At 40.1% G+C, this 72,089-nt stretch overlaps 2 protein-coding genes across 2 annotated transcripts; one reads left to right on the top strand and one right to left on the bottom strand.

Annotated features, from left to right (window-relative positions):
- Positions 1–32,759: 32,759 nt before the first annotated feature.
- Positions 32,760–35,627, bottom strand: LOC145044042 (zinc finger (CCCH-type/C3HC4-type RING finger) family protein). Its single transcript, XM_078992850.1, has 8 exons — positions 35,472–35,627; positions 34,967–35,054; positions 34,140–34,897; positions 33,946–34,015; positions 33,583–33,671; positions 33,455–33,512; positions 33,268–33,366; positions 32,760–33,077 (listed from the first exon to the last, which is right to left on the bottom strand). Exons 1-6 carry the CDS (start codon positions 35,495–35,497, stop codon positions 33,476–33,478), a joined length of 1,068 nt encoding a protein of 355 aa, XP_078848976.1. The 5' UTR covers positions 35,498–35,627; the 3' UTR covers positions 32,760–33,077; positions 33,268–33,366; positions 33,455–33,475.
- A 3,252-nt stretch (positions 35,628–38,879) lies between these two features.
- LOC145011084 (uncharacterized) lies at positions 38,880–40,149 on the top strand. The gene is made up of 3 exons (XM_078969715.1): positions 38,880–39,026; positions 39,125–39,338; positions 39,917–40,149. Exons 1-3 carry the CDS (start codon positions 38,880–38,882, stop codon positions 40,147–40,149), a joined length of 594 nt encoding a protein of 197 aa, XP_078825841.1.
- Positions 40,150–72,089: the final 31,940 nt, after the last annotated feature.

Genomic DNA, 72,089 nt, shown 5'->3' on the forward strand with positions numbered 1-72,089 from the left:
ATGGTTCATGAAGGTTTGAACCAATAAGAGCATTCATGCTGCCAAAATTCTCTTAGCGTGCACCGGAAAATGACAACATTCATTAATTATTTGATGAATAAATATTTAAAAAAACAGAAAGAAGACAAATTCAACTTTACAACTTGTATTAGTGAATGTAAGCTTCTTATTTTCAATACTATTTCTACACTGGAATATGGTATTCTAAATAAAAAGTGTTGAATAGTCAGGAAAAGAATCTAGCTTTTACCAATAATAAGAAAATCGTGATAACAAATAAATGGTCATCAATGAAATAACAAAATAAAAATTGGTGGGCAATGTTTATAAGAATTTAGAAAAACATAATGATTTTAGGAAAACCACATCCAAAACATACAATGACAAATGAAAATTTCTAGTTCATATCATCATACAACATACTTTAATATTTGTATCTCTTATTACTTGAATTTGAGTTTATCAACAGATAAATAGATAGAAATTAGGTTCAGTTTGTACCTTGCCATTGAACCAAATGTGATTTTCAACGAAGGCAGGACTCACTGAAATGGTGGTGGTTTCACAGAGGCGATTAGATAGGCCTCTTTTCCCGCTATCACAACTATGCTCGCCGGTGTACTTACAGTCACCATTAACACCCACTTCCCCGCACTAACAAACAGGGATTAAAAAAACACATAGGGAAGAAAATCGGATAAACAGTGAAACTGATATGGAACAAAAAAGTCGATTAAAGCATTAGTAAATGTCACACCCCCGAACCGTCAGAAAGACAACGGCGGAAACGTCCGGGGGCGGCGACGTCATACGTAGTATCACAACAATCGCATCATAGCAATCAAAGTAAACACAACCATTACATTACAATATGAACATTTACATCTGTTTGAAAACATAGTTTGTACATAACATTATATAACAAAAGATAGAGACGAGACTCCAAAAATGTTCAGTCTTCTCCAAAAGCTGGTAATGTACATGTACATTGTTGCCATGAGAATACAAGCGGTTTTGAAAACATATCAACATAAAGCTGGTGAGTTCATAAGCATGTTTTTGTATTGAAAACTAGTCACTGAATTTGTATAAATGTTTTATTTCCATTATAAATCAATATCGTTTGTATCGAAAAACTATTGTTACAAAGTTCTGAAATACGCACGCATGCCTACCATGAAAATCCAATATTTTCTAACATGTTTGGTTTTTTCTGTATGAAAGGTACATTTTGTTTGAAAACCCTGGCTACCACCAATACGTAATGTATGACCGTTTGGAAACCCTGGTTACCACCAGTGGAAACCCTGGTTACCACCAGTATGTATAGTAGTTTTATTACTTAAAATAAAACCAAAGATTGTGTCCCTAGAATACCCTCCAGTAACTAGATAGGTAGTTTTATTACTTAAAATAAAACTACGGACGAAAGAAATCCCGTAAACAAAAGTTAGTTTATACTTATTGTGAGTCGTATAACCTTACTAATTTGACCTATGACCTCCTTGACGTTCTTCAGGCGTCGTACGATTACAAAATTTGTCACCCCAGGTGTGCCCGCCTAACTGTAGCTAACAATTCAGGTGTGGGATTGTCAGTCCCGAATAGATCTATTCACAAATTCCACGCTCTCCCTCCAGGAGACTCTGGTTTTACTACCGGTGAGTACTTATTAGTACCCCGAGGGGCAAAACGAAGATAGTCTCACAATCCTGTATTTACTAGTTTACGTATTGATCGGTTGTTCTCGAGTTCAAAATCGTTTGTAATAGTATAGAGTATAAATAATTATATATAAAATAATTATTTAGCATGATACCCTAGTTTTGTATTCGTAGTAATGGATAAACTAAATCTGACATGGTTTACATGCTTGACTTTGCATGAAGTTTGAATCCGTAAGACTGGTAATGAAATCCCAAACTATACCTATTATAGTTTGAATGGTTGTTATGTTCGTGTATGGTTTTGAAAACTATGCAATTATTATTAGAAAACATCCCTTATGCTCCGCATATTACAAAAGGGATAATTGTATCTAAATGTTTGATAGAAAATAGTTGTAATTGCATCAGTTTTTAAGTTATGAAAACCTTTATGTTTAGCTTGTATCCCCCCCCCCCCTGAAAACCTAAAAAATTTAGAAAAGTGTAGAGGTATGAACTCACAATTTATCATAGGATCTGAATGTTCGATTGGTTATGAGCGTCGAGTGTCAATTGATGTTTTGTATGCGAGTGGATCCTATTAACATATATTGCACATATATGTATTAGAATGAGTATTCCATGACAAACCTTGATGGAAAACCACCCTAAAGACTTGGAAACACTAAAACTAAGTGTTGGATCCTTATATAATCAAGTAAGGGAGGTATATGACCACAAAATCATGGATTTGATGTGTGTGCGGCCAAGGTGTGCGGACAGACTGTGTGTGCGGCCGTACAAAGTGTGTGTGGGGCCAAGTGTCTTTCGCATTCCCAATAGCCTTGAATAACTCATGGAAATAAAGGGGTTTTGCACTCTCCTATCTCCTCGGTTATTGGGCTTATGAGAAATCAAAGTAAACAGATTCAGGACGATAAACAAGAGTAATCATGGTGGGTGGATTATGTGAGTAGTAACGGCCGATGCCTTTAAGGATCATTCGTAATTTGTAGTTATAAACTAGTATTTTCGTAATGTGTGATTATAACAACTCACAAACTCTAATAAATCCAACGCCACCCGGGTAATCAAAAAGATTCGATGTATCGGTATAACAATAAACAAGTGATGTATTTTACATATTGGGAAAACATCGGGTTTTCCTGGGAAGTTCAACATTTTCACTTGCATGATGTATACAAAGGTTCAACAATTACACATGTTTTGAAAATCAACAAGCATATATTTACGGATCTTCACACTTTTTATAAACAAATACTCTTTTTAGAAAATATCGGATTTTCTGGGTTTTACAAACTACACCAAATCATTTTACCATAACAATACTTATGAACTCACCAACATTTCATATGTTGACGTTTTTCAAAGAAACTTGTATTCGCAGGTAACAGGTAAGTCGGAGAATAAGTACCAAGTATTGTCATGGTGTTTTGCTTAGATTATCTGTCAGACAGTTTATGTTATAAATCTGTAGTGTCTAAAACAATGTACTAAATGTAAACTGAATCAGTTGTAATATTTCAATGCATGGTGATGAATTATGTTATGATTCATGTATATTCATTGTGATGGTAGTCAATTTAAGTCACAAGAGCCCTCGGACGTTTCCGCCGTCTGGTTCGGGGGTGTGACAGCGGTCGTACACAGGAGTGTGTGGTTGTACACTCCTCATTTGTGCCTGAAATGTCGATTGTTAAGGTATTCAGGTGCTAAATCCAAGTCCAACTAGTAAATGCAGGTCAAACTCTTCACTTTGGAGAGTTTTGGTGTGTGTGCGGTCACCTTATGACGGTGTGCGGCCACACTCCTTCAGAGGATGAAGAACACGAAGAACATGAAGACTTTCAGGCTTATATTTAGATGTCTTACCTGTATAACAAGCAAGATGATGGAGTTCTTCACGTTTTTGGGGCCCTTAGAGTGTTCTTGGATCAGATTTTTAAAGAGAGAAAGTATTGTGCAGCCAAAAGAAGAAAAGGTGAACGAAGGGGTCTCCTCCAATATATAGGGTCGAGTGTGAGGCTGGGGGGTGTGTGCGGCCGCACACACCTTATTTGGTGTGTTTGGCCCGATTTTGTGATGCTAGACACTTTCTAATCCTTCTTAAGACTCATATCTAGGTTATACTAAGCCTAGAGCATTCATATGGACCCACGATTTTGTTAAAAGATGATAAATTCGAGTTTAATATTGATATACGGATCAATTGCACAGGATAAAAGTTTCAGGTTGTCACATCATCCCCCCGTTAGAGAGAATTTCGTCCCGAAATTCAAGAATAAGGGTACAAATCATGGATTTGGAAAAAGATGAGGGTACTTCTGTTTCATTGAATCCTCACGCTCCCAAGTGAATTCAGGTTCCCTCTTGGCATTCCAGCGAATCTTCACTATCAGGATGCGACTTTACTTTGTTCGTTTGACCTCCCGGTCCATGATTTCGATTGGTTCTTCCATGAAGTTCAGGTTTTCTTTGATTTCAGTTTCGTCAAGAGGGACCACAAGGGTTTCGTTAGATAGGCATTTCTTGAGGTTTGAAACGTGGAAGACAGGGTGAATGTTGCTAAGTTCATGCGGTAAACGAAGTTTGTAGCCTACGAGACCAATCCTAGCAAGGATTTCGAATGGTCCTATGCACCTCGGATTTAGCTTTCCATGTTTTCCAAAGTGTATCATGCCTTTCCAGGGCGAGATCTTCACCAGAACACGGTCTCCGACCTGGAATTCCAAGGGTTTTCCTCGTTTATCGGCGTAACTCTTTTGTCGATCTCGTGAAGCCTTTAGTCGTTCCCGGATTTGTATGATATTTTCAGTAGTTTCGCGGATGATTTCTGGACCAGTGAGAGTGCTATCAGGGACTTTCACCTTGGCTAGCTGCGTGTTGCCCACCTTAGCCCAACACATAGGGGATCTGCATTTGCGGCCATAGAGGGCTTCGAAAGATGCAACCTTGATACTGGTATGATAACTATTGTTGTAGGAGAATTCAACCAAGGGTAAATGGGTGTCCCACGATTTACCGAAGTTGATGACACATGCTCTCAACATGTCTTCTAAAGTCTGGATGGTTCTCTCACTCTGTCCATCTGTCTGAGGATGATAAGTTGTACTCATATTCAACTTAGTTCCAATAGCTTTCTGTAGGGACTGCCAAAATCTCGAAGTGAACCTGCTATCTCGATCGTAGATAATAGATACAAGCACTCCGTGTAGTCAGACTATTTCCTGGATGTAGATTCGTGTGAGTCTTTCCATCTTGAAAGTTTCTTTGATTGGTAGTAAATGAGCGGATTTCGTCAATCGATCGACTATTACCCAGATGGTGTCGTACTCACTCGGAGATTTGGGTAATTTGGTAATGAAATCCATGGTAATCCTCTCCCATTTCCACTTAGGTATGTCGGGCTGCTGAAGTAGACCTGAGGGCTTCTGATATTCAACCTTCACTTTGGTGCAAGTCAGACACTTGCCCACGAAGGTAGTGATCTCGGCTTTCATGTTTGGCCACCAATATAGTTTCTTGAGATCAAGGTACGTCTTGTCCGAACCTGGGTGAATGGAATATCTAGTTTTGTGGGCTTCATTCATGACTACTCCTCTATAACCACCGAACTTTAGGGTCTAGATCCGATTCATGAAGTAGTAGATTATGTCTCCTTTGATATCTAAGTTCTTTTCCATTCCTCGCAAGGCTTCCTCTGCTACATTCTCTGGTTTCCGGGCTTCCAACTAAGCCTCTCTAATTTGTGAGGATAAGTGGGAATGGATGGTAGTGTATTTCACACTCATAATGATAGAGTAGTTCGACCCATCGCCTTTGTCTCATGTTTAAATCTTTCTGGTCGAAGATGTGTTGTAGGCTTTTATGGTCAGTGAAGATCGTGCACTTGGTTCCGTAGAGGTAATGTCTCTAGATCTTCAATGCGAAGACCACTGCTCCCAACTCTAGGTCGTGAGTTGTATAATGGACTTCGTGTACTTTTAGCTGTCTCAAGGCATAAGCAATAACCTTTCCTCGTTGCATAAGCACACAGCATAATCCCTGATTGGATGCATCGCAGTAGACAACGAAGTCCTTCGTCCCTTCGGGCAGAGACAGGATAGGTGCGCTCCACAAGGCTCGCTTCAATGTTTGAAATGCAGTGTCTTGCTTTTCATTCCAACAAAAGGGTACGCCTTTCTGAGTTAGAGTGGTTAGGGGTTTGGCAATTTTGGAGAAACTCTGGATGAATCTACGATAATAGCCAGCAAGACCCAAGATTTGACGAATTTCCGTGGGCGTCTTCGGTGCTGACCAATTCTCTATTGCTTTGATTTTGGATGGATCCAAGTGTATGCCTTCCTCGCTTACCACGTGACCCATGAAAGTTACTTTTCGAATCCATAATTCACACTTGGAGAATTTTGCGTATAGCGTTTCTGTTCTTAGAGTTTCCAACACTAACCTCAAGTGTTGTTTGTGATCTTCCTCACTTCTGGAATAGACAAGTATATCATCGATGAACACGATAATGAAGTTGTCCAAGAAAGGATGACACACCCGGTTCATCAGGTCCATAAACACTGCCGGTGCGTTGGTTAGACCGAAGGGCATTACTACGAATTCGTAGTGACCATATTGAATCCGGAATGATGTTTTAGGAACATCACCCTCGTGGACGCATAGCTGATGGTACCCTGATCTAAGGTCTATTTTGGAGAAATAACTGGCACCTTGAAGCTGGTCAAAAAGGTCATCAATCCGAGGAAGAGGGTAACGGTTTTTGACGGTGAGCTTGTTTAGTTCGCAGTAGTCAATGCACATCTGAAAGGATCCATCCTTCTTTTTCACAAATAAAACCAGGGCTCCCTAAGGTGAGGAACTCGGTCTGATGAATCCTTTGTTGAGCAGCTCATTGAGCTGACTGGATAACTCTTGCATTTCTGCTGGCACTAGGCGATATGGCGATTTAGCTACAAGGGTAGCTCCAGGGATTAAGTCGATGCGAAACTCGACGTGGCGCTCAGGAGGAATTCCTGGAAGCTCTTCGGGAAAGACATCAGGAAAGTTGCAGACTTCGGGGATGCTCTCGAGGTCTTTAACCTCCTGTTTCTCATTAACAACATGGGCTAGGAATACGGTGATGATAACTGCACATGCTACACCAAGGAAGGGTACCAGTATATTCACTGGTAGGTGCTTGAGTTGCAGGAGCAACAGAAGGAGTAGTGGCAGCGTGGACTGCCACAATATGTTGTTTCTTGGAAGGCTCCTGTGAAGACTGGCCCTTTCTCTGCTTCCAAAATTTTCTTTTCTCGCCCTTTCTTTAGCTGATTCGGGAGTTATTGTTACTTTATCTAGATCAACCCCATGATCTATGAGAGTTTGCGCCAGGCACTTGGCGCTGTCAAAAGTGATTGGCCTGGCAGCCAAGACATTCCCTTGAGTTGGGGGCCTCAACCCCCAAATGTATCTCTCTATCTTCTTGCTTTCCGGGGTGACCATTCCCGGGAAAAGAAGTGCTAGGTCTTCAAACCTAGAAGTGTAGACAGAGATGTCGGAACCCTTCATCTTTAGGTTCCAGAGTTCGTGCTCCAGTTTCTGCATTTTGCCCCGTGGGCAGTACTCGGCATGCATGAGTTCTTTCAAGCTCTCCCAACCCATGGCATTTGCTACTGGCAGGGTTAGGGATTTGACCCGACTATTCCACCAGGTCAGTGCTCTATTGGTGAATGTACAAGCAGCGAAATTCACCTTGTTAGCTTCAGAACAAGAGCAAATCTCGAAGATAGACTCGATCTTCTCGAACCATCAAGTCAGGGAAATAACACATCTAGTGCCATCGAAAGATGTGGGTTTCGCGTTTATAAATTCGTTATAGGAGCACTCCTTCTGATGCCCTTGACTCCCTTCGGGATTTTGGGAATGAATACCACTCTCAGAACCACCAGAACCACCAGAATTTATCTGTGACAAAACGGCAATCACGGCGGCAGTAACAGCTGCCTGGAACATAGCGGGATCGAACTGAGGAGGTGGTGTGACATTGGATCCGTCGAGGAATTGCTGTTCTTTTTGTTGGGTCTTTTCTTTGGGTCCATCTTGTTCTATGTTAGGAAGAAGATGATAAGTCCCTTTGACTTTAGAACCAAGAGATATGAAACAGGGTATATCTCTACATGATAGATAAAGTGTTCTACTAAGCAATAAATAGGAAGGAGTTACTAAAGCAAGTAAACTATTGCTAGGAAAGAATGAGTAGCAACACTGGAAATGAATTTCTACCACGTATTCTGCTTTGACTAAAATATCCCTATAGTATTTTATGTTGAATGCTTTGTTCTATCAATTTCTTTTGGTAGGAATATTTGGTAAGTTTTAGGCCTGTTGCAACACCATAGTCACTCCCAAGCACATGTTGGTCATGTCTCGAATGAATATAGTTGATCAGGATATGTTGACCCTAGACATGATTACATAACTGCCCAGATTTAACCACAGTGTTCAACATCCAAATACTTTTGTTTGGTTCTTTTCACGATACTGTTTCTGGTATGTAGGTATAATTGTATACTTGGAGTAAAATACTTATATTTTTAAAGTATACTTTTCGTTTAGAGCATTCGGCCCTTTAGTGTTTATAATTGTATACCATGTAAGGTTCGGTATACTTAGTTCACTATAAACAATAGCTATGATACAAATCTATCACACCCCCGGACCGTCGGAAAAACAACGGCGGAAACGTTCGGGGGCGGCGACGTCATACGTAGTATCACAACAATCGTGTCATAGCAATCAAAGTAAACACAACCATTACATTACAATATGAATATTTACATCTGTTTGAAAACATAGTTTGTACATAACATTATATAACAAAAGATAGATACGAGACTCCAAAAATGCTTCGTCTTCTCCAAAAGCTGGTAAGGTACCTGTCTATCGTTGCCCTGAGAATACAAGCGGTTTTGAAAACGTATCAGCATAAAGCTGGTGAGTTCATAAGCATGTTTTTGTATTGAAAACTAGTCACTGGATTTGTATAAACGTTTTCTTTCCATTATAAGTGAATATCGTTTGTATCGAAAAACCGTTGTTACCAAGTTCTGAAATATGCACGCATGCTTACCAAGAAAATCCAATATTTTCTAACATGTTTGTTGTTTTCTGTATAAAAGGTACATTTTGTTTGAAAACCCTGGCTACCACCATTACGTAATGTATAATCGTTTGGAAACCGTGGTTACCACCAGTATGTATAGTAGTTTTATTACTTAAAATAAAACCAAAGATTGTGTCCCTGGAATACCCTCCAGTAAGTAGATAGGTAGTTTTATTACTTAAAATAAAACTATGGAAGAAAGAAATCATGTAAACAAAAGCTAGTTTATACTTATTGTGAGTCGTATAACATACTAATTTGCCCTATGACCTCCTTGACGTTCTTCAGGCGTCGTACAATTACAAAATTTTTCACCCCAGGCGTGCCCGCCTAACTGTAGCTAACAGTTCAGGTGTGGGATTTGTTGGAATAGTGTCTAAGGCTGCAACTATATTAGGCAAGTATTTGACCCGATTGTGCATGATCCTTTTGGATTGCCTTCACCATAGCAACTTGGTAGGATGATTTATTATGAGAGAATAGATATTATTAATATATTATGAGAATAATATAAGGAATAATAATATAGTTATTTGATTAATATAAGTCATGGATTAATTGGTATTAATTTGGTGGCTTAAGGAGATTAATTAAATAAGAGGGTATAAACTTTCAATTGGTTGATAGTTAAACTTTAGACTGTAAATCCTTATAGAATAGGGGTTGGACGATTTCTAGGCTAGGATAAGCCTCAAAATCGTCCAAGGCATTATCTTGGAAGTATTTGGATTGCTTTGAGTAATAGTTATCCAACTAGGGTTTGAGTTGTAACCCTTAAGGAGTCTACAAGTATAAAATAGACCCTATGGCAAAGGGAATTTGGTACCTCCTCTAAAGTAAGGATACCCTGGCCGAATTCCATCCTCTCTCCTCTCTCTCAAATCATCCTCTTTGCTAGTTGGAGTTTGTAAGCCATTAGAGGAGTGACAATTGTGACTCTAAAGCTCCAAGAACAAGAAGATCAAACAAGTGTCTCAAGGTATGATTCTAACTCTGATTTTGTGTTGTTCTTATACCTAATTAGTCATTAGAAGTCTTGGATTCGAAGCATGTTTAATAGAGAAACCTAGATCCGAGCATTAGGGTTTGTATGCGCACTTAGGAATGTTCTTTTGTACAAAACCCATCAGTGGTATCAGAGCCTAGATTGGTTTCTATTAAATTGATGCTTGAATGTTTGAATCTTAACTGCAAAATTCGAATTTTGTATTTCTGAGTCATGGACTCTGCGAGTCCCATAGTGGACTTGGCGAGTTGGCCTGACTCGGCGAGTCTAGTGTGGGTACTCGGTGAGTCCGAGCATCAGGATTAGCCAAAAACGGGATTTTTTCATATTTATCTTATGGAAACTTACCTTAATCATATTACATCAACCCTAATCCGATTTTGTGATATATATGACTATATTTTTTATCTAATTGAAGATAATTATCAATTAATAAAATATTTAATTTCCTTATATGATAATTATTAATCAAATATGGATAATTATGTGATTTAAATTATTTTTTATTTGATCCTTTATGTTTTAAATGTTTAAAACCTGTCCTCAAGTTTTGAAATTTATGTTTTGTGATTAAAAGTTTAATTTAGACAATTTAAATTTCAAACCCTAGAATTTTACAAGTTTAAAATACAACCCTATACTAATATAATATTACAAGATTAATATCTATATATGTATAACTTAAATGCTAGTCTTACCGTTAGTAGGCCTCATTCACGAAGCCAGTCTATAAGGTGGGTATAAGGTTGCGGCCTATAAAATGGCGCTTAATGGGTGTACACTCACACCCACCGCTCGCTTGATTGGTGGAGGGTCGTTAGCCGAACGGGTAGGATAGGGCAACATCATCCTCTCATTAAAAGTATAATAAGAAATACAAAGTAACTACATGTTTTCTTAAAATTTCCCAATCTTAGTTACTTTAGGAACAGTGAATTGATGCAATCCCATGAAATTACACTTTGCACCTTGCTAAGAAGTTAGTGGAGCGTGTGTGGTTTACCGGCACACTAATTGGTTCTAAGCGAAGGTGGCAAAGGGTGATTCATTGTTTATCATAGTTCGATGGAGCGTGTGTGGTTTAGCGGCACATCAAATAGGTGATCGTTACAATGAAGGCACCATGTGAATTTGCATAGTAATTCACACCCGCTTTGTGATCCTCGGTATCCCAGTCACAAACAAGAGGGGCATATCGAGATTTAAACATGCCATTGAAAAGTTTCAATGAATCTCATCCGAACCTAGGAATTGTCAATACATTTAGGACTTAAAGTTATGTTTTTCATGGTGGAGAATTAGTGAATCGTCATTCACTTACCTTCAAATTGTTTGCATGTTAGATTACGGCGTCCCTTTTCTAATGTGTAAATATTGTTGTTGGATCCTAGCCCTAATTTTCTTATTGGGTGAATATTAGGGATTCATATTCTAATCTATCTTTGTCCTTTCTATTTATAGATGTCGAACACCAACAATGCTGCTGCGAGTTCTTTCACTTTGATGAGATGTAGCACCTGGTTTCCAGTATGTGAATTTTATTTGAGCATTTCCCTATTTTAGCCTTGGACTCGGCGAGTCATAAGGTCCGACTCGCCGAGTAGGGACGAGACTCAGGACACGTTTAAGTTGGCGACTCGGCGAGTCCATATCCCGGACTCGGCGAGTCACCGCTGCTGGATGAAACCCTAAATTTCAAGGGTTTGCACCCTATTTAAATCCTCATTCCGCCCCAAACTCGTCCCGATTCACCCCCAGAACTCCCAACATCGTTTTTCCCTTATTTCCTTGAGAGATTGAAGTGTTTTTGGAGTGTTCTTGAAGATTTTGAGGAGAAAGAAGAGTATATCAAGAAGAGGAGAAGGAGACCAGGCATCTTTGTGTCATCTCAACGTTTTCCTTGAGGTATAGCTCGTTTCCCCTCTGTTTTCAAGCTTGTAATCTCTTTTAGCTTCATAGGAGTCCTTCTTGGGCTCTTCCCCAAGCTTGTTTGTGCTTTGTGGGTTGTAATAAGTTGTTAGCCTTTAGATCTAGGCATGATTTAGTCCCTGGAGCTTGGATCTAATGCCTCTATGGGGTCATATTGCATGAAAGCCCTAGATCTACCTCTTTTGGTGCACTTTGAGCCTTAAAATCCATATTGGTGAATATCTACACGTAAAGCTGGAAACTTCACGTGTGATTTGTGTCCTAGAAGCCCAGATCTGTGAATGGCATGGACTAGAATCGAGCAAATCAGTGTATTTGATGGATGCATGGCTGCGACTCGGCGAGTCGTATATGTGACTCGACGAGTCTGGTCGCGAGTCACTGAATTGGTCCCTTCATGATGTGTCGAGTTGAGTCGTGAGTCATAGGGGGTGACTCGGTGAGTTGGGAGCTGAACTCACCCATGTTAGGACTCGGCGAGTCAATGCCCTGATTCGGCGAGTCCAAGGCAATCTTCATAGATCAAGAACAGACTCGGCGAGTTGTTCATACAACTCGGCGAGTCTTAGCATATGTGTTCTTCGGATGAAGATGAACTCGACGAGTTGTTCATACAACTCGGCGAGTAGGATGAAGGAGTTGAATGTCAGTTTAGAAGATGAACTCGTCGAGTCATAGCCCAACTCGACGAGTAGAATCAGGGACCCAGGACAATAGTCTGGACAGGGACTCGGCGAGTGGAGATCCACTCGGCGAGTTGGGTCAACTAAAAGTTGACTTCGAATTGACTTAGGGCTAGACCAGGGGTAAAATGGTCTTTTTACCCAAAGGACAGTTAGCAGTGTATGATTAAGTATATTGTGGGAATTACAGCCGGGGAGTTTCCGGAGCAGCAGCAGCAGCAGTAGGTGATCAATTCCCACACAGACCAGTAGCTATTTCGAGGTGAGTTTCCTTCCAGTAGTAACGGGTCTAAGGCACCAAGGTCGGCCCGTATAGACGAGACGTTAGTATTAGAGTGTGGGCCGAGCCCGTATCTCTTAGTTGAGTTGATTATGATATATGCCAGTATGATAGAATTGTTTACACTTGTTGTCTGTGAGATACTTGTATGATATGAGTTGGCGGTTAAGTGTGGGCGAGGCCCGTATCTCTCCGAGAATGGAGTGTGGGCTAGGCCCGTATCTCCCAGATAGTGAAGTGTTGGCGAGGCCCGTATCTTCACGAGTGTGGGCAGGGCCCGTATCTCTCAGAAAGCGAAGTGTGGGCGGGGCCCGTATCTTCACGAGTGTGGGCGTGGCCCGTATCTCCTAATTGCATGTTGTTTGTTAAATGCTTGCATGGTATGGGGTATTATGGGGGAGCTCACTAAGCTTTGTGCTTACGGTTTCAGTTTTGGTTTCAGGTACCTCCTCAGCTAGGGGAAAGGAGCCGGCGCGGTAGCAGCATGTCACACATACACTCTTCGGTTTCCTTATTTACGAGCTTTCTGGGATTGATACTCTGATTTTCCGATTAGTTGTATGTTTTGGTTTTCAGACATGGTTCAGTTTATATTATGGATGATCGAATGATGTTTTAGTTATTAATATTTTCTAAAGTAACGTTTTTAAACAAAAAAAATTTGATGTGAAAATTGGGTCGTTACAAGTTGGTATCAGAGCCCTGGTTTGAGGGATTCGGACACGCCTTTGGGAGTGTCTGAACTCAAATCGAGGGATTGAAAGATTTTCTAAAAGAAAATGTTCTCTAAAACTTGGAAAAGAGTCATAAGAAAGAGCGAAGTGTGTGACGTGCGCGACCGGCCGAGCTCAAGTAAGTATTCCCCATAGTACCCATACAAGTTTATGTTATGTTTATCAGCCTTCGTAGAACCGCATGCTAGAATAGGACTAAGGATCTAGGAGTGATGCCTTATGTGCCTACTATTTGTGTTTCAGTTGTATGAGAAATTGCATGCTAGTTACGGAGTAGACAGTAAGTAGGATAGCCTGAATAGGTTATGCCTGGTAGTATGAGCTTAGCACTATATGCTAGCTCAGTTCCTGAGAGTGGATAGAGTCAGTTGAGACTATTACCCTTGTCTGAATGCTGCTTGCTTCGTGCTTCGTGGGACTCTGAATAATGGGAGTTAGCCATTAGTCGAATGTGTCACATCACATGTAACCAGGATTGGATAATCTTAGAGTGCCGAATTTGATCCTACTGCGTAGCTCTTGTTTGAGTCCAACCATTGTAGGGGCGAGTCCGGTACTCGAAGGATTATCTGAGCCTCGTCACGTGTGATGGCATTCGAGTAATGGCCAATTGGCATTATAATGAGGCCTGCAGCAGCTGAGGATTGGTTATAGTAGAATTAGAGATCTCCCTAGGGCAAGCCTAGGATGAGTATAGCTTTGATCAGCGGTAGTGAAGGGGATCTGGTGAAGTCGAGGAATTCCTTGGAGAAGGTACGGATAGATGTGGAAGGTAGTATGGGCCCGTACTACTGAAAGCAGAGGATCCGTACCCGAACCGAGGGAGGCCAAGATGAGACCAGGGAACCTGTAAGTAGTTGAGATCCCTCAGAAAGTAGCAGTATCACTAATGATTATTATGATGTTTTGCAGAATGGTGGTACTTCGACCGAGACCGACAGATGGCGGTTCAGGAGAGGGGTCAGGTTCGGGATCAGGCTCCGAGCCGATTGATGAGAGGCTACGTGAGTTCATCACGTCGGAGATCACCAGGGGCATCCTTGAGTCGACCCCCATTCTCTTTGGGTCGATCAAGGAAGGGATCATGGAGTTGATGGAGGATCGCCTACGGGCATTCAGGAGCGATTTAGCCTCTAGCCAGTCAGGATCTCGCACACTGTCCTTCAAGGACTTCAGGGGCAGTGGTGCGCCGGATTTCCATGGGGTGAAGGACCCCATTGTCGCCAGGCGGTGGATTGCAGATATCGAGTCTGCCCAGTTGACTAGCTTCTGCCCCGAGGGGTCGAAGGTGAGGTACGCAGCAGGGTGTTTACGAGACCGAGCCCGGGATTGGTGGGAGTCAGTGGGTGACTCGTTAGGAGCCTCAGCTATCGAGGCAATGACCTGGTCGGACTTTGTGACTAGGTTCAGGGCAGAGTTTGCACCGGCGGTCGAGCTTCAGCAGCTGGCCAGGGAGTTTCTAGACATGAGGCAGACGACGGAGACTGTGGCGGAGATCACCGCCAAGTTCCGGGAGAGGGCTTTATTGGTTCCCCAGTATGCTGGTGACGAGGACATGAGGAGGACTCGTTACCATGATATGCTACAAGCTAACATCCGGGAGCATGTTAGCTTTTCGGCTTGCCCTACCCTGGACTCTATGATTGCCAGGGCTAGGGAGAGGGAGATAGATTTGGAGCACATCCGGAAACGGAAACTAGAGGACGGTCAGGCAGGAGGGGCTTCGGGGAAGAAGCCCAAGGGATCAGACGGTAGGCCGAAAGGTCATTCAGGATCGAGCCGCTGCGGGAAATGCGGCAGGACGCAGGTGGGGATATGTAGGATGGGATCAGGAGGCTGCTACAAGTGCAGCAAGACAGGGCACTTTAGCAGGGATTGTACTGCTCCAGTTTCAGCTATTCAGACATCCAAGTTGCTGTGTTTTCACTGCAACCAGAGGGGCCACAAGAAGGCCAATTGCCCCCAGATGACAGTTGCAGCGCCAGTGAAGGCGCCAGCTCCAGCGACCCTGCGGATCACGGATGGTCGGCAGGGCAAGGCAGAGGCTCCAGTGGTGAGGAGTCGGGCATTTCAGTTGACTGCCGAGGAGGCACGCGCCGCACCCGATGTGGTGACGGGTATGATTCTTTCGCTTTATTTTTTTTATGATGATGTTATGTTATTGATATGTGCTCTATATGTATATGTGTGCCTTAGGATCGTTCCATGTGAACGGCCTCCCAGTTCAAGTGTTATTTGATTTAGGAGCATCCCGATCATTCGTTTCCCTTGCACTTAGCAAGAAGTTTCATGAGCCATCGGGCGAGTTAGATTGCCCTTTGGAAGTGGAGATCGCTGACGATCGATCGGTGCGAGCATCGATGATATTCCGAGATTGTGTGCTGCGTTTGTTCGAGGAGCGCTATTTGGTAGATTTGGTTCCCATTCCGTTGCGTGGGAACAAGGTGATTATAGGCATGGATTGGCTGAGCCCCAATGGGGCAGTGATAGATTGCGCGCAGCAGCTAGTACGGGTCAGGACCCCAAGCGGGGGAGAGCTAGTGATTCATGGAGAGAGGCCTCAGCGTGGACCAACTGTATGTTCAGCTGCGAGGGCTAGGCGCTACCTCCAGCAGGGATGCGCAGGATATGTCGCATATGTGATAGATACCTGGGAGGCGGGTAAGGCGACAGTGAGCGAGGTTCCGGTGGTTCGAGACTTTGCAGATGTTTTCCCGGAGGAGCTTCCTGGGATACCTCCGGAGCGACAGGTGGAGTTCAGGATTGACCTTGTCCCTGGCGCGGCTCCGATAGCCAAGGCGCCGTATCGGTTGGCCCCTCCCGAGATGCAGGAGTTGTCTACGCAGCTACAGGAGCTGCTAGACAAGGGATATATTCGTCCGAGCAGTTCACCCTGGGGAGCCCCGATTCTGTTTGTAAGGAAGAAGGACGGGTCGCATCGGATGTGTATAGATTATCGGGAGCTGAACAAGGTAACGGTGAAGAACCGTTACCCGCTTCCAAGGATTGATGACCTATTTGACTAGCTTCAGGGGGCATCTTGGTTCTCCAAGATTGATTTGCGTTCGGGTTATCATCAGATGAGGGTCAGGGAGGAGGATATGCAGAAGACCGCGTTTCGGACGCGCTATGGTCATTACGAGTTCGTGGTGATGCCGTTTGGGCTCACCAATGCTCCTGCCGCGTTCATGGACCTCTTGAACCGCGTATGCAGACCGATGCTGGATCGGTCTGTGATAGTCTTTATCGATGATATCTTGGTCTATTCCAAGACTCGGGAGGAACACGAGGAGCATCTGAGGGAGGTATTGGAGACCCTGAGGAGGGAGAGCTTGTATGCCAAGTTCTCCAAGTGTGAGTTTTGGTTGCGCGAGGTGCAATTTCTTGGACACTTTGTCAACTAGAACGGGATTCTAGTTGATCCGGCCAAGGTCAAGGCCATGATGAGATGGGAGGTCCCGAAGTCTCCATCCGAGATTCGGAGCTTCCTGGGATTGGCGGGCTACTATCGGAGATTTATCCAAGATTTCTCCAAGATAGCCGTACCCCTGACACGACTGACGAAGAAAGCCGTGGTCTTTCGGTGGGGACCCGAGCAGCAGGCTGCGTTTGAGATGCTGAGACAGAAATTGTGTGAGGCGCCGATCCTAGCCCTGCCTGGGGGCGTAGAGGATTTTGTGGTTTATTGTGATGCGTCCATTTCGGGGTTGGGCGCAGTTCTGATGCAGAGGGGGCATGTCATTGCCTACGCTTCAAGGCAGCTCAAGCCTCACGAGGCGAACTACCCGACGCACGATTTGGAGTTGGGGGCGGTGGTCTTTGCCCTCAAGATTTGGCGACATTACCTCTACGGGGTTCGGTGTACCATCTACACGGACCACAAGAGTTTGAGGTACCTCATGGACCAGCCGAATCTGAACATGAGGCAGCGTCGGTGGTTGGACGTGGTGAAGGATTATGATTGCGAGATCCTTTACCACCCGGGGAAGGCCAATGTGGTGGCCGATGCGCTTAGCCGCAAGACGGTGCCGATCAGGGACGTTTGCTTGAGGATGACTGTGGTGACTCCCCTATTGGAGCAGATTCGGGAGGATCAACAGGAGGCTATCAAGGAGGAGCATCAGAAGAGCGAGCGTGTGGTGGGTCAGGTTTCCTCCTTTGATTATGATGGCCGAGGACTTCTGACACTACACCGTAGGGTGTGGGTGCCGTATCACGGAGGCGTGCATTAGATTTTGATGGAGGAGTCGCACAAGTCCCGATTCTTTATTCATCCCGGGGCGACGAAGATGTATAGGGATCTTCGTCCGGATTACTAGTGGCCCTGCATGAAGCGGGATGTGGCATGGTACGTCGAGCGGTGTTTGACCTGCAGGAAGGTCAAGGCCGAACATCAGAGACCGCATGGCAAGATGCAGCCGTTGGACATTCCACTGTGGAAATGGGAAGATATCACGATGGATTTTATCACAAAGCTTCCCAGGACCGCACGTGGAGTGGATTCGATTTGGGTCATCGTGGATAGATTGACCAAGAGTGCTCACTTTATTCCAATTCAGGAGAGCATATCGGCCAAAAAATTGGCCGACATCTATATCAGGGAGATTGTGGCACGGCATGGGGTGCCAGTATCGGTGATCTCGGACAGGGATGTGCGTTTTACTTCCAGATTTTGGAAGAAATTCCATGACGAGTTGGGCACTCGTCTGCATTTTAGCACCGCCTTTCACCCACAGACAGATGGTCAGAGTGAGCGGACCATCCAGACTTTGGAGGACATGTTGCGGGCGTGTGTGTTGGATTTCGGTGGTAGCTGGGATACCTATCTTCCCTTGGCTGAGTTCTCCAACAACAACAGCTATCACCCGAGTATTGACCGATCACCATTCGAGATGTTGTACGGGTGGAGGTGCAGAACCCCGATATGTTGGGGTGAAGTTGGCCAGAGAGTCATGGGAAGCACCGAGGTGGTGCTAGAGACGACCGAGAGGATCCAGCAGGTTCGGAGTAGACTTCAGACTGCTCAGAGTCGGCAGAAAATTACGCCGATAAGCGTCGATCCGACTTGGATTTCCAAGTCGGGGATATGGTTCTCCTGAAAGTGTCACCTTGGAAAGGCGTCATTCGATTCAGGAAGCGGGGCAAGTTGGGCCCAAGATTCATCGGGCCGTTCAGGGTTGTAGCCCGGGTGGGCAAGGTGGCGTATAGGCTGGATCTGCCAGCCGAGCTCAGTCAGATCCACAACACTTTCCATGTTTCGCAGCTGCGGAAGTGCCTGGTGGACGATTCAGCGGTAGTACCATTGGAGGATATTCAGGTTGATGACAGCTTGAATTACATTGAGCGCCCAGTCGCAATACTCGACAGGAAGTCAAAGGCTTTGAGAAACAAGAGGGTAGAACTAGTGAAGGTGCAATGGCAGCACCGCAAGGGTTCGGAATGGACTTGGGAACCGATGGACGAGATGATGGAGCATTACCCCGAGCTGTTTCAGGATCGAGCAGCAGACTTCGAGGACGAAGTCTAAAATAAGTGGGGGAGATTTGTAGCACCTGGTTTCCGGTATGTGAATTTTATTTGAGCATTTCCCTATTTTAGCCTTGGACTCGGCGAGTCATAAGGTCCAACTCGCCGAGTAGGGACGAGACTCAGGACACGTTTAAGTTGTCGACTCGGCGAGTCCATATCCCGGACTCGGCGAGTCACCGCTGCTGGATGAAACCCTAAATTTCAAGGGTTTTCACCCTATTTAAACCCTCATTTCGCCCCAAACTCGTCCCCATTCACCCCCAGAACTCCCAACATCGTTTTTCCCTTATTTCCTTGAGAGATTGAAGTGTTTTTGGAGTGTTCTTGAAGATTTTGAGGAGAAAGAAGAGTAGATCAAGAAGAGGAGAAGGAGACCAGGCATCTTTGTGTCATCTCAACGTTTTCCTTGAGGTATAGCTCGTTTCCCCTCTGTTTTCAAGTTTGTAATCTCTTTTAGCTTCATAGGAGTCCTTCTTGGGCTCTTCCCCAAGCTTGTTTGTGCTTTGTGGGTTGTAATAAGTTGTTAGCCTTTAGATCTAGGCATGATTTAGTCCCTGGAGCTTGGATCTAATGCCTTTATGGGGTCATATTGCATGAAAGCCCTAGATCTACCTCTTTTGGTGCACTTTGAGCCTTAAAATCCATATTGGTGAATATCTACACGTAAAGTTGGAAACTTTACGTGTGATTTGTGTCCTAGAAGCCCAGATCTGTGAATGGCATGGACTGGAATCGAGCAAATCGGTGTATTTGATGGATGCATGGCTGCGACTCGGCGAGTCGTATATGTGACTCGACGAGTCTGGTCGCGAGTCACTGAATTGGTCCCTTCATGATGTGTCGAGTTGAGCCATGAGTCACAGGGGGTGACTCGGTGAGTTGGGAGCTGAACTCACCCATGTTAGGACTCGGCGAGTCAATGCCCTGACTCGGCGAGTCCAAGGCAATCTTCATAGATCAAGAACAGACTCGGCGAGTCTTACAATATGTGTTCTTCGGATGAAGATGAACTCGACGAGTTGTTCATACAACTCGGCGAGTAGGATGAAGGAGTTGAATGTTAGTTTAGAAGATGAACTCGTCGAGTCATAGCCCAACTCGATGAGTAGAATCAGGGACCCAGGACAATAGTCTGGACAGGGACTCGGCGAGTGGAGATCCACTCGGCAAGTTGGGTCAACTAAAAGTTGACTTAGGGCTAGACCAGGGGTAAAATGGTCTTTTTACCCAAAGGACAGTTAGCAGTGTATGATTAAGTATATTGTGGGAATTACAGCCGGGGAGTTTCCGGAGCAGCAGCAGCAGCAGTAGGTGATTAATTCCCACACAGACCAGCAGCTATTTCGAGGTGAGTTTCCTTCCAGTAGTAACGGGTCTAAGGCACCAAGGTCGGCCCGTATAGACGAGACGTTAGTATTAGAGTGTGGGCCGAGCCCGTATCTCTTAGTTGAGTTGATTATGATATATGCCAGTATGATAGAATTGTTTACACTTGTTGTCTGTGCAATACTTGTATGATATGAGTTGGCGGTTGAGTGTGGGCGAGGCCCATATCTCTCCGAGAATGGAGTGTGGGCTAGGCCCGTATCTCCCAGATAGCGAAGTGTGGGCGGGGCCCGTATCTTCACGAGTGTGGGCGGGGCCCGTATCTCTCAGAAAGCGAAGTGTGGGCGGGGCCCGTATCTTCACGAGTGTGGGCGTAGCCCGTATCTCCTAATTGTTGTTGTTTGTTAAATGCTTGCATGGTATGGGGTATTATGGGGGAGCTCACTAAGCTTTGTGCTTACGGTTTCAGTTTTGGTTTCAGGTACCTCCTCAGTTAGGGGAAAGGAGCCGGCGCGGTAGCATCATGTCACACACACACTCTTCGGTTTCCGCATTTACGAGCTTTCTGGGATTGATACTCTAATTTTCCGATTAGTTGTATGTTTTGGTTTTCAGACATGGTTCAGTTTATATTATGGATGATCTAATGATGTTTTAGTTATTAATATTTTCTAAAGTAACGTTTTTAAACAAAAAAAATTTTGATGTGAAAATTGGGTCGTTACATGAGCCTTTGTCAAAAGGTCACCTTTGATGGAACAAACTTTAGCGAATGAATAAGATACATTCGCACGATTGCTCGCTATGAGGATACGGAGTACGTCCTCGATGAGAAGCTCGAGAAAATAAACCCCGAAATTGCTACTCCCGCCGAAATAACCGCTTTCGAAACTCACGAGCGTGATGCAACGAAAGTGCATTGCATCATGATCGCGACAATGAACTCCGAATTCCAAAAGTCCTACGAGGACATGTATCCGTACGAAATGCACCAAGACTTATTGGAGAGATACCATCAAAACGCGAGACAAGAGCGTTATGAGATTTTCACGAACATGATTTCCGCTAAGATGGGTCATGGAGAGTCTCTTACCATGCACTTGCAAAAGATGCAAAGGTATGTCGACCGCCTTCGCAAGTTAAATGTTGAATTTGGGGAAGACTTGGCGATCGACATGGTGCTTCATTCTTTGCCTCCGAGCTACAATCAATTTAGGATGACCTATCACATGAACAAAGAAGAGGTCACCCTAAGCAAACTCCAAGGTATCTTGAGGGTCGCTGAGAGCAACTTCAAGGACAAGTCTATTGCACCAACTCCCAATCCGCCCGCTGCTCCTGTCTTGGCAATTGGACAAGGAAAGGGAAAGAAGAGGAAGGCTTCGTCAAAGAACTATCGAAAGGTTAAAGCCCGAGATGGTGCCTCTTCTAGTGGGACCAAAGTTGATCCCGTTAAGCCCTGGTCTAACCCGAAGGAGGCAGAGTGCCACCACTACCACAAGATAGGACATTGGAAGAAAAGCTGCCCGGAGTACCTGCAAGCCATCAAGGAAGGAAAGATCAAGCCATCTTTCACAGGTATATATACAATTAAATCTAACGATTCATCTCACAATACTTCTTGGGTTCTTGATAGCGGTTGTGGTTACCACATTTGTTCTAATGTGCAGGGACTAAGAAGAAGTAGAGACGTGGAGCATGGAAGAATAAATCTAATCATGGGGAACAGAAGATCGTCGCATGTGACCAAGATTGGAGTGTATTCTTTAGTGCTTAGGAATAGTTTATCTTTAGATTTAAACAATTGTTGCTATTCGTTAGAAATGGCTAGAAACATCATTTCTTTTCATGGTTTGTTTAGACAAGGTTTTAGATTTTCTTTTAATAATGAGAATGGTTCTATTTTAGCTTATCTAAATGGTGTCTTTTACTATACCATGTAATGGAATTTATGAAACTGTTATGATTGTTGATAACTTAGGAAATGATGTTTTGTACTTGATTCTTCCAATAGTATGAATAAGGCATCCTTATGGCATTGTCGTCTTGGACATTTTAACAAGAAACGTATAGCCCAACTCCAAAAGGATGGAGTGTTGGAGTCATTCGACCTTAGGGAAGATGACACATGCGAGTCTTGTTTACTTGGAAATATGACTAAGTCACCCTTCGCTGGTACGTGCGAAAGGGGTGAGGGTCTATTGGACCTCATACATACCGATGTGTGTGGACCGTTTAGATCTACCACGAAGGATGGAAACCGATTCTACGTGACTTTTACCGATGACTATAGTAGATATGGGTATATCTACTTAATCAAGCAAAAGTCAGAAACTTTTGAAAAGTTCAAAGAGTTTAAGAATGAAGTGGAGAATCAATTGGGCAGGAAGATCAAGATGCTTCGATCCGATCGAGGAGGAGAGTACCTAAGTCTTGAATTCCACGATTATCTCAAGGAGTGTGGAATAGTTTCACAATTGATGCCACCTAGGACACCACAATTGAATGGTGTGGCAGAAAGGCGTAATCGAACCTTGTTAGACATGGTTCGCTCTATGATGAGTCGTGCTTCACTATCTATCTCTTTTTGGGGGTATGCCTTAAAGACTGCCGCCCATGTCCTTAACCGAGTCCCTACTAAGAAGGTTACCAAAACACCTCACGAGATGTGGACGGGGAAAGCTCCTTCATTAGCACATATCAAGGTTTGGGGTTGCGAGGTTTTTGTAAGACGAGATACTCACGACAAGCTCGAACCTCGTAGTGAGCGATGTATTTTCATCGGCTACCCGCAGAAATCCTTTGGATATCTCTTCTATAGACCGAAGGACAATGTTGTCTTCATTGCAAGGAGAGGAGTTTTCCGAGAGCTAGAACTCATAAGCCAAGGGGACAGTGGGAGGAAAATCGATCTTGAAGAGATTCAAGAGACGATAGATGAAGGAACCTCAACCGTTGGCGCTCAACTCGAGGAGGCTCCGGTTGAACCAATTGACGTATCATTACCTCTTAGACGTTCTGAAAGAGTTAGGTTTCAACCCCAGTTGTATGGTTTTTATATTACTACTGAAGGGAACACGTATATTAGTGATAGTACACTAATAAACCTCGATGAACCTAATAGCTATAAGGAAGCCATGGCAGGCCCGGAGTCTGCGAAATGGAAAGAGGCAATGGATAGCGAGATCCAATCCATGTATGATAACCAAGTTTGGAATTTGGTTGATAATGTGCCTGGACGTAAGACCGTTGGGTGCAAATAGATCTTCAAGAAGACGACCGACATGGATGGAAAGGTACACACGTATAAAGCGCGATTAGTTGCGAAGGGCTTTACTCAAACTCCCGGAGTTGACTATGAAGAGACGTTCTCACCAGTTGCGAAGATAAAATCTATTAGAGTGATGCTAGCTATTGCCGCATTTCATGATTATGAGGCAAATGGATGTCAAGACCGCCTTCCTTAACGGAAAGTTGGCTGAGGATGTTTACATGGTTCAGTCAGAGGGGTTTGTGGATCTGAAGCATCCGAATAGAGTGTGTAAGCTTGAGAAGTCCATTTATGGACTAAAGCAAGCGTCTCGCAGATGGAATCTTTGTTTCGATGAGAAAGTCAAAGAGTTTGGATTTGTACGAAGCGAAGATGAATCGTGTGTATATGTCAAAGCCAGTGGGAGTGTAATAAGCTTCCTCGTTCTATATGTCGATGACATATTACTCATAGGAAACGACGTCCCGACTCTACAGGAGGTTAAGTCCTGGATCGGGAAGTGCTTCGCTATGAAGGACCTCGGAGAGGCTTCCTATATTTTGGGAATAAGGATAGTAAGAGAGAGAAGTAAGAGAGTGATAGGACTTAGTCAGAACACTTACTTATAGAAGGTACTAAAACATTTTAGTATGGAAAACTCGAAGAAGGGAGAATTACCGATACAAAGCAATGCCAAGTTGAGTAAGACTCAAAGTCCGAGTACCGAAGCCGAGATAGCTGAAATGAGCCGAGTTCCATACGCTTCCGTAGTTGGCTCAATCATGTATGTTATGACTTGTACTCGCCCTGATGTAGCCTTTGCTTTGAGCATGGTTAGTAGATATCAAGGGAATCCAGGCAGAGCCCATTGGATTGCAGTGAAGAGTATCCTTAAGTACCTTCGGAGGACGAAGGAATGGTTCTTAGTCCTCGGAGGGAGTGATGACTTAAAGGTGCGAGGGTATAGTAACGCCAGTTTTCAGACCGACGGGGACAACTACCGTTCGCAGTCGGGCTGGGTCTTTACCCTAAATGGAGGAGCAGTAACTTGGAAAAGTTCCAAGCAGGAAACCGTAGCTGATTCAACGTGCGAATCATATTACATTGCAGCGAGCGAAGCGTCGAAGGAGGCAATATGGCTAAAGAACTTCATTGGTGATCTTGGAGTTGTACCTTCCATAAAGGAGCCCATGGAGATTTTCTGTGATAATGAAGGTGTGGTTGCCTTGACCAAGGAACCGAGAGATCATGGTAGATCACGACATATCGACAGAAAATATCACTTTATTAGACATCGTGTAGAAGAAGGACAACTCGTAGTGAAGAGGATATCATTAGAAGATAACCCAGCAGATCCGCTTACGAAGGGACTGAGTAGGGTTAAGCATTTGCAGCATGCTAAGAGTATTGGGCTGAAGGATGATATTAGCGTAGATTAGATAGTATTAGAAACATGTAATAGATAAATGTAATTAACATTTGATGATTAAATAAAGGAGTTTTATTTATAAGTAATGTTACTATCTTATGTTAATTGTTTAACTATTGTTTCACTTTGCATGTTTTGACTTCCAGAATAATTGAGTTTATTAATAATAATCGAATTGTTCAAATAGTCCACAATCGTTCATATGTCGGAAGTAGATATGAATGAAGATTGTCATGAATAGGTGTGTAGAGTGTCTAAATGGTGTTAGACATAGCAAAAGATTGTTGCAACGTTCATGAGTGCTTATGAACTAGGTTTGAGCATTGGAACAAACCCGCGCTTGCTGGAATCACCTTATGGAATGTGATAGTAAATGGGTGATCGCTAGACGATAATATCATATAGTCTTAAAACCTAGATATATGGTTTGTTATTGGTTAATTGATTGTACATTGATAATGCGAAAACGCATTGGTAACTCGATGTTATAAAACGCATTGTTGTGTGTAGTTGGTTAATGAATAAGTAAATGCATATAAGTCGAAGTTTATCTGTAACTTTTATCCTTTGAAGGAAAAAGTGATATCTCGGCCGCTCGATGATTTGATTTGACTTATGTGCCGGGCCCGGTCAGAACTGAATTGATGTGTTCGATTAAGTTCTATGTCAAATAAATCGGAAATTGAGAAACCAAATGCTAGACTAACTATTCCATAGTATTGTCAGCATGATATCTATCAGAGGACTGTACGATCCCTTATCTGAAGGACAAGATTGATTAGATCAGAGTTTGACAGCGTCTTTGAGAGCTACGATTGCAAATAGGAATGTACCTGTGCATATAGTTACTAGACTTATCCAAGTGGGAGACTGTTGGAATAGTGTCTAAGGCTGCAACTATATTAGGCAAGTATTTGACCCGATTGTGCATGGTCCTTTTGGGTTGCCTTCACCATAGCAACTTGGTAGGATGATTTATTATGAGAGAATAGATATTATTAATATATTATGAGAATAATATAAGGAATAATAATATAGTTATTTGATTAATATAAGTCATGGATTAATTGGTATTAATTTGCTGGCTTAAGGAGATTAATTAAATAAGAGGGTATAAACTGTCAATTGGTTGATAGTTAAACTTTAGACTGTAAATCCTTATTGGATAGGGGTTGGATGATTTTTAGGCTAGGATAAGCCTCAAAATCGTCCAAGGCATTATCTTGGAAGGATTTGGATTGCTTTGAGTAATAGTTATCCAACTAGGGTTTGAGTTGTAACCCTTAAGGAGTCTACAAGTATAAAATAGACACTATGGCACAGGGAATTCGGTACCTCCTCTAAAGTAAGGATACCCTGGCCGAATTCCATCCTCTCTCCTCTCTCTCAAATCATCCTCTTTGCTAGTTGGAGTTTGTAAGCCATTAGAGGAGTGACAATTGTGACTCTAAAGCTCCAAGAACAAGAAGATCAAACAAGTGTCTCAAGGTATGATTCTAACTCTGATTTTGTGTTGTTCTTATACCTAATTAGTCATTAGAAGTCTTGGATTCGAAGCATGTTTAATAGAGAAACCTAGATCCGAGCATTAGGGTTTGTATGCGCACTTAGGAATGTTCTTATGTACAAAACCCATCAGGATTGTCGTTCCTGAATAGATCTATTCACAAATTCCATGCTCTCCCTCCAGAAGACTCTGGTTTTACTACCGGTGAGGATTTATTGGTACCTCGAGGGGCAAAACGAAGATAGTCTCGCAATCCTGTATTTACCAGTTTACGTGTTGTTCGATTGTTCTTGAGTTCGAAATCGTTTGTAATGGTGTAGAGTATGAATAATAATACATAAAATAATTATTTAGCATGATACCCTAGTTTTGTATTCGTAGTAATGGATAAACTAAATCTGACATAGTTTATATGTTTGACTTTGCATGAAGTTTGAATCTGTAAGACTAGTAATGAAATCCCAAACTATACCTATTATAGTTTGAATGGTTGTTACGTTCATGTATGGTTTTGAAAACTATGCAATTATGATTAGAAAACATCCCTTATGCTCTGCATATTACAAAAGGGATAATTGTATCTAAATGTTTGATAGAAAACAGTTGTAATTGCATCAGTTTTTAAGTTATGAAAACCTTTATGTTTAGCATGTATTCCCCCCCTGAAAACCTGAAAAATTCAGAAAAGTGTAGGGGTATGAACTCACAATTTATCGTAGTATCCGAATGTTCGATTGGTTATGAGCGTCAAGTGTCAACTAATGTTTTGTACACGAGTGGATCCTATTAACATATATTGCACATATATGTATTAGATTGAGTATTCCATGACAAACCTTGATGGAAAACCAACCTAAAGACTTGGAAACACTAAAACTAAGTGTTGGATCTGTATATAATCAGGTAAGGGAGGTGTATGACCACAAAATCATGGATTTGATGTGTGTGCGGTTGCACACAAGAGTGTGCGGCCGTACAAAGTGTGTGTGCGGCCGTACACTCCTCATTTTGTGCCCGAAATGTCGATTTTTAAGGTATTCAGGTGCTAAAACCAAGTCCAACTAGTAAATGGAGGTCAAACTCTTCACTTTGGAGAGTTTTGGTGTGTGTGCGACCACCTTATGAGGGTGTGCGGCCGCACTCCTTCAAAGGATGAAGAACACGAAGAACATGAAGAGTTTCAGGCTTAGATTTAGATGTTTTACCTGTATAACAAGCTAGATGATGGAGTTCTTCACGTTTTTGGGGCCCTTAGAGTGTTCTTGGATGAGATTTTTAGAGAGAGAAAGTAGTGTGCAGCCAAAAGAATAAAAGGTGAATGAAGGGAGTCTCCTCCAATATATAGGGTCGGGTGTGAGGCTGGGGGTGTGTGCGGCTTGCTGGCCGTACACTCGGGTGTGCGGCCGCATACACTTTCTTTGGTGTGTTTGGCCCGATTTTGTGATGCTACACACTTTCTAATCCTTCTTAAGACTCATATCTCGGTTATACTAAGCCTAGAGCATTCATATGGACCCATGATTTCGTTAAAAGATGATAAATTCGAGTTTAATATTGATATACGGATCAATTGGACAGGATAAAAGTTTCGGGTTGTCACAGTAAACCTTGCAAGAATGAAACAAATATCAAGAAGAGGGAAAAGAAGAATACCACATGTGGACCAAACTTCATCAAATGGATTTTGAATCATAACCATCGCCTTCCTCCATTTATTTCATGTTCCTCACCTAAAAACCCACAATAAAATAAATCAAATAATCGAGATGAAATAACGAAATAACAAAATAACAAAATTGATTTGTACAAAAGTCAAGTAGGTGGCCATATGGTAATAACCTTCGGTAATGAATCCATGAGAACCATGGCGTTTGCAAGAAGCAGAGTTGGTAAGGTGTAGAGAGAGACCGCCGCTGGTGCAGGTATCGGTGTCGGTAAAGCTAGAGATCCGTGGGAGGTGGAATAGGCGTACGAAAATTGATTGACCTGGTTCCTTGTGACCAACGGTGAGACAAAAAGAAAAACGGAGAAGATGGAACATGCAACATGTGGGAGCAGATGTAACCCAGCGCAACCAGAAACCTAAAACCACTGTTGGGTTGTCGTGGATTGGGGATGGTAAAACAGCTGCCAGCCGGGGTCGCTGTGTTGCTCTATCGATTGTAGTCCTCGTCCTGCGGAGCGTCCTGCGAACTCATCAACGTTGGAGATGAAGGAATTGGTGGTTCGATTTATGAAACGATGAGAAGAGAAAAGACGGCTTCAATAAAGAGCGGTGGAAGGAAGAAACCTGAAGGACTATAAAAAAAAATTAAAAAAATTCAACCAATAGGATGAAAGTATTGTACATAAAGGAACAAACAATTAATAGTATTATAAATAAAATCTTGGTTGAAAACAAACAGTGCATGCATTAAAGTGAGTAAGTATGCCTCTACACATGCATTTAATTTCAATCGTCTAAATAGTGGGTTGGTGAACCCGATTCTATACTTTAAACAAATGAACCCGTCGAACCCTTTCAAGATGGAACGGTTAACCGGCAGTACCCCCCTTTCAAGCCGCCACGGTACCCTCCTCCCTAACCATAAGGATCTGCCAAACAAAAACTCAATACTAGGACCAAAATTGTGAATTTGAGCTAACAATAGGGACAAAATGTATAATTTACTCTATTTTATGAAAATGCGACCATTAGTACCCTTTCACTTATAAGTCATTACCAAATTCCTTTTTCATAAAATTCCCCGTATCAAATATATCTTCCGGATAAAAATAGGTTGTCTTGTTTGATTGTTTACATAAAAAAAATTTAATGAATGACAACAAAAAATTATCCAAACATAAACAAACTTACAGAAAAATTTTGACACTTGACAAAAAAAATATTCAAGCAATGTCATATTGATAAATATGCTTAAAACAACTAATTACCCAAACATATGTTAGTAAACACATTTAAAACAACAATACGAACACTTTGACACAAAAACTATCCAAATGCTATACTCATAAACACATTTAAAACAACAATTTGAAACTCTGACTAACAAAATCCAAACATATGTTATACTAATAAACAAACTTAAGTCAACAATTTAAACTTGCCAAAGAAAATATCCAGACATATGTTATATTGATAAAGACACTTAAAACAACAATATATACAAACATATGTTATGAGGATAGACACACTAAAACAACAATTTGACACTTTGACAAAGAAACTATCCAGTATCCACATATATGTTATACTGATAACCACACTTAAAAAACAATTTAACACTTTGACAAAGAAACCATCCAAACATATGTTTTATTGGTAAACACGCTTAAAACAACAAAATAACCAACAATATGTTGTGTTGATAAACACACATAAAACAACCTTGACTCTTTGGCAAAGAATCTATCCAACCATATGTTATACTGTTAAACATTTTAAACTACAATTTGACACTCTCTTATATAAACACACTTAAAATAACAAATGTAACACTTTAACAATGAAAATATAAACATACTTAAATTAACAATTTTACATTTGACAAAGAAAATATCCAAACATATGTTATGTTGATGAACACACTTAAAACAAAAAATTTCCAATCATATGTTATGTTGATAAACACACTTAAAACAATATTTTGACACTTTGACAAAGAAACTATTCAAACAAATGTTTTACTTATCCAAACAAATGTTATACTAATAAACACACTTAAGCCTAGTGTTTTAAACATGGGTCGAACCGGTTGGACCATATACCATTGAAGAGATTGGGTAAACTAAGAGCAAGGTTTTGTCTATTTATGAATTAGATTGAACTTGCTGGTTTTACCATAATATCAAAAACACGGATTAAACCTAATATAAAAAATAATATTATGACGTTTCATATTTGTAGTATTATTTTTCACAACAACGAAAAGATACATAACTTAAATTTTGAAGAAAAAAATGTTCTGAAACAATACATCAAACGATTTTGATCTAATATTCTATTGTTTTTTTTTTTTTTTTTTTTGATTCATTATTTCATACGCCCCACATTAAACTCGTTATTCTTGTTCCTTGAAACGTAAATCTTTTCATGTTAAGTTAATACTTTATTAAATTTCCATATTTATTTCAGTAAACAGTTGGACCATATACCATTGAAGAGATTGGGTGAGCAAGGTTTTGTCTATTTATGAATTAGATTGAACTTGGTGGTTTTACCATAATATCAACTAAACCTTTGATCCGAAACGTACAAAAACACGGATTAAACCTAATATAAAAAATAATATCATGATGTTTCATATTTGTAGTATTATTTTTAACAACAACGAAAAGATACATAACTTAAATTTTGAAGAAAAAAATGTTCTGAAACAATACATCAAACGATTTTGATCTAATATTCTATTGTTTTTTTTTTATTATTTATTCATTATTTCATACGCCCCACATTAAACTCGTAATTCTTGTTCCTTGAAACGTAAATCTTTTCATGTTAAGTTAATACTTTATTAAATTTCCATATTTATTTCAGTAAACAGTAAAGCTTTGATGGATTCAAAGTGTTAGGTGGACTCTCACATGACCTATATTTTTCTCTTGTATATTTCAACTTTAAATCCTCTTGACATTCAACATATCCTACACCATTATGCATTACAACTATAGAATAATCACTCATATTCTGAAAATTGGGTTGACCTGTTGGTTGAACCGGTTAATCCATGACCCGTTTGTCATATTGAATTAACTAAAAAATCAGGTTTAAAAGATTGCTTAACGAACAATTTGACATTCCAACAAAAAAAAAAGCTATCCAAACATGTCATGCTAATAAACACACTTAAAACAACAAAATTTGACACTCCGACAAAGAAAATATTCAAACATATGATATATGATAAACACACTTAAACAACAATTTGACACTAGTATGTGAACATTTCCTGCTTGAAAACAACTTTATGACATGTTAAGCCTGTGTACCAAGACATTTCCAATGTCACTTTACATGTCAACTTATTGACATTCGTAATTATAAGCAAATCAAACATTTAATAGGTTTTCTAAAGATCAATATCCGCTAAAATAGAATGAAAAAAATAATGTCAATAGCTTTAATGCAAAATTTAATTTTCAAAATGATATTTGGATCATAATTTGCGTAGTCTTCAAGAACAGAATTACTATGGAATCCTGTTGCAATCCTTTTAAAAGTTCCGATCCCTTCAAACTTGGATTTGGTATCTAAAAAACTGAATCGCAACCTAAAAAGTTCTCAGTTTTGCCTTTCATAGTCACAGAAGTCCATCAAGATATAATTCGTTATCTTAATTCTTAAATATAAATGACTTGTTTTGAGTAGAAGTGCACAAAAGGAACCTTTTTTTTTAACCGGTCCAACTCAACCAGACCAGATTTTTCCTCAACGGGTTCAGCTAAACCAAACTATCGGTTTCATATATGTTTTTAAAAAAATTGCAAACCGGTTTTTTACCCCTTGTTTTAGTAACCAAACCAATTTTTAACCAAAAATAACCATTTTCACTTGCTTTCATTTCAAAAGAAACCAACCAAAGCCGTTAGATTTTAACCAAAACCAAATAGAAAAAATACAGTAAAAAACCAAACCCATTTTTAAAAGCAGAAACTGGTTTTAACTAGCCTTTGTTTACCTCTAGTTTTGAGCATTAGATCTCGTTTGTTTGTAAGGTTGTACTGCATTGATTAAATATCTAAGGTTGTGTTTGAAGCAACACAACTAGCTAAAAAGCTAGCTTATTTTTCAAATTTTTTTAAATTGTAATGTTTGACAAACCTAAAAATAGCTTATAAATTAGTTTTTTTAAAAGCTACTTAGACTAGTTTTTTAAAAGCTTTTTAAAAAATTTCAAAATACACTCTTTAATTAGTTATAAAAACACATTCTTTTAAATGTTTTTTTTATGTTATTTCATATTTTTCAACTAGTTTTACCAAACTCATTTTTTATCAGCTAGTTTTTCAGCTATCAGCTAGCTTTTTATATAATAACTAACTTTTCAACTATCCGCTAGCTTTTCAATTAAAAACTAGTTTTTCGACTAGTACGTCAAACAACCTAAATCTAAAGTTGATATTTTTTGTCCAGATGAAAAAGATGGGACAAAGACTCATCTTCATCATCCTCATCATTGAAAATAAAGCTATAAAAGTTATGTTCATTTCATTCAGTGAAGTTGATGTATGGAAATTAATAGGCAAAACTTATGATTTGTATACACAAAAGATTACTCCAAAGTTTCCCCAATTATTGACAAAAAAAAAAAGAGTTAAACAAGAACAAAATACAAACCAAAAGCATGTACAATCCCCAAACTTACAAATTGGGCAGGGCAGGTCAACTTCACTTTATGTTCCATACAAGTTTTTGATTTTCTTTTTCAAAAAAAAAAAATCATTTATCACTTGACCATTCCCTTAATTCAACATACACTTCCTTTAATTTATCCTCAAAAAATATATATTATATATTATATATCAGCTGCAAGTTATTCTTCAATACCCTTTTTAAGCATCCCCTTTATCATTCCCAACCAATCAACCATCTGATTATCATCACACAAACAAACACCGACAGTCAGGTCGTAAATCAGAAACATCATGTCAGATGTAAATCAGGTACAACTACGGAGGCCCACAGTCATAAATCAAAAACATCATGTCAAATGTAAATCCACATTGAAATTGAAACTCTTACATACAGACAGGGGGTGAGAAAATTAGAAAAGTTGGTACCTTGAGTATATATGTGGGCCACAATGAAACATCTAAAGATGGAAGTGTGTTGTTTTATGATGGGGAATACCTAGCTAGCTACACAAAATATCCTGCACACTATAAAGACCAAATGTGGGTCCCAAAAGTTTAAATTTGAACAAAACTTGGATGCTATTGACTTATTGTATTGTGGGAAAAATCTAACCTGGAAGCTAAACATGGTTGTTCATCTTATGCGCATACGGTTGAGGAAGTCTGACAGCCTGTTTTTATGATACATTATTATTTGTATTCAAAACTAAATTTAAAAAAAAAAATAAAAAAAAAAGAAACCTGATATCTTTAGCAATGACTGTCTGTCCATCTTCAGCCCCAAGATGACGCAAAACCACTTCTTCTAGACGCCCATCACGGTACGCATGCTGGTGATATGCAAAAAATAGCAATGTACTTTCATACATGATTTTTCTTGTAAACCATGGATTTATTTTCTATCATTTTTTTAATTGATTAATGATATTGGTGGAAGAGGAAAGTGGAAAATCCACTAAATGCTTGAAATATATCGAATAAAGAACATTCTATCATTTTTAACCGCTTAAAAACATAGTAAACATAAATACTTATAGGAGAAGAAGACAAGCTTCTTTCCATAAACCTTACACACAAAGTAGTAAAACATAAAACTAAAATTACCTTGTAAAAACAACTGGTCCCAAATGGACACGTCCCATTTCCAAAGTCAAAGTGTCTGCAGTCAATAGACCTGTAAGAGGAGGAGGCATTAATTATACTCACAATCACACATTTTCATATTTCTTTCATTATCATGATATGATAGATGTGTTTAATATGAAAAGAAAAGAAAAGTATATATATTATATAGATACCTGAGTCTTGCTTTGTAGCTATCTACAATTTCCTGCTTTTCGTCTTTTGTTGCATACCAAATGACACTAGGAATGACAAAATATGAAAGCTTCCTACAAATAGGGCAAGACCTCAAAGCAGAATTCACATCCATTCCAGATGTTGGAGAACTACTTCGCCAATTCCTGATACATGATATACAAAAGGGATGATCACATTCTGATAACAGCCCAAATTTTCTTTCAGCTGCTGTTGGTTTTGAAAGTACACGTTCAAGGCAAACACTGCATTCTATTTCTTGACTGTGTTTCAACGCCTCAAGATGCTTATGCTTCTTTTCACATCCCATTTTATGTTCTTCCCTTTCATCCGCTCTGAAAGGATGCAAACATTGTTTTCTGCATGTTGGACATAAATCCCCATGGAGATGAGGGCAAGTTTCTCCACGAGGACAATTTCCAGCAGCAGCAAATGAACACATTACAATATCAGCTGGATTTGTACTTCTTGATTGCCCTATAACATCACTTATCAAATCATTCTGTCCAGAACCTTCAGCCCATGTAGGTTTTGCAGATGTGTAAGCTGAAAGCTCTCCGATAACAGCAATGGGGGATGCAGTTCCAGGTGTTGAAGATGCAGTAATAGATTCTGGAACAGGATATTGAAAAGGGTATGTTGATGAAGATGCAGAAGCTTGACGTTGAGGAACTTTAACATGGTCATATCTGCAACGGATACCATATGCACAAGCTCCTTTCTGATAAAATGTGCAGACCTGTTGTAACAAAACCACCATGAGTGTTTGAAGAACGAAGTCGATTGGAAATGATATTAGAAACCTTACGTTATTAGCCGGGTCCTTCCAGTCATGTGAGAACTCGCAATGCTCCCCTTTCAGGCATGCTCCATGGGCAAAGAACTTGCAAAGCACCCTGGAAATTAGAAGATGAAGAGATGAAGCAGATACTAAGCCTTGAATAGGCCTTATAATCGCTGTTAATGAAGCCAGAAATTCATTAAGCTAGCAATTAGAAGATGGATAGAACAAATTCTTTATACGCTATCATTGTTTCCGTCGATGATAGTTTGGGAATCTAGGGTTTACAACAGAAACACCGACCGGCAAGTTTCTAATTCTTGCTCATCATGAGAATACAAAAATTGGAAATACGAATTCAACTGAATTGAAAGGAATACCCTAATCAAGGATAGTAATCACAAAGGAGCTTGTGCGTATGCCTACACAAAACCTCGAAGGGCTCAAATGGGGAAACGGTGCATTTCGTCAATTTGTTGGGCATACAGAAATTGAGATAGATGGAACATGAGGAGTCACAATCGGAATATACCTGGTTCGATTTCCCGGCAAAGACATGATCGAGAAAATTTCACCTTTCCACAATCTTCATCGGCGGACGTATTTTTTTAGGTTAAACGAAGATGACAAGTTGTTGTTTCTTGATTCAGGATTTCTTTCTACATACAAACCTCCCCTCAAAGGCAACCTTCAGGTAATCAATATGAGTTAATTACAAAATTAACCTTTGACTATGTGTCAATGTCTAGTTTTCACTGTTTTTGACTTTTTTCAAAAGTTGGAAAAATAAAGAAAAGACAAAATTGCAAATATGGACCTTGGGGTTTGTCATTTTCTTTGGTTATGGTCCAAACCTTGAAAAATTTATGGATTCAGTCTTTTTCCCCTACTTTGGTTGTCAATTTGGTTCATATCAAAACTAAAAAGATAATTATACCCTTATGTTCTATTTTTATAATTTTTATATAATTATCTTTATATTCATTACTTATTAAATTAGACAAAAGTCTCTCTCTCTCTCTCTCTCTCTCTCTCTCTCTCTCTCTCTCTCTCTCTCTCTCTCTCTCTCTCTCTCTCTCTCTCTCTCTCTCCAAGTTAACCACAAACATAGGCGGATCCATAAGGTATCCTGGGGTATCCCGGGATACCACTTAGAAAAAATTTAGTAGTGTTAATTTTTTCAGAAAAATTCGTTTTATGTTGCGGTTTTATATTAGAAAAAAAAAATTGGGCTACCTTAAAAAATTTCAGGTTATTTTTAAATTGACCAAATTACAAATTAGCCCAAATGGTCCAAAACTTTTATGCACACATCAATTAATTTATTGAAACAAAGAGGTATTAAGCCCAATAGTCCAATTAAAAAAAAGGATGTAATCATGTAATTGGATTATTGGATTGTCACTTTGTGCGTCGTTAGTTGACTTCTTTTCAATTGTCGACTTCAAAATCGAAAATCGGCTTCTGCCCTTACAGCCTTGCTACGATCTTGGACATCAGACTCGGACATTAAGTATTCTCAACTGCTAAATTTCGGGCACATCCTCCGCTCCTCGGATATTCCATCACAATGAAACAAGTTAGTATAACCAAAATACTCATCCATATTATGTATTTAGGTTAATTCAAATTCTAATTTTTTGTTATTATGTTTGAAAAATTAGAAATTAACAATTAACTTTGTTAAATTAGGGACTTAGGGTAAATACTTAATGATTATTTGTTGTTGAAACTTGAAATCAAGTTATAGTTGATATTTTTTTTTTATTGTGGATTGTTATTTGTTCATTTGTTGTTGAAACTTGGAATCAAGATTATAGTTGATATATCTTATAATTGATAATTTTACTGTAGGTTACTAGGTTGTTATTTGTTGACTGTTGTTGAAACTTGAAATCAAGTTTATAGTTCATATATTTTCATTTGTAGGTTACTATTAAAAGTTTTTTCAAAAGACATTTAGATGTTGGAGACAACAATGGTGAAGGAACTTCCAAAAAATAGGGTTAATGAAAGTAATCAAGTTCCACAAACTAATCAACCAATACAAAAACCACAAGAAACACAATCTAATGAACCTACTGAAGTTCCACAAACTAATAAACCAATGTCAAAACTAAAAGTGACACAATCTTTTGATTTGAATGATCTTCATTTAATCCTAATCAAAGGGATGAAACAAGGAGGGCATACATGATTAAAGGGACTTGTCAACCAAAGGGCCATAGTTTTGAATATACATTATCATATCGTCATATAATATCATCATATGATTACACTTTAGATATAATATACATTATCATATCGTCATATCATATCATTAAAGGGATGAAACAAGGAGGGCATACATGATTAAAGGGACTTGTCAACCAAAGGGGCATAGTTTTGAATATACATTATCATATCGTCATATCATATCATCATATCATATCATATCATATCATACTATATTATAAAGGAAACATTTTTCCTTTCACCACATTCATTTGAAACTCCCATGCATTTTTTTCTTTCACCACATTCATTTGAAACTCCCATGACTTTTCAATTTCTTTCTAATAATAATTATAAGTTGGTTAATAAGGTTAAATAAATATCAAATCTAAAGTGTAATCATATATAAACTAAATTTCAATATTAAAAGAATATTTTTACTTCTACTTATAAAGTTATGTTTTTTTAACTTTTAACATATTATACTTAATTTATTAGTTTAATATATTGTTGGATGTAAACTATTATCATTTTAAAGCTACAACTTTTGAATAATTTGTATAAAATACTTAAATTATAAATTTAAATATAATATTGCATGATCAACTTAAATATAAATTTTAGTTTAACTTAAACAACCAAAAGAATATTTTGTAAATAGTTAAAAGTGATAAATTGTAGTGTCTTTCTAATAACGATTATAAGTTGGTTAATAAGGTTAAATAAATATCAAACTTAAAGTGTAATCATAAATAAACTAAATTTCAATATTAAAGTAATATCTTTACGTATACTTATAAAGTTATGTCTTTAACTTTTAACATATTATATTTAATATGTTGTTGTATGTAAACCATTATCAGTTTAAAGTTACAACATTTGAACAATTTGGACAAAATACTTAAATTGTTAATTTAAATATAATATTACAGTGTCGACTTAAATATAAATTTCAGTCTACTTAAAAAACTCAATCAATATTTTGTAAATAGTTAAATGTGATAAATTACAGTGCTAAATGCAAAAAATAAATTATAATCTCAATTTAACTAAATATTTACTAAAGATATTTTTATAATCGTTAAAAGCTCTCAAATAAATAGCTTAAAATAACTTACAATAACAATAGTTAAAAATAAGTCTATATAAATGATTATATTGTTACCCTTAAAATCAAAAACAATGTTTGATGTTTTAAATAATTATAATGATAGAAATTAAAACGTTAAGCAAATACATTTTAAATAATTAACTAAAAACAACAACTCTAAATAACATATGGGTAATATTCAAAGTTATCACCATAAGGCATAAGAAAAGTGTCATTTGTTATTGAGAAAAAACCAATCTATTGGTGAAGTCTTACATAAGCAAACAGAACTTGAGAAAAGTAATTATGAAATTCGATTACGTGCTACAATCTGTAGTTGTAGATTTTTATTGAAAAATGCATTACCATTTCGTGGACATGATGATAGGGAAAAGTCTAATAATAAAGGACTTTTCATTGAAGTATTATCTTTGATTAGAGAAGATAATTAGAAGATTTTTAAAGTTACTTTACAAAATGCTCCAAAAAATGAAAAGTTGACTTCTCCCACGATTCAAAAAGATATTGTCGATTGCTTTTCAAAAGAGATAACCAAGTCTATTTCTGATGAAATTGGTAAAGATGTGTTTGTTATTTTAGTTGATGAGTCTAGTCATGTTTCCAAAAAAAGAACAAATGGCTATAGTTTTGAGATATATTGATAGACATGGCATTGTAAATGAAAGATTTATTGGAGTTGTTCACGTGTTGGATACATCTTATTTGACTCTTAAAACTGCCATTGATACTGTATTTTCCAACAATAACTTGAGTATGGCTCAGGTGAGAAATCATAAAATATTTATTCCTTTAAATTTTAATACGATATTAGTTTATTTTTATTTCTTATATTTTTTTATTATTATTTTTTAAATATATAGCAGAGGGGACAAGGTTATGATGGAGCAAATAATATGAGTGGTGCATTCAACGGTTTGAAATCTATGATTTTAAATGAAAACAATTATGCACATTATATACATTGTTTTGCACACCAACTTCAATTAGTGGTTGTGGCGGTTGTAAAGAAACATGATGGTGTTGATGAATTCTTTGAACAATTAGCTTTGGTGGTTAGTGTCGTTTATGGGTCTTGTAAGAGAAAAGATATGATATGAGAGATGCAAAAAGAAAGAGTGGCAACTAAAATTGGTATTGGTGAAACAGAACCAGGAAGAGGGTTGAATCAAGAGATTTCTCTTGTTCGAGCTGGAGATACTAAATGGGGTTCACATTTTAGAACAATTGTAAGTTTGGTGAATTTATTTGCAGAAGTTGTTGCGGTACTTAAATATGTCAAAAGGAGGGGTCTACTTTATCTAACCGTAATCAAGAAAAGGGTATTTTGTCATATTTCAAGACACTTGATTTCGTGTTTCTTTTACACTTGATGTTAGAAATTTTATGCATCATGGATACCTTGTCAAAGCATCTTAAAAAAAAAGATCAAAATATTTTGGAAGCGGCTTCGTTAGTAAAAGGGACACAGAAAGCATTGCTAGTTTTTAGAAAAGATGAGTTCCCACAAATTTGGAAGAATGTATGTGCTTTTTGTGAAAAACATAGTATTAGAATTGTGGACATGTCGGAATATTATGTTACCCCACGCAAGTGTAGGACCAATAAGACTAATCAACATCATTTTGAAGTTGTGATTTTTAATACAATTTTAGATATGCAAATTCAAGAATTTATGGATAGATTTAGTGAAGTTGGCACAGAGTTGACGGAGAACATGGCGGCATTGAGTCCTTGTGACTCATTTTCTAGTTTTGATAAAGCAAAGTTGTTAAAGCTAAGCGTGATATACAAAAACGATTTTGATGATTCAGAAAGGCACAACTTAATGGATAACTTGATATCTATTATCACTCTTTGCTCCACGATGAGAGATTTTTCAAATTGAAGGGAATTACAGACCTCTCTCGTTTGTTGGTGGAAACCGGGAAACACCACTCTTTTCCTTTGGTTTATATATTATTAAAACTAGCTTTGGTTTTGCCCGTCGCAACCGCAATCGTTGAATGGTGTTTTTCTGCAATAAAGTTCTTGAAGAACGATTTGTGTAATAGAATAGGTGATGATTTTATGAATGGTGCTTTGATTTGTAGTGTAGAAAAGGAAGCACTAGAGAACGTTAATACTGAAAATATAATTACTCGCTTTCGTAAAATGAAAGATCGAAGCGGTGAACTTTAAAATGTAATTTTGTTATGGAACTTTATATCTAATGAAATTGCAGTTTTTTTCTTACTGTATATTACACAAAAAAAATTCCGGGATAACCTTTTAGTTTGACCATGCCTCCGCCACTAACCACAAACAATCAACACCACCTCTCCTCGTCGACAATCACGACAAACAAACATTGATATGAAATTTTCAAGACTTCACGATTTTTTTAGACCACAAATATGGAATCTGGTAAAGTTAGATGCGAAGAAAAACAAATAAGATCCTACCATCGACCACCCTCAAAACCTATATCAAGAATTTACATATCCATCTCTAACACTTAAAGATACCAAAAATCAAGAATGGAAGAAGAAGAAGAATGAAAATTTTGCTCATTCATGGGATTCATATTGATTTTGTTTTCTTCTTTCTTTTTGTTTTTGGGTTAAAATCGATGGAGGTTAATCTTATTAATCTGATTTGACTTTAATTTGAATGTTAGGTTGATTTTCTTCATTTTCATACCTGCATATCTTGATTTATGGTGTTTTTTCTTTCTTCTTGTTTCTTACCGTTAAAACGAGGGCGGATAATCTTGGGTTGATTTTCCTCAACGCTTATTCTTTGTAATGACATGGTGCAACGATAAAGTGATTCCTGGTGGACCCTCTGGCCTAAAGCATACTCTAGAACATATGGAAACTTACAAAGAGTTATGTTGAGCATCTTGTTAGGAAGCATAACTGGATTAGATTTTCCTCTTGTTGGGAAGCATAAAATAAGTATCTGAAGGGTTATTAATTTATGAAGAGAATCATCATCCTCGAAGAAGAATGTTTGAGTTAAAACAATAAAAGACGGACTTCAATCTGAACATATGGGGGGCAACCATCCTTAGAAACCATATTCTCGGGCCCTTTTAAAATTGCCTCATATTATCTGTGTGAAGTCATTAACATTACAAAATCCAGATCTTAACTTTTATTTCCATCTTTAATAGTTTAAGAATAAGGTGTCATATTGGATGAGAGGCTCGGATTTGTAAATTTGGAATTGAGAAAAGATTTTGTTTACATTACAAAATATAGATCTTACATCATCATGTTCATATGTTGGGAGAAAGACATAAAGGGGAAAGATAGAGAGAGGGAGAGATGAGTGTGTGTGTGTGTATGTTGATCCCTTACTTCTTAATAAACAACAATAGAAACACAAATAAGATCAAGAAATACTTAAAAAATAAATCAATTTATTAATAATAAGTTTCATACATTCAAGAGGTAACCTAGGATAGATAAAGGTTACGAGCACATTCTTAAAAATAACTCTAACGAAGAAGGTTATGAATTACAATGTAGAAGACATACTATGAAAAAAATAACTAGCATTACATACATTCTAAATTCAACTAGCCTCGTGATGAGAGCTAATGGTTGAGGAGTGGAATTTTAGATAGAAGGTCCAGTGTCACACCCAAGGTCGATGGCGGAAACGTAAGGTTGTGCGACGTAGTCATGGATCACAGTTATTAAACACATATTGAACGGTACAAAATCAATATAAAAATATAAACTTCTGTTATTATCAAAATAGAGATTACATTGTCATTATCCACTAATACATTATCGAAGTACAACACAAACCTAACATTTATGAAATATAGAGCAACAATGAGAAGTTCCATAGGTCTTTAGTGTGTGTGTGTTCTTCCAGCTGCTTATAATCTTGAGAATACATGTGTTTTGAAGATACATCAACATAAAGATGGTGATTTCCATAGGTTTTGACTCTACGTACTTTTATAACCAAAAGTGTACTTATTTCAATTGATTGATTAGCTTATATAAGAAGTGTGAGTTCAAATAGTATAAGTGCTTACCTTACTTATGTGAATATGTGCTTGTAACCTGTATAAGTGTGTTTGTGTATAATTTCTACCTGACTTAAGCGGATTTGTTCTTGTAATCCCGTAGAAGTGTGTTTGTTGTTTATTATTTACTTATAAGAATATAAGTTTATTAACAATGAAAGTTCATGTGATTCGTCTATTTATAAGTATTTATTTTACTTATGTAATATATCGATACTTATTTATCCTTCTAAGTATGTTATCATGCTATATATTTTCCTATTTCAACTCATATGAGTGCTTATAGAGGTACTTTTTATAACCAAAAAGTATTTATATAAGTGTAATTTTACTTATATAAAGATATTACTTTTTCTAACCAAAAAATATAAAATTAGAAAGTATAAGTACATATCAGACTTATAATTTATCCTACCATACGAGAGTGTGTGCTAGCTATAATTGTTTACTTATTGATACTGCCATATTTATACATATATTTAAGCATTAGTTTAATATATTTAAGCTATATTTTGGTAAAATACAAAGATATTTGGTACTTATACTGTTAAAATGTGTTTTGTAGTAAAAAATGGCATTTTCGAGGAAAAGGAGTTGAAATCAACAAAAGTTGGATACTTGGAGGACTGAAGCTGAAACTAGGAGCTTAAAGAATATGAAATCGAGCATTATACACTTCCCATGGTGTGGAGTTACAATTATCATGACGTGACATTCATAGGATTCTTGATTTCGTACATGAAGATGATTTTCACGACATGACCATCTCTTGGTCACAGCGTGATCACGTTTCATAAGAAGATTATAATACGGCGTTGCACAGTTTCCTTGGCGAATATGGGATAAGGGTGTCACTTCGTGACACCCTTATGGTCATGAAGTGAAGACTGATTTTATAGAAACTATTTATATCGGGTATTAGATCAAATTGAAGTACTTCTGTAGATAGAGCTGCAACAAAACCCTTTGGAAAGACCTTGGAAGATCAGAAATCATTTTGGAGTTCAAGCTTGGAGATTTGAAGAAGAAAACAACATTCAATCATTCGGTTTGCTATTTTCTATCATGTCACACACACACACACACACACACACATATATATATATATATATATATATATATAAGAGTATAATACTATATGTATAACTAAAAGGTTAGTTAAATCGTTAGTTGGACTCATTCACGAAGCCACACTATACGAGATGTATACGGAAACAATCCATAAATGACAGTTCAATGGGTGACCTTTTCACCCACTTCTTCTTTGGGTTGTGGACGGTCGTTAGTTGAACGAGTTTATAGGACATAATCACATTATAAGTATAATGTATAAAGTACTAGAACCTTCTATAAAAATCCAACTCGGGTTACTTTAGAAAAAATATGAAGTTGTATGATAATCCATGAAAGCGCACATCATGTCTTTGTGAGTCGTTAGTGGATCGTGCATGGTTAACCAACACACTAATGTGGGACTAAAAAGTTGAAATGAGGTATATACTAGAAATTTACGATTGTTGATGGAGCGTGTGTGGTTAATCGGTACGTCAATGTGAGATCATAAATGATCTCAAGCATGTTATGCAGATTTGCATAGTTATTCACATCCTGTTTGTGATCCTCGTCATCCTAGTCATAAATCGAAGAGCATAATCCGAGATTAGCACGCCATTGATTGTATAATGAATCTTAAAAGATCTAGGATTTTCATTGTGATTGAAATTGAGAAAGTGTTTTTACCTACCTAAAATATATTTGTGATGTGACCATAGCATCCCTCTTCATATTACGAATTGTATTTATTGATCCTAGCCTTAAACAAAATTTGGGTTAATAATTAAGTATTAAATCAAATTATTTAAACCTTTCCTCTTAGGTTAGATGGAATCCTCTCCCACCTTCTCGCGCCTAGCTTCTCTTTGTTCTCCCTCGGAATGGTTCGTTGATAGCTTCATTTTATTTACTTCTTTTTATAGTTTTTTTTAGCACATTTTAGTTAATTTCCATGCATATTTTCCTTTTTGTTATTTTTATGACCATTTCGGGTACTTTCTAGAGTCTTGAGCATTATTGCAGATTTTAAGGAAACTAGAGGAGCGGGAGTGTGCAGGATCTTTTGGAAGAATTTGGACTTGAAGGGAAATGGGGATTTCGTGCTTGATGGTTGTGGAGGTGATTCATGGAGTGGGCTGGTCAATTGCTTGAAGGCGTGGAAGTGTTGAACTTTAAATTTGAAAGACACGATAGAATTCTTGAGTGTGCAAGATCGATGTTTAGGAGTTTGCGGAAGTTTTGAGTGATGTGGAGAGACAAATTGGGCTCTAATTGAAGAGATATTGAAGAAAAAATGGGCTAGAAGCTGATTGGACTCGAACTGGGCCAATGGATTAGATGTGGGGGCCCAAGACTTGAAGAAGCCCAAAAACCCGTTGCAGTCACGCGGCCCGCGTAAGATTCCCCGCGGTCTGTGTGGATTCCTGAAGGAGGCAATTTCAGGATTTTACCTAGAGCTCTATATTGGGAAGGTTAGTGTGCCTCTTCAGCCTTTTCTTGGAGGTCCAAGTTTGACACTTTCTCTCTGGAGTTTGGAGCACTTTTGAAGGCCAAGAACACTTCAAGAACATCTTCTTTTCATCTCTTGATTCTTGTCAAATGTTTGGTACAATCTTAACTAACTTTGTTTACTTGAGTTTAGCCATGCTTGGCTAAACTAATCTTGGTTGACTTTTTGTTGAATCCTTTGAACTTTTATTGAATGTTGAAGAATCCATGAATTTGTTCTTAAATCTTTATGGAAATGTTTTGTGTTTTATCATATTATCACTACTAGTATGTTTTTATTCATGAGTTTAAATGTTTTTGTGGTGATTAGTTGGCTAATTTCTTGATTAAGTAAAGGATCCTCAAATTAGCAAGCAACAAATTATTTTTGTGTTGTTTTTGCTTCACACAATCATAAAAACATTTTCTCCAACATGGTAGTGAAAGCAATTGACTCCTCTTGGATTTGGTGACTTTTTGGTTCTTAATGCTAGTTGACTTTCACTAATTACATGCTATTTGGAATTAGTGACTTTGACGAAGGAAATTGTAATGAGATTCTCTAGCCATTTCAACAAATAAGAAAAGTCTAGGTAATCTCAAGCTCCTTGGATTACTATAGCCAAATTAAGGATTTAAATCAAAGTATTGCACCACTGGATTCTAATGATATGTTCATCAAAAGTCAAAGTGAGGAAACTTTAAGTTAATTATCTCTCCCTTATTGATTTTACATCAAACCCTTATTTTTGTTGAAACTGTCTATTTAAATCATAGTTAATTCTAGTTTGTTTCAAGGATTTCAAAACACCAAAACCCCCATTTTGTTTTTATTGTTATTTTACAAGTATTTTTTACAAAGAGATTTTTCATAGAGTTATAAATTGAACCAATCTCCGTGGATTCGACCCCTTTACCACTATACACTATTTTAGTGTGTAATATTTAGGGTTATTATTTTTGTTGGCCTCGACAACCACCATTCGTTTGCCTTGGAATCTTCCTCGATTTTGATATTGTGAAAGATGTCCATGATGAGCAACTCCCTCTATTCAATAATTCATAAACTTTAAAGAAGTTGTTATTCCCATAAAATATAGATTTTTCAAAAAGTCCTCTTGCATCTTTATATTTATGTATTTGATGTTACAAAATGATTTTATAAATATATGAACATATGAAATGAATTTGCAATTGCGCAAAATGTTTAACCAAAAGGCAAGGCAAGAGTGATTTGAAAACTGACAAAAGTTCCTAATTGCATTTGACTTGAAAAAAAAAGAGTTTTGTATGTAATCAGTGAAAGCTAAATAGACAAACTCAAGAATTTCAATGTTACCCTTGACAAGAGTCTTGCTATAGATCTTGTGCTTGGATCCTTCATTGGTTCTTATGATAATTTCGACTTGATTTATCATATGAATAGTATGGAGAAGACATTGATGGGATTCTTAAAGCTTCTCCAATCCGAGGAAAGTGGAAAGGAATTAGATTTCGTATCTAGTTCCAGTTATCTCCTTTTTGAATGTTGGTGGATAGAAGATGGAACATTCGAATCCTAAATGGAAAGGAACTGTTTTGACCGAAACTTCCCATTATGAAGGATTGGAATTTGTATGTCCTCTATTCCATGCAACCATTCATAATAGTCAAGTTACAATTAACGCAATGGCAAGGATCATAGGAAACAAAGTTTCCCTAAGTAATTGGAGATGATAAAGTCAAATGTTTGACTCTACATCAAGTAATTGAATAATCAAAATCCAAATACATCCAATTCATGGTTCCTTGATACATGATGTGGTTAATCATGTTTGGACGACAATGTATGATGTATTAGAAAGAATGAATCTAAGCATCAAGAGCTAAACCTAATCATAGGAATGTACGTGTGTCAATGGTTGAGGATTTCGAGCTTATGCTTAGTAATGGAGTTAGGTTTAAACTAGTTATTTTCTATTACTCTTCGGAGGTTTTTAGAAACCAAAATTTCATTTTATGTGTTGTATAAACGTGAATATCAATTTTCATTTGATAATGGAAAGGCAAAAATTCAAGTTTATAAAGATGGTTATTTTATGTTTAAAACTTATTCTTGTAGTTAGCATTCATGAAATTGTAGTTTGTATCTCTAATAATAGCAGTAATGACTTGAGTATTGATTCCTCTAATAATTTATATATATAATCGCACTTGTGGCATGATCGCCTAGGCCACATTAGTGAGAATCGCATCACCAAGCTCCAATTTGACCGAACTTGGAATCATTCGACATTGATTTGGATGATGTATGTGAGTCTAGTGTGTTAGCAAGATGACTTGGTCACCATTCACTTGGATATGTCATGAAAACAAATGATTGTTGGATCTTATACACACTAATGTGTGTGGACCCATTAGATTCACCACAAGGGATGACATATACTACTATATCACATGTATTGATAGTTTCAATAGATGTGGTTATGTTTATATGATTAAGCAAAATTATGATACTTGGAAAAGTTTCAAAGAGTACCAAAATAAAGTTAAAATCAATTAGGAATGAAGATAAAGGGTCTTTAATCAAAAAGGAAAATAGAATGCCTTAGTATCGAGTTTAATGATCATCATATAGATTGTGGAATAGTTTCCCAATTGGATCCTATAAGAACATCGTAGCAATGGTGTTTCTGAAAAGGAGAATCGAATGTTATATAGTTCGATTTATGATGAATCGCACTTTGCTACCAATTACATTTTAGGAATATACACTTGAAATTTTAGATCATATTTTGAACCTTGTAAGCAACTAAGTAGGTTTAAAACACCGCATGAAATGTGGAGTTGGAAGGTTCTATCACATTTAGGTCTGTTTTTGTGAGTTTTTTCGTTAGACGAGAAACCAATGACCAACTTGAATCGAGATGTAATAGGTGTTACATTGGCAGGTATTCACTGATGACTTTTGATATTTGTTTCTAGTAGCTCAAAAGGAGTGTTCCTTAAGAGAATGAACATATACGTATCAAGAAGTCAGTGGGAGTCATATTGATCTTGAAGAAATTCGAGATATAACCGACAGTAAACCTATAGTTGGCACTAGCTCTCAACCTGAGGCTGAAATACCAGTTGAGTCAAATGGCAATTCCTTACATCTTCTGTTGGGATTATTAGATTGCCATGGGCTCAGTCCTTAGCCCAGTTTTGATTGCCGGTATTGGGCCTATCCAACCGTGCATGTTTTTGTTCTAGGGTTTAGTATATAAGCTGCATGCATGCAGTCTTAGAAATTATCGCTTTTATTATTATTTCTCTGAGTTTTGTAAACCCTAGCTCGCCTCTACAACGGAAGTTCTTCATCGAGCTCTGTTGAGGCATGCCTTTATTTGAATCATAAGCATACATTTGATTCCATTCTGTGTTCATTCTCTTACTGTTTTTGTCTTGTTCGATTTCCATAATCATACCTGTGAAAGATCTAATCGATCTAGAGTTTAATTCTCATCAATTGGTATCAGAGCAGGAGACTATGTAATTCATACACATCTCTTCTGTCGAAGAAGTTATTAGGGTTTTAATTCCGCATTGATTGATATTAATTGAGCCGTCACTCTATATTGATGTATCTCATTAATCGTTGATATAACCCTAACGATATATTACAAGTCTGATCTTTTACAGGTAATACATCAAAAGTCATTACAATGCCCATGGATGATTCACAAACCAATCCGATCAACATCTCCAACAACATTGGTTCTACGACAAGGATACCAATCTTGTATACACAAGACTATGAAGTTTGGACGCATCACTTTGAAGATTACGTGATTGGATCGGAGGATAATGGATACTTGATTTGGGAAGCGATTACTGTAGGCCCATTCGCTCACTCAAGCACCTCTAAGATTGTCAAAACTTAGAAAGAGTACAATCAGCTTGTTAACGATGTCAAAGATATTCCTCAGGATGAGAAGGAAAAGTTTCAATGCAACATCAAAGCCCTGAGGATGATAAGGTTTGTGCTGCAGTCAGATACGTTTCGTTTGGTAAGTTCTTATGCCACGGCTAAAGAGATCTAGGATAGATTAAAATAATTGTATTCCATTGACGAAGATTTGGAACATTCAATTCAAACTCTCTTTCTGTCTGAATTTGGAGACTTTTAGCAGAAGCTTGAAGAGAAACTGAAGAGTTTAAAATAAACTTAAAGATCGATTAGATCTATGAAACAGGTAAATGAATGACTAAGTAAACAATTAAGAACAAGCTAATGAATCAAAAAGTGTCGAATAATTCAATAAATAATCCTCAGAAGAGCTCGATAAAGAACGTCAACTGTAGAGGATTTTAGGGTTTACAATATTCAATGAGAGTGACGACTGTTACTATACGCATACATGCATGCATATATTTATAATGAAACCCTAACAGTTTTTCTAATAAAAATAAGGCTAATCTAGCTGAACACGGATTGACAAGCCCAATCCGGTTGTAAAACAAAAGGGCCCAAGACGCAACTCTATTATCTTCAACAATATCCCCCTTTGCGTCTTTGGCACAGAATCTTCATTCTCTTTTGACAGCAGAAGGCTTCTTTACCGTCTCAAAAATCTTCGGTATTATAGCCAGAATGTGATGCCTGAAGGTGATATACCAACGAAGCATATCAGTGAAGTTCTTCTTGTCTGCTGTTGAGTTGTGCTTGCATCGGTGAATGATATTTATAATATGCTCCAGACAATCTGTTGAAAACAGATGTTTGTCTACCAAAGCAAACAGAAACTTATGCTTGTCGCCTATGGTGAACATGACCGTCAGATTGGAAGAATCAATTTGCCCTACCTTCATTTTATGAACATCTCCTGTCTTGGAAGTAGGCTTGACGGTCGGTTTCTTGTTCATAACCTTTGCTATTTCCTGATCCATAGTGGCGAGCTCATGGATGTAGGAAGCCAACATTCTTTTAAGATGTTTAAGAATCGGTTGTAACAACGCAAATTTTCAAACAAAATTTTCATTTAAAATAAAGAGAATTTTTTCAACCAAATATAATTATTCCAAATTTCATATCAAAATACAATCATAACATCCCCAAGATCTCAAAACATCAACAGTGGGCACGCGTCATGCCGGCGCCTTCCCACGGTCCTCGCTAATACCTGAAACACATACATAACAATTGTAAGCATAAATTCTTAGTGAGTTCCCCATTATACTACTTACGCATATACGCCTTTCCAGGCCCTGACCTTCCGGTCTACAACGCAACGCCTTCCGGCCCGTAACATAATCGCCTTCCGGCCCATAACATATTGCCTTCCGGCCCATAAACATACACAGCAAATAATACATTTATCCTAACACATATAGCACATATATCATATATCATATCCGACCTTTCAGTCACATAATATATTGCCTTCCGGCCCATATAAACATACATAGCACGCATAGCAAATACCTTTCCATTTATAGCACGTATAACACATATCATTTCCGATCTTCCGGTCACACAGTCAAACCCTTCCGGGTACAGTATAGTGAGAAGACTCACCTCGTGGGTAATGAAAGCTAGCGACTCCTGAAATCACTCGCACTCGATCCGCCGAGCTACAGACTCCCTGAATAATATCATATATCCCTTATTAATACTTTTATCTTTCAAGACAACTGACCCTGAGGAATCACATGTAGGTCAACTCTGGTCAACGGTCAACGGTCAACTTGACCGGACTCGGCGAGTGCTAAGGCGACTCGGCGAGTCTAGACGTCCTCACCAAATCCTGATGTTCCCTTTCTACTCGTCGAGTATCCCTCTTGACTCGACGAGTTCCTCGTGGAAGAATCGCGGGGCCACCCCGACTCCACTCGCCGAGTCTGAAGAACAGCTCGACGAGTCCCAGTTAATCTTCAAGCTACTCGCCGAGTCTGTTCATCGGAATCGGCGAGTCCATGCCATGCAGTCGATCAAACTGCTTCCTGAGATCTGTATTGTCCCGACCCTTCATAGGTTTGGTCCTCCTAAGCTGGTACAACACGTAAGACCTTCATTTAGGTGCTCATGCTACGCTCCAAGACTTGTAATTTACCTTTTGACTTAAGGCATAAGGATTCCAATCCAAAGCCTCCCTTAATTCCCGAAATACACAGGCATGGGACATTCTGGACCTCTAAAGGTCCTAATACAGGGTTATAATCGTTTGGGGAACAAGGGTAATAATCAATCTAGTCACAAAAGGGTTCCATAAACCCTAAATCCATGCACACATCAACATAGCAGAATATGATCCGAAATATTACCTGAATAATGCACTCTCTGTGTCCCCAATCCTCAGACTTAATTCCCTTGCTGTTCCTTTAGCCAAACTCTTCTCTTCCTTGCACAATAACTTCTTCAAGATCACCAATGGCCTTCAATCCTTGCTCTAGATGCCCACAACCGATTTAGGGTTCTTCTCAGTCGCTAAAGACGGACAATGACGGCCTATAAGTCCGTTATATACGTTCCAAAACCGAACGGCTAGGGTTTCCGCTGAACAGCACAGACTCGCCGAGTCCATAATGGACTCGTCGAGTGCGACCAAGTCTGTGGTCCTACTCAGCGAGTCTGGCTCCAACTCGCCGAGTCCCCTCCTAAAACACCCCAAAAACAATATTATGACAATACCTGAAATTCCAGGCTGTTACAACTCTCCCCCACTAGGACTAGACTTCGCCCTCGAAGTCTCACTCTGCAAATAACTCCGGATGTTACTCCCGTATCTCACGCTCCGGCTCCCAATTCATCTCCGATCCTTTCCGGTGTTGCCACTGAACCAACACCAGAGGTACCTCCTTGTTCCTCAGAACCTTGATCTTCCGATCCCTGATGGATACTGGTCTCTCGGCGTAATTCAGGCTCGCATCCACCTGAATATCCTCTAATGGAACCACTGCCGATTCATCGGCTATACACTTCCTCAACTGTGATACGTGAAAAGTATTGTGGATCTGTCCCAACTCTGCTGGCAACTCCAACCGATAAGCTACCCGGCCTACCCTTGCAATCACACGAAATGGACCTATAAACCGGGGCCCCAACTTGCCCCTCTTCCTGAACCGGATCACTCCTTTCCAAGGAGAAACCTTCAGGAGAACGAAGTCGCCAACCTGAAATTCGAGCTTGGACCGGCACCTGTCCGCATAACTCTTCTGTCGGCTCTGGGCGGTCAATAACCTCTATCTAACCTGCTAAATCTGCTCTGTCATCTGAAGTACGATCTCCGTACTACCCATCACTCTCTGTCCCACCTCTCCCCAGCAAATGGGGGTCCGACACCTCCTACCATACAACAACTCAAAAGATGGCATACCAAATGCTCGAATGATGGCTGTTGTTGTAGGAAAACTCTGCCAAGGGTAAATGCGCATCCCAGCTATCCCCGAAGTCTAACACACACGCTCGAAGCATGTCCTCCAATGTCTGAATCGTCTGCTCGCTCTGACCGTCTGTCTGGGGATGGTATGCGGTACTAAAATGCAGTTTAGTACCCAGCTCCTCATGGAATTTCTCCCAGAACCTGGAAGTGAAGCGTGCATCATGATCCGAAACAATCGAGATCGGCACTCCATGCTGGGATACTACTTCCCTCACGTATATCTCCGCTAACTTCTCCGCTGATGAACTCTCGCTGATGGCAAGGAAATGTGCACTCTTCGTCAACCTATCCACAATCACCCAAATTGCATCGACTCCCCTGGCAGTTCTCGGCAATTTGGTGATGAAATCCATAGTAATCTGTTCCCACTTCCACTCAGGAATCTCCAAAGGCTGCAACTTGCCATGCGGTCTCTGGTGCTCGGCCTTAACCCTACGGTAGGTCAAACACCTCTCAACAAACCAGGCGACGTCTCTCTTCATACAAGGCCACCAGTATTCCTTCCTCAGGTCCAAATACATCTTTGTAGCACCGGGATGAATCGAAAATTTCGATCTGTGAGCCTCTTCCATCAAAGTAGCACGCGTACCGCCCACGAACGGTACCCAAACCCTGAAACGTCAGAAGTCCTCGTCCATCCTTAACGAACTCTGAGATTAACCCAATGACACGTTCTTTCTTCTGCATCTCGGATCTCACAGCCTCGGCCTGCGCCCCACGAATAGCATCCAATACCGGAGTCTTCACCGTCAGTCTCAGACATACATCTCGCAATGGAGTGCTCTCCGCCCTGCGGCTCAATGCATCGGCTACCACATTAGCCTTACCCGGGTGGTATAGGATTTCACAGTCATAATCCTTGACCACATCCAACCATCTCCTCTGACGCATATTTAGGTTGGGTTGATCCATCAAATACTTCAAACTCTTATGGTCCGTGTATATCGTACATCGAACCCCATACAGGTAGTGACGCCAAATCTTGAGAGCGAACACTACTGCCCCTAACTCTAGGTCATGCGTGGGATATCTCGCCTCGTGAGGCTTTAGCTGCCTCGATGCATAAGCTATCACATGACCTCTCTGCATCAACACTGCACCCAGTCCCGAAATCGATGCGTCGCAATATACGACAAAATCTTCCATCCCTTCCGGGAGAGCTAACACCGGGGCTTCGCACAATCTCTGGCGAAGTGTCTCGAAAGAAATCTGTTGCTCGGGTCCCCATGAGAATGCAACACCCTTCCGGGTCAGTCTGGTGAGCGGTACTGCGATCTTGGAGAAGTCTCTAATAAACCTCCGATAATACCCTGCCAACCCAAGGAAACTCCTGATCTCAGAAGGTGACTTCGGTACCTCCCAACTCATCACTGCCTCGACCTTGGCATGATCGACCAATATCCCTGCCTGATTAACAACATGTCCAAGAAATTGGACCTCCCGCAACCAGAAGTCACATTTGGAGAATTTTGCATATAGCTTCTCCGACCTCAGTACCCCAAGGACCTCCCTCAAATGTCCCTCATGCTGCTCTCTAGATCGCGAATACACCAGGATGTCGTCGATAAATACAATCACAGACCGATCCAGCATCGGCCTGCATACCCTGTTCATGAGGTCCATGAACACTGCCAGGGCATTGGTGAGCCCGAAAGGCATCACCACGAACTCATAATGCCCATATCGCGTCCTAAATGCTGTCTTCTAGACGTCCTCATCCCGCACTCTTACCTGATGGTACCCTGATCTCAGATCGATCTTGGAAAACCAAGATGCCCCTTGCAACTGATCGAATAAATCATCGATCCTCGGTAACGGATAGCGGTTCTTGACCGTCACTTTGTTCAACTCCCGGTAATCAATGCACATCCGGTGTGAACCATCCTTCTTCTTGACGAACAGGATCGGTGCTCCCCACGGCGAGCTGCTCGGCCGAATAAATCCCTTCCCCAGCAACTCCTGGAGTTGCGAGGACAACTCTTGCATCTCTGGAGGTGCGAGACGATAAGGCACCTTCGCAATAGGCGCAGCCCCCGGAATCAGATCGATACCAAACTCTACTTGCCTCGCAGGAGGTACTCCCGGCAGTTCCTCGGGAAAAACATCTGGAAACTCACGCACCACTGGGACCTCCTCCACTGACCTTGGTCTCTCGGAAGCCTCCCGCGTATCCATCACATACGCCACAAAACCCTTACATCCCTGCTATAGACATTGCCTCGCCCTAGCGGCCGAACAAAAAGCTGATCCCGAACGGGTACCCTCGCCGTACACCGTAAGAACTCCTCCACTAGGGTCTCGTACAGTCACCAGCTGGCGCTCACAGTCGATGACAGCGCTGAATCGACTCAACCAGTCCATGCCCACGATGACACAGACATCACCCATCGTAATAGGAATTAGGTCAATCGGAAACTCAACCCCGAAAATCTCTAGTACGCATCCCCGAAGAACCTCCGTGGCACAAACCACCCTCTCAGCTGCTATAGAAACGCTCAGGGGCCGACTTAACGGCTCACGACTAATGCTGATATGCTGACTAAAAGCTACAGATACAAAGGACCTACTCGCACCCGAATCAAATAACACTAGAGCAGGCATAGAGTTCACAAGAAAAGTACCTACACATATAGTAACATAAGCATAACATCTCGACTTTAAATAAATACGTGAATTACAGCATACCTGCCACAACATCGGGCGCAGCGCGGACCTCCTCCGCAGTCAGCTGAAAGGCTCTCCCGCGAGCCCTCGGGGCCTCGACCTTCACCGGTCGAGTCTCAGTAGTCTTGGTAGTAGGTGTAGATCCCTGACGAAGCTGCGGGCACTCGGCCTTTCGATGGTCTGTCTGGTTGCAATGAAAACAAACCATAAACCCCTTAGGACAATCCCTGGCAATGTGTCCTTCCTTGCCACACTTGTAGCAACCACCAGCTCGGCACGCCCCCTCATGACCCTTGCCGCACTTCCCGCAAGTGCGGCCCTTCTGACCTCCCGTCCTCAAATCAGCGGACTTGATCCGCTTGGCTGCCGGCTGAGACTGAGCCGGCCGCCGGTCCACCTGCCGAGACTCGGCCTCCTCCCTGGCCTGGGTCTCCAACTCGATCTCGCGCTTCCTGGCATTCGCCTGAAGCTCAGTAAAAGTACGATAGGTTGAGTTTGACACAAACTCCCGGATATCCCTCCTCAAAACGCCTAAGTACCGGATCATCCGCGACTGCTCTGTAGACACCAGCTCAGGGCAGAACATCGCCCTCTCATGAAACTTCCGTGTGACCACCGCAACCGAATCAGTACCCTGCTTAAGGGTCAAGAACTCCTGAATCAATCGTTCCCTCTCCACTGGGGGAACGTACTCGTCCCTGAACATGTCAGTAAACCTCTCCCATGTCACTGCTGCAATCTCCGCCAGAGTGAAGTTCGCCGTCACGAACTTCCACCAATCCTTCGCTCCCAGACGGAGCTGGTTCAAAGCGAACCGTACCCTCAGGTGCTCCGGGCATGAGCAAGTGTAGAAACACCCTTCAATGTCGGCGATCCACCTCATCGCAGCAATCGGATCCTGCGTCCATTCGAACTCAGGGGGTTTTGTGTTGCTGAATTCCCGGAATAGCAACGAATCGCCCCCTTGCGGCCTGGCAGCGGCTGCAGGCTCAGTCAGTGCGGCGTACCGCTCTTCGAACGTCTCCATCAGAGTGGTCTTAATAGACCCAAACATCTCCGGGATCTCAGCCCGGATCGCTGCAACTACCTCTTCCTGAATCATCTGACGAATATCCTCGTCGCTCACACCGCTCGAACTCGCCCCGTGGCGTGTGGTAACCATGATGTCTCTGAAATACAACATAAAATTATCAGAGACTCCATCAAGTACAATTGCACTTGATACGCAACCCTACTCAGTCTCCGATATCCAGGGATTCTTACTTGGGTCTCCCACCGACCCGGTGTCTTCGGTAGTACGGGCCCAATACTACCGACCACACCGTATCAGTATTCGTCCCAAATCTTCCTCCCCATACCCCGAATAGTGAGTACTCTACTTTGATATGCACTATCTATCTGCACGCTACCAAATATCTCATATCTGCAAACTCCCTAGACTAAGGCATCACAAATCAGGCCACTCTAGTCCTATCATGAATACCTAGTCTTCTAGCATGCATAACAATTCATAATTCATTGCATAGCATAACATTGTAAGGTATTCTGGGGATCTTTACCGTTCGGGCGCTGGCTGATCGTACACACTGCTTCTTTCTTGTTTACCACTTTACCATTTATAAAAGTTTATGTCTTTATTATTTTTAAAAGATTCTCCTCAAATCCTCAGTTTGAGTTTAGTTACACCCGAAGTTACACCCGAATCCCTCAAACCAAGGCTCTGATACCAATTGTAACAACGCAAATTTTCAAACAAAATTTTCATTTAAAATAAAGTGATTTATTTCAACCAAATATAATTATTCCAAATTTCATATCAAAATACAATCATAACATCCCCAAGATCTCAAAACATCAACAGTGTGTACGCGTCATGCCGGCGCCTTCCCACGGTCCTCGCTAGTACCTGAAACACATACATAACAACTGTAAGCATAAATGCTTAGTGAGTTCCCCAGTATACTACTTACGCATATACGCCTTTCCAGGCCCTGACCTTCCGGTCTACAACGCAACGCCTTCCGGCCCGTAACATAATCGCCTTCCGGCCCATAACATATTGCCTTCCGGCCCATAAACATACACAGCAAATAATACATTTATCCTAACACATATAGCACATATATCATATATCATATCCGACCTTTCAGTCACATAATATATTGCCTTCCGGCCCATATAAACATACATAGCACGCATAGCAAATACCTTACCATTTATAGCACGTATAACACATATCATTTCCGACCTTCCGGTCACATAGTCAAACCCTTCCGGGTACAGTATAGTGAGAAGACTCACCTCGTGGGTAATGAAAGCTAGCGACTCCTGAAATCACTCGCACTCGATCCGCCGAGCTACAGACTCCCTGAATAATATCATATATCCCTTATTAATACTTTTATCTTTCAAGACAACTGACCCTGAGGAATCACATGTAGGTCAACTCTGGTCAACGGTCAATGGTCAACTTGACCGGACTCGACGAGTGCTAAGGCGACTCGGCGAGTCTAGACGTCCTCACCAAATCCTGATGTTCCCTTTCTACTCGTCGAGTATCCCTCTTGACTCGACGAGTTCCTCGTGAAAGAATCGTGGGGCCACCCCGACTCCACTCGCCGAGTCTGAAGAACAGCTCGACGAGTCCCAGTTAATCTTCAAGCTACTCGCCGAGTCTGTTCATTGGACTCGGCGAGTCCATGCCATGCAGTCGATCAAACTGCTTCCTGAGATCTGTATTGTCCCGACCCTTCATAGGTTTGGTCCTCCTAAGCTGGTACAACACGTAAGACCTTCATTTAGGTGCTCATGCTACGCTCCAAGACTTGTAATTTACCTTTTGACTTAAGGCATAAGGATTCCAATCCAAAGCCTCTCTTAATTCCCGAAATACATAGGCATGGGACATTCTGGACCTCTAAAGGTCCTAATACAGGGTTATAATCGTTTGGGGAACAAGGGTAATAATCAATCTAGTCACAAAAGGGTTCCATAAACCCTAAATCCATGCACACATCAACATAGCATAATATGATCCGAAATATTACCTGAATAATGCACTCTCTGTGTCCCCAATCCTCAGACTTAATTCCCTTGCTGTTCCTTTAGCCAAACTCTTCTCTTCCTTGCACAATAACTTCTTCAAGATCACCAATGGCCTTCAATCCTTGCTCTAGATGCCCACAACCGATTTAGGGTTCTTCTCAGTCACTAAAGACGGACAATGACGGCCTATAAGTCCGTTATATACGTTCCAAAACCGAACGGCTAGGGTTTCCGCTGAACAGCGCAGACTCGCCGAGTCCATAATGGACTCGTCGAGTCCAGTCGCGAACCCGCGACCAAGTCTGTGGTCCTACTCGGCGAGTCTGGCTCCAACTCGCCGAGTCCCCTCCTAAAACACCCCAAAAACAATATTATGACAATACCTGAAATTCCAGGCTGTTACAAATCGGTTCATACTCTCTATGGTTGGAGAGAAGAATGTTGTATAACAGAATCCAATCATGCGGATTCAGACTGGGAAGATCTGCTAGAGAAATGAGATGTTCTGTTTTGGCCGTTCCTCTGTTGATTTTGAAATTAACGTTCACAAATTTCCTAGCCTGTGTCGGTTTCAGTACCTTGACTTTAATTATCTTCTGAGCGCTCCACGTCAAGTACTGCGGTTGACCATACTTCAGATAGAAATCTATTAACTCTCTGTCAACCTTCACGTTCGGATGAGGGACATCGGCTGTGACATCAAAGCAATGAAATGTAAAAGCTTTTCGCGTGATTAGCATGTCAAACTGCGAGTCTTTTGTATTTTCACACTCGAAGGATGCAATCGGTTCCAACCAATATATGGAGGGAAACTCAATCGCTTGAGTGATGAGTGTGTCTCTGTCCCATTCTGGGAACAAAGTCTTCTTGGCTTGAATAGCATCCTCATCCTCCTTGATCTTTCTTTCCCTGGCCTCGGCCTCTCGAGCTATTTTAAGATTTTCATCTAGCTCTTTGTCCCTTTTCTTCCGTTGAAGAGCTTCAGTGATAGTTTCATCTGAATCTGACTCGCTCTCAACAAGGACTTGTTTCCCAGAACCCGAAGCTACATTAACCTTCGGTTCTGTCTTTGACACACCTTCCTCTCCCCCTTGTTGCGGAAGAACAAGCTTCTCCGAGACACCCTTCATTTCACTCAAGATGTTAATAGTAGGAAGGAGTTTAGCCTGGAGATGCTGTCTGATAGTAAGGGTAAGGAAGGGATCATGAGTGTCAAGAACATTTGTTAACATATTCTTGACATCACTAACGAAACCTTGAAGAACTGCCCGCTGAGTCTTTAGCAAAGAAATTTCTTGTTGTGCCTGGGCCAGTTGGATCTTTTGTAGGTCGATGGTTGCCTGATGCTTGACAAGATCTTCCTTTAGGGTGCTCTCTGCTGCCAGAGAAGCAAAACGTGAATCCAAAGATTTGAGAAATGATGTGGATTCAGTTTTGAGGTCAGCACGCAGAGCCTCAAATTTGGAGGTTTCACCCTGAAGGGTAGCCGAGAAAGAGTCGACGGATGTCTGAAACTTGGCCGCACAGGAATCAGCATGAGCTTTTAGAGAATCAAGAAAGATCTGAGTTGTGTGAACAACCTCAGAAACTTCCTTGGTGGCTTTGGAGCATGAAGCAGCTGAGTTGTCGATGGCATCAGTTGAACGATCCAGAGCGTCAGTGTACGTCTTGATCGCAGACTCAATGAAGGCTTTTAGCACAACACCCCCGTAGGCTTTATTATCAGCCAACAGACTATCAAGTTTGTCGTGAATTTCCTGAATCTGCTGACTAGTAACAGGGGTTTCGGCATCAGTGTCTGTGGGAATCCGGTAGGGGCTATAATAAATAGAGTCGAACTCTTCATCATCACCGCCCAAGGTAGCACCGGAGTTGGAGGATGGAGAAGGAGATGGGGGAATGTTGATGACCGGGGTTTCAACCACAGTAGCAGCCCCTGTATCAGATACATTGACTGTTACTGAAGGTTGGGAAGAGGTGATAGTAACAGATTCGGTAATAATTGGTGTGGAGATAGAGGATGAAGGTTGAGTAACAGAGAAGGGAATGGTTGGTTCTGTTGTAGTGGGAGGGATGGTTATAGGAACAGAAAGTGGGACCTTCTGTGTTGGCGATTGGGGTGGGGTTGGAATTTTAGGAGAAGGGGGAGGAGTGGGTGATTTGGTAAGTTTGGGAGATGGTGGTGGAGAGGGTGATTTGGTAAGTTTGGGAGATAGTGGTGGAGAGGGTAGATGAGTGTCGGCAGGAGAAGATGGTTGTTGAGGAGACTGAGCTAAGGATGTTTCGGTTTGAGGAGCAGCAGCTTCTGTGTCTGATGGGTCATTAGGAGCAGAGTCAGGAGAAGGAGACCCTTTGGCTCTTTTAGCCATCTTCTTGACCTTTTTTGATTTGGACTGAGAAGGTTCCTCTGCCTCAGATTTGCGTTTGGAGGATCTTCGCTTTCTCTCCTTCTTTGGTTCAGTTTCTTTCTTCTCCGTTTTCTCCTTTTTGCTTGCCCTCTTGCCACGGTTGGCAGGTTGATCGAGGGCGTCGAGAGCAGCACACTGTTCATCGGACAGAACCCTTGGAGGCAAGGGTGTTCTGGTGCTATAGTCAGCCATGATTTTGCTGTGAGGCGTGACGCACCTATACATGGATTCAGGGATCAATCCATAATGGAGAAACTTACTTGGATCAGAGACGATGATCTTCTTGGTGTGGTAAGAGGCAATTGAAGCCATAAGAGCATCCTTCATCACCGGGATTTCAAGGGAATCCATGGCCCTTTTGGTAATAAGCATCCAAAAACGGCCGCATGATATCTCGGAGTATCGTGTAGTGGTGTTGAGACTCTGAACAACTTGAGACCAGATTATGGAGCCATAATCTAGATTGATGCCGTTGTAAAGACCATACAGGATGGTGAGAAACCCTTTACTAGTGGTGTCAGAACCACCACACCTCTCCGCTAAACCCTTAATCAGAAGGGTAAGCAATCCGTTCCACTGAGACGGAAGACAGGATTTCTTGACTTTGGCAATGGTAGTAAGAACATCCGTATACCCCATTTCGTACATCATTGAAAAGAGTTGAGTAGTGATGATAAAATCCGGTGAGACGACGGAAGAGTCGATGGCAAGCCCTAGAAGAGAGCAAAACCTTGTTTTGGACACAGAGGTTTTCTTGTCGTGAATGGTGAAGAAGATGCGATCTTTGTGTTTGTCGTAGTTGGCCGTTGTGTAGACTTGAGAGAGCAGGGACATGGGAACGGCCTCCACCTGCGTGAGTGCCAACAACAATGGGGAATATTTGAGGCATTCCACCACGTGTAGCATATATGAATCATATAAGAATGGGGTCATCTCTATAATCAAATTTTGATTAGGTTTGATTGAGAGCAAAGACGAAGATGCAGTTTGATCTTGTGTAGAAGAAGAAGTCGCCATTGTTGAGTTGCGGAAGAAGATGAACAGTGGAAACTTTTTCAGAGAGAGAATTCGTGGGAGGTAAATGCCAAAGAACACGATCACCCCTTATTTATACCGTTCACAGGAGAGAGAAAATCGTGATGATGAAGAAACCAAAACGTCGCCTGAAAAAGCACGATTGGAAGTTATGGTGTATCCCAGGAATACGTCAGCACACGTGGGTGTGAAAGGAATCAATCGCACGCGCCCAAATCATTTTTGTACCATTTGAAATTCCTTGTGCCCTTGTTTGGTTACAACTGAAACTTAAAACCACATACCAAACAGCAATTAGAATGTTGGAAAACATTAATTTTCGTGCATAAGAGTGTGAAAGATAAAGAAATAAATCAAAGGTGTTTGGGATGTGAGTGTTGTCTATTAAGAAGACAGAAAGCGGAAGATTCCGGGCAAGAATCGCTTCCTCCAAAGCCAAGAGAGACTTGAAGTGCTTGTGTGGTTTCCCAAGAAATACGATCAGTTGTCTTTTAATAAACAATGAAAGACATCTTTTGATCATGGGCTGAAGGGTGGCTGACCTCTAACCGAACTTCAAGTCTTAACATAAAACTGAGTGTTGGTAGAGATACCTGTGAGACCGATGTGATCTGTTGAATAGGTAGGTGGGAATTATCGCGTGACAAGAATGGGATAGATGGAAATCTCAAAGAAAAATAAACTGGACCTCTTTGGGAAGAAATGTCTTAGGAGGAGACAATTTCATAAAAGATCACACAAAAAGAAAATGAGATTTCCAAGTAATAGCTTGAGTTTATCACTCACCGTCAATTCATTTCAGGTATTGGATTTTGGGTTTCACTTAGAACGTGGTAATCGAATCCAAGATCATAAACACAGATGTTGTGCAACCATAAGCCTCAGTGGTAAAGACCGAAAGCATCAAGGGTTACTTTGGGGAATCGAAGGTAAATGAAGAAGTTGAGGAGATGGTTAAGAGACCGAACGTACCTTCTGCTACAGAATAGGGACAAAGCAGAGCAACTCATGTTTCAGATGAGTAGAGTAAGGTAGCTTTAGACCGAGTGTGAGAGAATAGCCTGATTGGGAAGAAACGATAGGTATTGATCGAATCATTAAGGCCTGCTCGAGGTCATAGAGGCTTGCGACAACATACAGCAACATGCTTCTAGGGACGTCTAACTAGTCTGATAAAGATAAAACATACCTGAGTAAACACTACAGAAGGAGATGCTTGTATGCACCTGTGCAAAACGTACACCGACCAGAAAGATAAAATGTTTTTGTAATTTTGGGATTTTTCTGAAAAATAAATAAGAACAGAAAGATAAAATGTTTTTGGAATTTTGGAATTTTCTGAAAAATAAATAAAACAGAAAGATAAAATGTTTTTGGAATTTTGGAATTTTCTAAAAAATAAATAAAAACAGAAAGATAAAATGTTTTTGGAATTTTGGAATTTTCTGAAAAATAAATAAAACAGAAAGATAAAATGTTTTTGGAATTTTCTGAAAAATAAATAAAACAGAAAGATAAAATTGTACAACATAAAAAAAATGAGGAAGTAGAGATAGACTGAGTGATCTGTGTATTTTGGTGATAATTTCAGAACCGAGAGGAACCGAGCGGTCTGTCTAGTTCGGTTCAGTAAATCATTAGAGCAGAGAGAGACCGAGCGGGCTGTTTGCGTTGGTTCCTTTAAATCTCCAGGACAGAGAGAGACCGAGCGGTCTGGTTGCTTCGGTTCCTTTAAATCTCCAGAACAGAGAGAGACCGAGCGGTCTGGTTGCTTTGGTTCCTTTAAATCACCAGAGCAGAGAGCAACCGAGCGGTCTGTTTGCTTCGGTTCCTTTAAATCACCAGAGCAGAGAGCAACCGAGCGGTCTGTTTGCTTCGGTTCCTTTAAATCACCAGAGCAGAGAGCAACCGAGCGGTCTGTTTGCTTCGGTTCCTTTAAATCACCAGAGCAGAGAGCAACTGAGCGGTCTGTTTGCTTCGGTTCCTTTAAATCACCAGAGCAGAGAGCAACCGAGCGGTCTGTCTCTTTCGGTTCTTGATTCTTAGATGGAGATTTGAGGATTTGGGACCAACTCTCCAACCATCATACCCAAGCCTTGTAGAATTTTATTAAAAGTCATTTCAGGAAGAGCTTTGGTAAAGACATCGGCCATTTGATCAGTGGTTCTAACAAAGTGTACTTCAACGTTTCCGTCTTCCACATGATCTTTGATGAAATGATACCTCAGTGCGATGTGCTTGGTCTTGGAATGCTGCACTGGGTTATGACAGATCCTAATTGCACTTTCAGAGTCACAATATAGTGGGATCTTTTTCATATTGAGTCCATAGTCTCGAAGTTGACTCTGGATCCAAATCACTTGAGAGGTACAGGAAGCAGCGACAATGTATTCGGCTTCAGCAGTAGACAGTGACACGCAGGTTTGTTTCTTTGACTGCCAGCTAACCAACTTCCCATCGAGGAATTGGCAACCGCCAGTGGTGCTTTTCCTGTCGAGACCACAACCACCAAGGTCTGCATCTGAGTAGGCTTGAACGAAGAAGCCTGAATTAGAAGGGTACCACAAACCTAAAGAGGTAGTTCGCTTGAGATATCGGAATATGTTTTTCACTGCAAGCATATGAGGTTCCCTTGGATTTTCCTGAAATCGAGCACAGTAACAAACGGAAAACATTATGTCAGGTCTGCTAGCAGTAAGATACATTAGAGAGCCTATCATTTGACGATAAAGTGTAAGATCAACAGCGGGTTTGTCCAGGGATGGAGTGAGCTTAGTGCCGAATGCCATTGGGACTTTGACTTTAGAATCTCCCATCATGCCAAATTTTGCTAAGAGATTCTTGGTGTAAGCTTCCTGGTTGATAAAGATGCCTTCAGGTCCCTGTCTGATATTTAAACCAAGGAAAAAGTTAATGGGACCCATTGAGCTCATTTCAAATTTAGTCTCCATCAGCTTTCTGAATTCAGCTGTTAGGCATGGATTCGTGGAGCCGAAGATGATATCATCGACGTAAATTTGAACTATCATAAGGTGGTTACCTTCCTTTTTGCGAAAGAAGGTTGGGTCAACCGAACCTTGTTTGAATTTGGACATCTTTAAAAATTTAGTCAGCGTTTCATACCAGGCCCTCGGTGCTTGTTTGAGACCATACACGGCTTTATCCAATATGTAACAGTGATCGGGATGCTTTTCATTCACGAATCCAGGAGGTTGCTCCACATACACAGTCTCTTTGAGATCTCCATTGAGAAAAGCACACTTGACGTCCATTTGAAAGACCTCAAAGTTTTTGTGAGCAGCATAAGAAAGAAATATTCTCACTGATTCCAGCCTAGCTACCGGAGCGAAAGTCTCTTCATAGTCAATGCCTTCCTCCTGACAGTATCCTTTGACGACCAGACGAGCTTTGTTTCTGATAACGTTCCCTTCCTTGTCGAGTTTGTTCCTAAAGACCCATTTGAGACCAACAACCGAGGCATGAGGAGGAGTTGGAATAAGACGCCAGACCTTGTTCCTTTCAAATTCATTCAGTTCATCTTGCATTGCTTGAACCCAATCAGAGTGATCAAGAACAGTTTTAACTGTCTTTGGTTCAACTTTGGATACGAATGAGTTAAACATGCAGAATTCGACTTTTGAGTACAAGGATGCTTGTTTTGCCTTGAGTTGTGATCGGGTGAGAACTGTTTCTGAGATATCACCGACAACTGGAGAAATAGGATGATTTCTGGTCCATTTGGTGAGAGGAGGGAAGTTTGGATCAAAGGATGGATCCAATTCAGCATTTATCATTTCTTCTGGTTCGGACAGACTGTCGAAGTCGTATGACATATCAGCATGCTCCCCCTCGACATGTGATGTTGCAGGAATGTCTTGTGAATCTTGAGCTATAGGGGTTTCCTGAGGTGATGATCTTTCGGGTGTTGATGAACCTACGGTTGGAGAGGCTCTGTCGTTTGGTGAGACACTTTCGGTTGGTGAGACACTCTCGGTTGGTGAAGCACTCTCGATTGGAGGTTGAGACCTTAGCTCCCCCTCAACTTGTGAACTTGACTGGAATGCAGGTGGATCCTCCCCCTCTACTGATGCATTGTGTTGAGGAGGGTCTTGTGAACTCGATTCTTCTTCATTCAGTCTTCTTGCAGCATCGTCAATAAGTTGCTTCAAGTTATCTATCCTGTTGTCTGCTGCACTGGCTTCAGAAAGAGTGGCCTTCTCTGGTTCATCAAAAAGCTCCATGAATTTCTCAAATAGATTGGCGACCGAGGCTGTGACTTGGCCAGTTTGAGGAAAGATTTCTCCAGCTGTGTCTTCGTTGGCCTGTAGCTTCTTAACATAGCTATCATCAAAAGTCACATAGTAAGTTTCTTCAATCTTCTTTGAGCGCTTATTTAACACTCTGTATGCTTTGGAAGAAAGAGAATAACCCAGAAATATCCCTTCGTCAGCTTTGACATCATACTTGTTGCGGTGTTCTTTGGAATTGAAAATGAAGCATCTGGAACCGAACACATGGAAAAACTTCACATTTGGCTTCCTGTTATTGATGATCTCATAAGGAGTGAGAGTGAAGCGTTTGTTAAGATACGACCTGTTCTGTGTAAAACAAGCAGTAGAAATAGCATCAGACCAAAAATATAAAGGTAAGGAAGCAAAACTTAGCATTGTTCGGGCAGCTTCACATAAGGATCGGTTTCGTCTTTCAACAATTCCGTTCTGTTGAGGTGTGTAAGCAGCTGAGAAGTTGTGACTGATCCCTTTTTCTTCCAGGAATTCTTCAAATTCTTTATTTTTGAACTCCAACCCATTGTCACTTCTGATGTTGCGAACGACCTTCTTCAGCTGTACTTCGATCTGCTTGATGAACACTTTTAGCTTGTGAGTCACTTCAGATTTAAGCTTCAAAAAGAACACCCATGTAAAACGTGAAAAGTCATCAACAATAACAAGAATATACTTGCTACCACCAATGCTTTCTACAGAAGATGGACCACATAAGTCAATATGAAGTAATTCCAGTGGTTCAACGACTTTAGTGTTTATTATGGATGGATGACTTTGACGACTCTGCTTTCCCATTTCACATGCAGCACACAGATGACCTTTGTCATATTTGAGCAATGGGAGACCCCTCACATGACTTCCAATGATGAGTTTGTTGATATCTTTGAAGTTGAGATGAGAGAGTCTTCTGTGCCACAGCCAGCTTTCGTCAGATGGTGCCTTGGATAACAGACAGATGGCTGGGTTTCCTTTGATTGGTTTGAGATTTAGGGGAAACATTTCACCTTTGCGCTCTGATTGGAGAATAACTTTGTTCGTCTTCTTCTCAATAATTTCCGAACCTTCATCATCGAATGAGACTTTGAGACCAGTACCTCCAACAAGCTGAGATACACTGATGAGATTGTGTTGTAATCCCTCTACATATGCAACTTTCCTAATTGAGAAATCACCGTTTGTAATCATCCCGTAGCCTTTGATTGTTACGAAGGAATTGTTCCCAAATTTGACATTACCACCATTGGAAAGAGATCTGAATTCCCTAAGTTCTTCCTTCCTCCCTGTCATGTGACGCGAGCAGCCACTATCAATGTACCATTCTTCGTCATACTGCTCGTCACTAATAACATGCAAAAATTAAGCAGATTTAGGAACCCAGAGCTTTTTGGGTCCTCGTGAGTTGTTTGCGGGAATAGTAAGAGAGATGTCAACAACATATGTTCTTTTAATTAGTGTTGTATTATCTTTTCTTTTGATGGTGTAAACTTTGATTTTATTTGGATTTGATGATTTCAGTATTGATTTTGATTCAGTATTTGAAACCTTCTGTTTCCATTTTTGATCAGCTGAAGACTGAGATTTTTGAGAAGAAACAGAGTGGACTTGAGGACGAGAAGAGACAGAGGATTGTGAGGAATTAGAAGTGTTAGAATGAGATGACTTAGAACGATATGACTTCTTGATTGAAGATTCTGGGTGACTCTTTTGCTTTTGATTAACGGAAGGACCAACTTTAGAGTTTTGACCTCTTTTAATTCCTGAACCGAACCTGTGATTTCGGTTGAAATCATTCTCTGAACCGAATCTATACGTTCGGTTGGTGTTGTGCTCTGAGCCGAACATCTGCTTTTGGTTGTTGTTCTGCTTAGAACCGAACCTCTACTTTCGGTTGTTGTTCTGCTCAGAACCGAAACTCTGCGTTCGGTTATTCTTGCTCTCCGTCGATCCATCAGGATTTTGCGCTGGTTTTAAATTCCTGTCTTGATGTGAGAAATAGGCATTTTGCGATCGCCAAAACTGTTTTCTTTTGGAGAGATTTTTCCTGTATCTCTGATTCCTTTCCCGTTTTTGACTTCTCATCTGCTTTGGTCGATGATGGACGTTAGCTTTATGTTCATTAGTTGAACCACTCTGATCCGATGTTGCTTTGCTTGGAGATTTGACTTCTTTTGCAGGAATTTTTTTCTCTTGAGGAACATCTTTCGTTCCACTGGTACTTGCCACGTTAAAGCAATCAGGTTTATTTAAAGTTTCTGGAACGTATCTTCCTTTGCTTTTCCATGAAGGCCTTTCAGACAGACCTACCGTTTCATTAGCATTGTCAATGGGAGCCGACCAGAAGAACTCATCACACCCATCAGCATTGTCTTCGTTCACAATAGCTGTTAGTTCAGCAGTCTGATGTTTGGTTACACCAGTGACTTTGTATACCTGATTCGGAGTGGTCCTAACTTTTTGGTATACAACTGCCTTCTCTACAAGAATCGGGGACTGTTGTTGGGACAACCGAGCGAATTCCACAGAATTTTCTGAGATGAGATTTTTGTGGTTCTCGGGTTCATTTTTGACAAATTCTGAGCAATCAACTGTGTCTTCTACAGAAACTTCACTCATGTTATCGTCCTCATTAAGCTCAGATGCATTTTCAACATCAATTTTATTTTCCGAGCTTAAGTTGACATTCAATGAGTCAAATTTATGTATAGTTTCGGTTCTAAGCTTCAGTTTATCATTTTCATCCAAAAGATTTTTGAGCATATTCTTGTGGTCCTTGGATTTTATGAAAGATTCAATTTTGTCCAGTCCATATAAATATGTTGGATTAACATCCTCAGATGAAATAATACTCTCACAATTGAATGCATCAGCATCAATTTCATCTTCCTTAAACTCAAGAAAGGGTAAAATCATGCGATGAATCTTTTGCCCTATTTCGCAATTTAAATGAAGCTGAGTAATATTAGTATAAAGACGTTTGGCAATCAGACAAAAAACATTTCGCTGTTTCAAAAGCTTTAAATTATCTCTTTGCAAATAGATGTTTTCATCTTTTATTTTGATTAACTCTGACTCATTCAGTTCGATCCACATTCGCCGTTCCTCACTCTTCGAAGACACCCTGCTTAATTGATCAGTTAGGTTAGAATTGGTGACCCGAGTTTGAGTTAAGCTACTATCTAGATGAGAGATTCTTGAATTAACACTTTTTAATTCCTTTTCATATGAACATTGTGGGACTTTAAATGAGACAAAAACTGATTGTACCTTCTTGATCAGTTCATCAAGTTCGTTGAACTGCTCGCTGAGTGGTTTGGCGGTAAAGCATAGATTCTGTTGTTCTTTGTCATCATTCCCACCATCTGTGTTGTATCCTCTCATCTGCGAAACGTCAGACACCATCAAGCATTTTCCTCCACAGCTCTCTTCTTTCGCTACATAGGCCTTTCCATGTGAAGGCTTCCTCACTTCATCATCTTCAGAGTCGGTTGACCAAACCTCCACGCCACCGAACTCATCATCAGCTACCGAGCCCTGCACAATTAAAGCATTCATGGAAGGGTTAGCAGCAGATTTCTTCTTCCTTAACTCATCAAGCTTTTTCATCAACACAACTTCTTCATCATTTTCTTCATTCTTTTCTGCCATCTTTTTGAGGACGCAATCTTTTGCGTAGTGGTTCTTTCCTCCACAATAATAGCAGCTCACTCCAGAATCTCCTTCAACCTTCGGTTCCTTCTTTGCTTCTTCAGCTTTCGGTTCATCTTTAACCTTTTCAGAGCTATAGCTTCCTTGCCAGTTTCGGTTCCTATTGGTGGGGAATTTCTTCTTGATGAATCTCTTAGGGTTTGACACCATCATAGCATAGTCTTTAGATGTGAGATCATAATCATCCAAGTTGAGATCTTCGTCCTCTGTCACAGCTTTGCTTTTCGACAGGAGTGCTAATGAACCCAGACTTGAAACCACGGTCTTCTCCTGCAGCACGATCTTTTTCCTGAGATTTTAGGATGCCCACCAATTTCGCCAAAGAATAGGATTTGAATTGCTCGTGTGCTTTAACTGTGGACACAATTGCTCTCCACTCAGACTTGAGTCCATTTAAAAAGGTAACCTTCTGTTCAATTAGCTTCCTTTCGATGTCATGCTTGATCATCTTGCTAAGAAGATGATTGAAGCGATCAAATTTTTGAGTCACTGTTTCTTCTGTTCCTTGCTTGAACTCACCAAACTCAGACAAAAGTAAGGTTTGAATGGAGTGTTCAAGGTCTTCATCTGTAGAGTACAATTCACGTAGCCTGTCCCATATCTCTTTAGCAGTTGTGCATGAACTTACCAGCCTAAAGGTATCGGATTGAAGAGCAAATCTAATCAATCTTAGCGCTTTGATATTGCACTGAAATTTAACTTTTTCATCTTGCGCTACATCTTTAACATCTTTCAGGAGATCATTATACTCCTTTTGAGTTTTAATAATCCTTGAAGTTGCTGAATGAGAAAACGGTCCAGAGATAATTGCTTCCCAGATGAGGTATCCATTATCCTCAGATCCTATGACATAATCTTCAAAGTGATTCGCCCAGACTTCATAATCATGGGTGTAGAGGATGGGAATCTTTGTCGTTGATCCAATGCTGTTTGAAATATTGATGGGATTGGATTGTGACTCGTCCATAATTGATCGAATAACCTGTTCAAAGATCAGACTTGTAATATATCAAATTAGGGCAAAGATAATAAATATTGAGATACGTCAATTAACAGATGACGGCTCAATAAATATCAATGAATGCGGAATAACCCTAATCGAAGCTTTTTCACAGAAAAGAAGTGTATGAATTACACAGCCTCCTGCTCTGATACCAATTGAAGAGTTTAAAATAAACTTAAAGATCGATTAGATCTATGAAACAGGTAAATGAATGACTAAGTAAACAATTAAGAACAAGCTAATGAATCAAAAAGTGTCGAATGATTCAATAAATAATCCTCAGAAGAGCTCGATAAAGAACGTCAACTATAGAGGATTTTAGGGTTTACAATATTCAATGAGAGTGACGACTGTTACTATACGCATACATGCATGCATATATTTATAATGAAACCCTAACAGTTTTTCTAATAAAAATAAGGCTAATCTAGCTGAACACGGATTGACAAGCCCAATCCGGTTGTAAAACAAAAGGGCCCAAGACGCAACTCTATTATCTTCAACAGAAACTTGTTCAAACCTTTGATCGCTTCAATCATCTTATAAGTAAGATGATAAAGCATGGGATTGAAAGGAAAGTGATCGAACAAAAAGTCACTTTCATGAATGGTATTAGACCCGAATGGATGGCTGTTGTATCAACAGTTAAAGCTAATGAACAGTTCAAGTCATATTCTTTGGAAAAACTAGTGGGTATTTTGAAATCCCATGAGAGTGCACTGTCTAAGGAAACTAATGTGGTTTCCGGTCTGGGTTCTTTAGCTCTTGTCTCTAAAGGAAATAGCTCGGTTGAAGAAGAAAAGGAATTGGATCTTTCCAATTATGATCTAACCGGTGAAGAATATGCCATGATGGTGTCCAATCCCAGAAAATTCATTAAGAAGAAATTCCCAGCCAACAAGAACCGAAACTAGCAGGGTAGTTACAATGCCGAAAAGATCAAGGAGGAATCGAAGATGGGGTCAAAGTCTGAAGAGTCAAAGAAAGAAGCGAATGTTGGAGGAGACTCATGATTCGACTGCCATTACTGTGGAGGAAATAATCATTTTGCAAAAGATTGTATGCTGAGAAAGAAAGAAGAAAAGTCAAATGAAGAAGATGAGGAAGCGAGCCTCCTGAGAAGACTGGAGGAAATCAAGAAAAGAAAGTCTACTGCTAACAATACTACCATGAATTCTTTAATTGTGCAGGATACAAACAACTGTGATGAATTTGGTGGTGTGGAAGTTTGGTCCACAGATTCCAAGGATGATGAAGTCCGGAAGCCCACTCATGGGAAGGCTATGCTAGCAAAAGAAGAACATGTAACAAGAAGGTATTTGTGGTAACTGAAGGTGTGTCTCAAATGAGAGGATACACAACCGACGGGGGAGTAGAAGACGAGAAGGATCGAGAGGACATGTGTTTTACTGCCAAACCTATCAGTGCACAGATCAATGAATGTGATGAGTTGATAAAAAAGGTACAAAATATTCTTGCTTCTCTAAAAATACCTCTTACTGACTATGAAAAGGAATTAAATAACTTAAAATCTAAATTCTCGAGCATAAGTAGCAGTCTCACCCAAAACCGTGTCACAAATTCTAACCTAACTGATCAAATCAGTAGGATTTCATCAAAGAGCGAGGAAAGGAGGATGTGGATCGAGAAAAAGGAGAAGGAGTTGATTAGGTCTAAGGATGATTCAATTTATTTGCAAAGAGACAATCTT

Source organism: Lactuca saligna, chromosome 1, assembly GCF_052625555.1.
Source record: "Lactuca saligna cultivar CGN05327 chromosome 1, ASM5262555v1, whole genome shotgun sequence".
In the NCBI taxonomy this organism is placed as follows: Eukaryota; Viridiplantae; Streptophyta; class Magnoliopsida; order Asterales; family Asteraceae; genus Lactuca; species Lactuca saligna.

Bases quoted from the DNA above. Each gene is read 5' to 3' on its own strand.
- LOC145044042 (XM_078992850.1), bottom strand. From the start codon at position 35,497: ATGTCTTTGCCGGGAAATCGAACCAG. The intron at 35,055-35,471 runs GTATATTCCGAT...TCTAATTTCCAG, and splicing joins TTGCCGGGAAATCGAACCAG to GGTGCTTTGCAAGTTCTTTG. The intron at 33,672-33,945 runs GTAATTTTAGTT...GCATATCACCAG, and splicing joins GGACCAGTTGTTTTTACAAG to CATGCGTACCGTGATGGGCG.
- LOC145011084 (XM_078969715.1), top strand. From the start codon at position 38,880: ATGGCTATAGTTTTGAGATATATTGATAGACATGGCATTGTAAATGAA. The intron at 39,027-39,124 runs GTGAGAAATCAT...TTAAATATATAG, and splicing joins ATAACTTGAGTATGGCTCAG to CAGAGGGGACAAGGTTATGA. The intron at 39,339-39,916 runs GTAAGAGAAAAG...ATACAATTTTAG, and splicing joins TAGTGTCGTTTATGGGTCTT to ATATGCAAATTCAAGAATTT.